The 66,038-nt window shown below is 41.0% G+C and overlaps 2 protein-coding genes across 2 annotated transcripts; both read left to right on the forward strand.

The window, feature by feature from the left end:
* The first annotated feature begins 39,852 nt into the window (after nt 1-39,852).
* colec10 (collectin sub-family member 10 (C-type lectin)) lies at nt 39,853-45,843 on the forward strand. The gene is made up of 6 exons (XM_084435555.1): nt 39,853-39,994; nt 40,971-41,042; nt 43,370-43,441; nt 43,963-44,016; nt 44,181-44,276; nt 44,863-45,843. Exons 1-6 carry the CDS (start codon nt 39,880-39,882, stop codon nt 45,258-45,260), a joined length of 807 nt encoding a protein of 268 aa, XP_084291681.1. The 5' UTR covers nt 39,853-39,879; the 3' UTR covers nt 45,261-45,843.
* A 699-nt stretch (nt 45,844-46,542) lies between these two features.
* On the forward strand, nt 46,543-60,430 carry mal2 (mal, T cell differentiation protein 2). The gene is made up of 4 exons (XM_084435556.1): nt 46,543-46,960; nt 47,245-47,415; nt 51,616-51,786; nt 59,952-60,430. Exons 1-4 carry the CDS (start codon nt 46,841-46,843, stop codon nt 60,021-60,023), a joined length of 534 nt encoding a protein of 177 aa, XP_084291682.1. The 5' UTR covers nt 46,543-46,840; the 3' UTR covers nt 60,024-60,430.
* The last annotated feature ends 5,608 nt before the right edge of the window (nt 60,431-66,038 follow it).

The following is a 66,038-nucleotide window of genomic DNA, read 5'->3' on the forward strand; positions in this document are numbered from 1 at the left end:
ATATAGCACATTTCATACATTATGGCAATTCAAAGTGCTTTACATAGAAAGGAATAAAAATAATCACAAAATAAAAGCAAGGAAAATTAAAACAGTTATTCAAAATGCTTTACATAGAAAGGATTTACAATAAAAATTTCACACTATGGCAATTCAAAGTGCTTTGCATAGAAAATAACTACTACTAATAACTGTACTAACATGTTTAAGGCTGCTGTTATTTATGCATGAATCATTATGACTCCTGTCGTAGTCAAGGATCGTTCTTCATTAGTTCATGATTAGTTCATATCTTCACTAATCATGAGTTCATGTTGAAGTAACTATTAATTCAGGTATTAGTACATGATTATTCATGCCCTGTTATTGTAAAGTGTTACCAAATAAAGCAATAAGCCCCGTGAAGCCGTGATTTACAGTGAATTTAGAACAGCTAAGGGGCGTTGTTAGGTACGACGCGGAGCAGAGTTTTTTAACATGGAGATTATTTAATATGTTTATTTGGCTACATCACAATTCATGACGTGGTTGACGTTACCAGCTCAATCAAAAGCTTCTGCGGTTCTCATGAGCAAAGATCCAGGTTCTAAAGACCCCTGGCTTAGATCCGCAATGTCACAAATGCACTAAACTAATTCCACTCCTGGTGACCCACCACTCTGCTCATTTTGTTTGTCTTTCTTATCTGACACACTCTGGATGCATTCCGATTGACAGGGTTCCTACGTAGTGCTCACTGCTTCCTATACTCCCTGAGCACAGGTTATCCGTTGAAGTGTGTTCAGAGCAGAGCAGAGTATCAGAGCAGCACAGGCCTGACCCGCTGACCAAAACGCCTTCCCCACCAGCATGGATGTTATTATGCATGGCTTGGTGGGGAGTGCTGACTCTTTAAGTGATGATGAGCTCCAGAGAAGAGATAGCCCACAAGCGTCTCTTCGGACTGGGGCATCATCGTATAACCACACGGCCCTGCATCCACGATAGTCGAATAAGTTGACTGGAGATCCTCAAGAAGGGCAGTCTATCTGTAATCTGGCCACTCCACGAGTGTCCTATTTGTAACGTTTTTAGGTGACCATAAAGTAACTAAAATGTAACGTCCCCCTAAAGTCATATAAGGAACCTTGAACTGCAACACTTTCATAACCAAAAGAGAACGTTTTAGGAATGTCCAAAATGGTCTGTAAAGGTTCAGGATTTTCGCCACCTATAGACGACTTTTAGGGAACAAGGGCGTGAGAACCCTCCTACGTGGGAGATTGGTGTGATTCAGTGTGGTGTAGTGCAGTAGTTTTAAACTCTGGTAAAAAAAGAAAAAAAGAAAATCAGTCTGTACATTTCTTTATCTAACACACCTGATTCAGATCATTAGTAAAGAAGTCCATGAACTAAACAGAAAGTGTGTTCCATTCAACTGTAAGTGGACTACGAAATGGACTTCAAATGGTATTCCACCATCCTAGTTCACAAATCACCATGAATAAAAAAAATAACATTCCTAAAGGGCTTCTTGACTTTTGAAGGATATATATATATATATATTTTTTTTGGTATGTTAACGTCACACATCAGTGGACTCACTTGGATATTACTTTGCCTCAGCCTCCTGGACCTGATATATTTCAAATGTTGGGGATCAACATCTGTTCCTTGATGGCAACTTAAGAGCACAGTGTATGGTTAGCTGTGGCTAACCAGTGCAAATATGAAACTCTAAAAGTCATCCACTGTTCTCGACTGTGTATCAAAGAATGGTCAAAGTTTGACCAAATTCCCCATTGCCACACCCATTTCCCATCATCTGAAAAGTAGTCCACATAGCATGGTTACATAAATTTAAGTTATAAATTACTAAATATTCCATCAGAATGTATGGATGCACACACACACACACACACACACACACACACATATATATATATATATATATATGAACATAAAACATGAACATTTAAGTGTCCAAAATCTTTTGACCGATAGTATATATATACTAACTGTCAGTTGGTAATACACAGTCTGCTATCTTCATTTAGAACCAAGAATATCAAACTTTGATTCATCAGTCAGCAACATTACTCCAGTCAGCAACAGTCCAATTTTTGTGTTCCTTTGCCCAATGAAGCCCAAAGAAGCCTTTTGACCTTGTTCTGCACTTTGAGCAGGGGTTTCTTGGCAGCTACACGCACCACCAAGCCAGCTTCCCGAAGTCTCCTCTGCACTGTCGAAGTTGACACTGGCATAGCTTTAGTTGCATTAAGCTGTGGTGTGATTTCTGGTGCAGTTAGCTTTCTGTTACGTTGGCTGCAGACTCTTATAAACTTGTCCTCTGATTTTGTTGTTGATTGAGGTCTTCCAGTTCTTTTCTGGTCACCATTCTTCCCTGTTTCTGCATGCCTCTTAATGGTGTATGCTACAGTACTCACTGGAATTTAGAGTTTCTGGGCAATTTTTTCTGCAGGAAATGCCTTCATTCTTTAATGTAATAATAGCTTGCCTATTCTCTCTTGTTAGTTCACGTTTGCCTTCCATGGTTGCCACTGAATGTTACAAAAACATGCAAATATGACCCTAACCTATGGAAGTAAAATAATGACAAATGTTTTTGAAACAAAAAAACAATTGCACTAATAAAAAAAAAAAAAGTCATTGCATTAACCGTGCTTGCATTTTAATGCATTGTATTTTTTAGGGCTTGCATTTGAATGGGCTGAAATTCAACATGGTTGAATGTTTAAGCTGTGAATATTTTAATTCAAATAATTTCACACACATTTTTCATTATTAAAAATTCAATAATTCATATTCACCTTTCAGATTTCACTTCCAAAATGTTAATTTTGTTTAAAATACAACCAATAATATTCGACAGACAATTTTCTGTAAATTTTATTTCGCCTTACAAATTCACTTCCACAAATTCAGTGGTTCAAATTTGAAAGTGTTACCTAGTCACTATGCAGGAACTATACAGACTTTCGCGTGCGCACGAGAAACTAATTACTGGGGTCCAAGCACAGCTCATGTTGACATTACATGATGTTTTATTAACAAAGTTCGGGAGGAGCACGTTCAGATAATTAACACAAGTGGAGAGCACTCAGCAATCAATGGTAAGAGGTGTATATATACATTCAGCAGTCTCACCTCAATCCATTGACAGTTTTGCAGCATCCCCCCACCACTCCTTCTCCAGGCTTCTAGTCCTAAACACTTACATAGGGTGGGAGTACTCTGGGTTCGGGCCGAACTCCGAGCTCGGAGCCCTCCCCCCGGACAGCACGCCAAATACGCATTAAACTTTACCCCCTCAAATTCTATGTGAGTGTGAACTCGTGAAAGTGATACAAAAGGCTGAGTCTCTTTTTAAATATAATATTTAAGTGTCTATTTAGGGAAGTATTATTCAATGTAAATACCTTTTAATAATTTTAATTGGACATCAATGCATTCAGTCATCTCTGGCAGCTTGACAAATATGTTTTTTTATTTTTATATATAATAAAGATTAAGATAATTAATGATTATAAGTCATAACTATAAGTATTTTGGAGATCACAGATTTATTTACAAACTGATTATATAAGACTCAGTTAAACTTTATGAAATTATAATGAATTTCTAAGCATTTTTTCTACTACAAGTCAATCTTTTGAACCATTTCCACAGATTTTAAAATATGAGACAAATGGATGTGTTATCCCTCTAAGGAGGGTTAAGAGAGTTTTTTGCTATTGTTGCTCCTCTATGGGTAGAATTTGACATTATCATAGTGCCACCTAGTGCCCAGTGGATGTGTCTAACTGCCTTAGTAGTGGGGGTTATTTCAGACCATACCAACAAATTTTGTGTCACTACGACTTTCTGAAATACAGATACAGATACAGCAAAGAATGTGCTCTCATCGGTGCCACTGCCACCCAGTGGCCTTAGGAAAAAAGTAAATGGTGGGCAATATGTATAAAAATGGGTAAATATAGGAGGACTATGTCAAAGTAATTTATGTGTGCCACATTTCCTGCTACCAGCTGGTGGTGCTATGAGTATAACTGATTATTAGTAAATTCATGTCATCAGGCCAGGACTCTTATCAAACATGTGAAGTTTTGGGCAGATTGGATACACCAATTATTAATGCCATGAAGTTGTTGTAACTCAAACACATGAGACCCGTGCTGGCAAAATTAGTCGGAATGCACACGGGTTAATTACGCGCTTTGGCGAGGCTTCAGCTGGCGTGGGAGTGCGTGAGGGAAGGGACCGCTCGTGGCAGGCTTGACAAACGGTTCCTTTCTGACCATAATTGCCCGATCAACACACTGAGATCAGAACACGCGATCAGAAGACATCTGTGGTTGATCCTGGTGGACATCGGGGGGAAAGAAAAGGGCTTTCTTCTCGATGCACCGGTTTTGCCATCTGAACTTTTCGGCACCTCCGTTGAGGCGGTGGCGCGCTCGGCTGGATTTAGATTGTTGATTCCACTGAGGTCTGAATCCGCGCCCAGACAGCCAGGGGGTCCTGGTCCTATGGAACCCTTCTGAAGGTCTGGAGTCGGGCTTAGTAGTGAGTGCGCCCTTTCGAGCTTTAACGGTGGTAGGCCTTCATTCTGAGTATAGTGTTTAGGTCACAGCTCTACAAGCAGCAGGATGAGCTTTGTAGGTCTCCTCCCTCCTCCCTAACTCACTACGAGAGTTAGTAAGGTTGAACAGTAGACCTCGGTTCCCTGTTTAGAAAATATTAAGGGGTGTATTGGTTAGGGTTTTTTATAGGAGTATTTTATTAGGGCCCTGAAGTTCCCTTATACCTAACTTGTGTCCTCCATATAGTATTTTAGGTTTCGTCTGGGACAGAGGACGTCTCTTAGATATTCAACTGCAGCAAGCCCACTGATCTGCCACTTAACATCATATTGAGCAAACAAAAACCCAACACAACAGTACTGTAGGTCTACAATATTAGCCTAATATCAGTTCACACATAGGCTTATCGCCGTTTTAGTTGTAGTCGGTGACTTATTATCCAACAAGCTACGGAATTAAACAAGCTACCAAAAAAGCTAGGTAATGCTATAATCGCTAACACAGTGGACTCGTGGAAAAATACATCGGGACTAATTTATTAATGACTCCGCATCATCTGTATTAAAGAGAAAATAATCACTTCATCCAAAGTTTAAGATGAATAAGAGTTCCACAACTACTGAAGAACTTTGTTCTTTCCCACCGGATTTGTGTGTGTAAGTGAGGTAAAGGGGGAAAGCAGGCAGTGGACCAAAACACTGTGAGGCAAGGGAGGGTGAGTCTAAATGTTTCTAAACATAAAACGGTTTTTTTTTTTGTGTTTTTTTTGTGTGTTTTTGCCCTGTTTGCATTTGTATTGTTTAACTACTTACAGAATTATTTTAAATATATATCATTATATTATTGTACCCTCAGATGGGGTAGGTACTGACCCCTCCGACCCCCCCGCGATTTTCGCCTATGGCATCACCATTTAACAATGTTAATGTTTATATTGTCTCAATATTCCTGTTATGGCTATTTCACTAAAAGAAAGACAAACATAGGAATAAACCTTTAATCTAATTCCTTCTCAACACCCTAAGCACTTGAAGCTGATGAAGGGTGCAAACACTTCAGATGGCAGCTACTCCATCTTAACTGCTTTCACCATGTAATATAAATGATCTTTCATGCTGATCCTTAAGACCACCTGAGAAGCCAGCAAAACATTTTGATCATACCACATAAATGAGAGCAGTCCCCTTGATCTAGCCAATCAATCTAAATGTTGTCATTGTTTAAATACCCTAAGCACCTGCAACAATGGTATCAATCTCTTTAATGAACCTCAACATCCAGGGTCTGCACAATCTCATCAGGAACCAGCCTTAATATTAAAGCTGTCACAGTTAGTCAGGCTTATCAGGCCTGCCTGTGCCAGTGAAGTAGAATGATTACCTTTAAATTGTTCCTCTTTAGGACAGGGAACAAATCAACTTAGACGTATTTATGCAGTGAGATTTTATGCTAGTGAGAGTGAACAACACTTAAAAGAAAAAAAAAGAAAAAAAAGGAAGAAGGTCTGTTTTGTTTTTATCAACAAGTGAATACAACTGAGTTTAGCAGTTTGTTTGTTTTGACACATTTCTTTGAATGTGCTGAGGGCCACTAAAGGCCACACGCCAGGGCTGGATGTGACCTGGGATTTTCCAGACCTCTACAACAGTGCATGAATAGATTCTTTGTTCATTGCAGCCCTGTTTCAATGTATGTCTACCTTTTATCTCTATAATGCAAAATTCTCTCCACTCCAGCAGATGTTATCATACACGTAATGCCCCTGCCCTGCGTGCCTGATCCAAAATACAACCTGCATTCCCATAGGCTATGCTTTTGCTTTTCTGTTGAGCATATGGTCACTGTTTTCTTAGGATATTCTGTATTGACGTAACATGGAAAACAATTGTAAGCACTTTATAAAGCATTTTAAAGTATCTGAGGCAACGTTACACAGCCGTTTCAGTGCACACAAGAAAAAATGTGTCAACGTTTCCTGACTGCATTCTAAAAAACAACTGATTATTACACGACAGACTATATTGTTGTCTTCAGTTAGAGACATTTTTGAGCAATATGTCATTTCCCCAAGAGTATGACTCAACTCAACCAAGCATGTTTCAGAGGACAGACCATAATTTCAAAAAGAATATGACATATCAAACATGAGACAAAAATGGCTCAGGGCTGGTGAAGAAAGTACTCTTTCAAATTAGGCATGACCTTTTTACCCAGCATTCAAGGGAAAATTTTAAGCTTAAAAAACCCCCACTGCACCTGGAAGTTTGAAACACAGTGGTGGAAAAGGGAGGTCTTTTCCTGTTAAGGACAGAGGAAATAGTCGTAGAATTGTGTGACATGACAGTCTGCCTGGCAGCTAGTATTTTCCAGCAGTATGTTCTAGACGGTAGAGCTACGCCAATGTCACTTCTGTTTTTTTTATTAAACAAGTTAGACAAAGACAGACTTCAGAAGTATATTTGTCTCTTCACTCATCAAGCAAAATCTGAAAAATGTGGACCTTTTATTATTTTTATGTCTGGATGTAAATTGCTCTCAGTTCCAAGGCAATTGTGTCACTTCTATTGCCCCTAAATCTAAACAAACTAACAAAATTACTGCGAGTTTTGTATAGCTATAAAGTTAAACTAAATCCTGAATCCTGATGAGGCGGTTTTTACCAGGAAATATTTTAGCGCAGTGGTTTTAAATCTAGGGGCCTTGCAAAGACATGCATATAATGATTCTAAATGTGACACTTACCTTCACCAATCTTTTTGATTCAGACGAAATACGGCACTCATTATCAATGAGTAAGGGAATCCAAGCTCACTCTCGGAAAATGTAGGCACAATTTATTATTATTATTTTCAGGAAATTATTAAAGGGGTGGTTGAGTATGATTTCACTTTTCTAACGTAGTGTGTAATGTTGCTTTTTGAGCATAAACAACATCTGCAAAGTTACAACGCTCAAAGTTCAAAGCAAAGGGAGATATTTGCTTTAAAAGAAATCGTTTTTTAAGGACTACAACAAATGGCTGGTTGGGACTACACAACATTCCTCCAGGGTTAGTGACATCACTAACCCTAAAATTTACATAAACCCTGCCCCCGGGAACACACAGTCCGTGTTGAGAAGAGGAAGAGTTGTTGTAGTCGAGCACATTTGTGAGTCAGCTCAAACTGTAGCATCCGTCCAGAGCCGTCGCATAGACTGTGCGAACTGTGCAACCGCACAGGGCCTCGCGCCACTAGGGGGCCTCGCAATCCTGCTGGGTTTTTTTGTTTTTTTTGGGGGGGAAAATAATTTTTTTTTGTCCCCACCACTTTTTAAAACATCTCGCGGCACGAATGTACCAATTCTACAAATAAATAAAACATCTCCAGTACATCTCCAGTTAACTGGCAGAGCATTCATTTCGTTCGTTTTTTAAATAAGAGACGATCTAATGCTGAAATGTGTTTTTTAAATCAAGGGATCAAAGTGCTCATTGCTGCTGCTGCTCGTGTGGCTCGCACACACCGCACTGTCTTCACTCGGACGCGTGCTTCAATCCATTGTGGATACTCTATTCGGTCTGTTGAAATCACAAAACATAATGCACACAAACGTGTCCCTGCTTGATATACAACCACTAATGAACATAATCGGTTTTGATGAGAAAAAAAATTATACGAGAAAAAAAAAACTACGTGGGTGCAGATTCGAACCCAGAACCTCTGACTCGCTTGGCGAAAGTTCTACCACTGGACCATTAAGATACATGTTAGTGAAGTGGGCGGATCTATGTAGGTATTCACACGAAAATTCTCGAGCTGACTTGATGTAAACGTAGTTCACTCGTTGTTGCACAGTTGATTTTTTTCCCTCTGAAAAGAAAATAGCAAAAAGTCATAGCTGAGAGACTATGTGCATAATTATGCTGTATTATTCTACTTGATAAAAACGGATTGCAGCGAGATTATGCGTGCAATAGAACTAAAACAGCTACGTCCGTGTGACTGTTATTCATGCGCATCCACATCAAAGAGCAGGGCCTCACATTTCAAGTTCGCACAGGGCCTCGCACCCCACCTGTGACGGCACTGCATCCGTCTTTTCACATGCAATAGAAAATCACTCTGTGTGCATCTCACAACAGTTCCTATATGAGCGATTTATAGATTATCATGACAGAATATGCTAATTGAAGATAGTTAACTCCACATCAGCAACATAAATTCATCAACTAACCATTCAGAGACGTCCTGTTGCATTCTATGTGTTGTCACTTCTTCTTGAGTCTCTCCATCTTTGTCTGACTTCGTTTAAACATAAAAGGCAGAACAGTTTCTGTCATTTTAGTGTGTGTCTGCATGAGGTAGTTGGAGCTGCTAACACATGAGCTCTTGAAACCCCGCCCCCTGTGTCGGGAGCAGCAGCATATTTGCATTTAAAGGGCCAGACACAAAACGGTGCGTTTTGTGTAAACCCTCAAAAAGTGACAACTTTAACATGCTATATAAAAATATCTGTGGAGTATTTTGAGCTAAAACACACACACACACACACACACACACACACACACACTCTGGGGACATCAGAGATTTATTTTACATCTTGTGAAAAGGGCATTATACCACCCCTTTAATATAAAGGAATTAATTTCAGTTATGTAATAATGTAATAATCACAAAGCAGTTAAAATGGCCGACATCGGACTTGGGAGCTCTGGGACCACCAGACTTATTATAGAATGTTCAGAGGGCTTATTCTTCCTCCTTTGCTGCTTCTGCACTGGAGGTGCTTCCGGCGTGCCCGGAGTGGCCGATGGGTGACAGCATGAGAGGTCAGCATGGGGCAAGACTGAATAGGATTTTAGAGGTTCAGAGATGGCTGGTTGCCCTGGAAGAGAAGGAGTGGACTGGGGATGCTGGAAGGGCTCTGCTGCAAAGTTAAATGACCATACCTGTCTGTTTTGTTTATTTTTGCTCCACCAATGAAAATAGTTCTGAAAGAGCAGGGGCCCATTCTTTGTATGTGGATTACTTGGCTACCTGAATTTTATTGTTGACGATTTGAGATGATCCAGGATTGTTAAGTTCTTTGAAGCTAATCCTAGAGTTGGTGTCATAGCAACATGTCCTTAAGCTCAAACCTGCTTGGGACCAGGACAATTTCACATAAACAGGATTAGATTGTATCATTTTAAATGAAGGTAATACTGAAAGTCTGTCCCAGCCACTGCTATTTTTTAAGAGCACCCTGTGCATTGTGCAATATTTAGGAGGATCTGTTGACAGAAATGCAATACCATATACATAACTATGTTTTCAGTGGTGTATAAAGACCTTATCTAATGAACCGTTATGTTTTTATTACCTTAGAATGAGCCATTTCTATCTACATACACCGCGGGTCCCCTTACATTGAAATGCATCGACATGTTTCTACAGTAGCCCTAAACGGACAAATGCGTTTCGTCACTATGTTGTTCTTCATGCATAGAAGCTAGCTAAAGTCAGCGACTAAAACACTGACACAATGATGAACAAGTAACAATAATATTCGCAATAAAATATTGTTTTACTAAATAATTAAGTAAACCTAATTTCTTAATTTATCTTTGTAAAGAAACCTCATTGCTTAACTGGCTACTCTATGCTGTCTCAGACGACAATATATTTTCCTGTCGGCCACTGTAACTTCTGTTGGTTGCAATTCGCAACCTCACAACTAGATGCCACTAAAAATTACACAGTGCACCTTTAAAGCAAGATTTCTTTTTTAAATAATAATAATAATAATAATAATGAAAACAATCATAATTTTAAAATTATAATAATTAAAGGTTGTGTAATCTATAATAATAGACACAGACAATTTTACTAGGAATAATTATCTCAATTTAATTGGAGTCATACACACATTATGTAAAGTTTGTCTGAGTTGTGCATTAATTTGAATGGTGACAGCTATTATGCAGGTGGCTTGATGCAGCGCAGGAGATGCAGACCACTTCTCAAATCTCAAAATGCTTTTATTAATTTAAACACAGTAAATTATGTCTTAATGGATTAAGAAACTTTAAATAAATTTTTTATTAACAAAGTTCGGAAGGAGCACGTTCAGATAATTAAACACAGGTGGAGCACATTGAGATAATCAAACCTAATTAGACACGAGTGGAGCACACTCTGTTAATCAACCCAATCAACGAGTTAAGAGGTGTGTATATATACAGCAAACTTACCTCCGTTTGTTGACAGTTTAACAACATCCCTCCACCACCCCATCTCCTCACTTCTAGTCATAAGTACTCTTACAACAACGAGGAGAGTACTCTGGGTTCGGGCAAAAATTCCGAGCTCGGAGCCCTCTCCCCGGACAGCACGCCAAATATGCATAATCTTTACTCTGTTTAATTGATGTAAGTGTGAACTCGTGAATTAATGTTGTCTCATAAAGCAAATCTGCTTAAGGTAAAATTAAATGAATTGCTAATTACAATATTCTTGACATTGAAAAATGTAAAGCCTGCATAAATACTAGAAATGGTGAAAACTGGGAATCATTATCATATCTATTAGAACTTCTATGTCATTTTGCCCGCTTTGCTGTTTCCTTAATATTAATTTTATGATGTCATTACGTTGATGTTTTGCGCCAGCCAATCGATTTATTGCTGATCATGGTTTTGAGTATCGATATATATGCCCTTTCCATTGAACATGAGAATGAGCAGTTAATCTCAGACAACCTAAACCAGATATTTTGGACTTGTTTCAATTTGATTAGTTTCAATTTGATTATTAACGTCCTGGTTGCGTATGCAACCCACCGTTCCCTGAAGGAGGGAACGGAGGACGTAGTCGTCGTCGACTGAATGGGATCACGCTAGGGATCTTCTTCGAGCATGCTTGAACGAGCCAATGCGCGCAATGGCGACGTGAATTTGCATCACGCGCTCCGCCCCGCGAGGCAGGTATAAATACGGAAGCGGATGCAAGCACCATCTGTTTTTCGCTGAGGAGCCGAGCGTAACTCGGAGTCAGCGGTGGTCCAACTATAGTGGCGAAGGGACTACGTCCTCCGTTCCCTCCTTCTGACGTAGTCGACGTCGACTGAATGGGATCTTACCCATGGAAAGAGCCACTAGAGCTGCCACCTTCCAGTGTCTAGACAAAAGCCAGCTGAACCTCCCGCATCTTGAGGCGGTGATAGGACAGGGCTTAGGCCAGGGAAGTCACTGCTGTTCCGCAAGACCCACTCAGTAGACTTGGATAACACTGGGAAAGCGTGCCCTGACGAATGGAAGGAAGGGACGCTACGGAAACCACATTCAGCCCGAAGGGGGGAAACGTGGGATATACACATATGGGCTGGGCGAAATGTCGGGCAGCACAACATATGGAATGTCACTGGGATGACTCCAGCCTAACAGGGGGGAGGATCAACCAAACAGTGACGGCAGAAACTCTGTCAAGGGAAAGACATGGGCTCACTGGAGTCGTACCGTGGAAAATACACACATGGGATCGTCGTAGAATCGCAACATATGGACCCAGCCTAACACAAGTTCCACCAATGCATACTAGTGGTTGGCCTAGCATCGGACGCTCCACCACGTCCGAGCCGCAGGGGGTATGGAGGAGCTCAACAGGGTTCGGTTAAGGGGAACTCTACTGGAGCAAAAAGATGGCGCACGTATCCAGTCCATAGGAGGGGAATGGCGCAGCAAGCCGATACAACAAGTGGGGCTACTGTGTTAGCTAGCTTCTATGTGAAGAGAGTACACGAGAAGCAACCGGCTCGACACGTAGGCTATAAAATCTAGCGAACGTGTTAGGTGTCTCCCAGCCCGCAGCTCTACAAACATCTGTAAGCGAGGCACCTTGCGCCAACGCCCAGGAAGCGGCTACACTCCGAGTGGAGTGAGCTTGCAAACCTGGGGGACAAGGTACACCTTGGGACTCATACGCCAAGATGATGGCATCCACTATCCAGTGGGCCAACCTCTGCTTTGAGACAGCCTTTCCCTTCTGCTGCCCTCCATAACAGATAAAGAGCTGATCTGAGGTCCTAAAGCTTTGCGTTCTGTCAACATATATCCGTAAGTCCCAAGAGGGTATAGAGGGTGGACGAGGGGGATTTAATCTCCTCGCACCCCTCAGGAACCTGAAGATCAGGTCATGCTTTCCAACGGATCTCCCATCTACTGCATCATGATGTGCGGCAATAGAGGCAACATATACTTTGAGGGTGGAGGGAGACAGCCCACTCCAGCCCTTCTTGCAGGAAAGAAAGCACGGCACGGATCGAGCATTTTCGGGGGTCTTCTCGATGAGAAGAACACCATTCAACGAATAGGTTCCACTTTAAGGCGTAAGCGTGCCTCGTAGAGGGCGCTTTCGCAGAAGTGATGGTGTCTACGACTGACTGTGGTAGATCACCTAGAACCTCCGCATCCCATCCAGGGACCAGGCATGGAGTTTCCAGAGGTCTGGACGCGGGTGCCATAAGGTGCCCCGTCTGAGAGACCACCTTGACAGTTGATGTACGCAGCGGCCTCGGTGTTGTCCGTATGGACCAGTACATGCTTGCCGAGCAACAATGTTTTGAGGCGTCTCAAGGCAAGGTGCACTGCAAACAACTCGAGGCAGTTGATGTGCCAATGCAGTTGGGGGCCCGTCCAGATCCCTGCCACTGCATGGCCATCGAACGTGGCCCCCCAGCCGGTGTTGGAGGCATCTGTGAAAACCACAGCATGTCTGGACACCTGTTCTAGGGGCACTCCGGCCCGGAGAAACGAAGGGTCTGACCTCAGGCTGAGAGTTTTGCAGCAGGCTGGGGTGATTCTCACCTGAAACGTGCCGCTGTGCCGCTGTGCCACGCCCCCCTCGGGACTCGGTTGTGAAGCCAGTGCTGAAGCGGTCTCATATGAAGCAGGCCGAGCGGTATTACTACGGCTGCCATATGCCCCAGGAGCCTCTGAAAATGTTTCAGTGGAACCGCTACTCTGCTCTTGAGTGTACTCAGGCAGGTCAGCAATGACTGGACACGTTCCTCTGTGAGGCACACTGTCTGTTGAACCGAGTCTAGCTCCATACCGAGAAAAGAGATTTCTGCACGGGGGTGAGTTTGCTCTTTTCCCAGTTGACCCGAAGACCCAACTGGCTGATATGTTGGAGCAACACATCCCTGTGTGGCAACAACCGGTCCTCGAGATTGCGAGATTAAAATGCGAATGCCATGCTCTCTCATAGCAAGGGCTGCTTCCGCGACCTTCGTAAAGATGCAGGCAGACAGGGCCAGCCCGAAGGGTAGGACTTTGTACTGATAAGCTCGACCCTCGAACGCAAAGCGCAGGAATGGCCTGTGTCGCGGCAGGATGGAGACGTGAAAGTACGCGTCCTTCAGGTCGACCACTGCAAACCAATCTCGGGGACGGATGCATCGAAGGATGCGTTGGTGCATTAACATCTTGAACCGAAGCTTGTGAAGGGCCCGATTCAAGTGTCGCAGGTCCAAGAATGGTCGTAACCCACCTCCTTTCTTGGGTACAATGAAGTATGGGCTGTAGAAACCCGACTTCATATCGGCTAACGGAACCGGCTCTATCGCGTCCTTCGCCAGTAGGACTGCGATCTCCGCACGCATAACAGGGGCGCGTTCGGACAGCACTGAGGTGTACAGAACGACGCTGAACCTGGGCGGACCCCGGATGCCGGGGCAGGATGTGTCGGATTGCCTCCAACTGTGCCTGGGTGGTAGTGAACTGTCACCGCTCCTCCGTCAAGGGTAGTGAGGGGGGAAGAACTCTCCAGGTCGCTTCCGGCAGTAAAAGGTGCCTTCCACGATCTAGTGAGCTCTCCATGCACTTCGGGAAAGAAGGGCACTGGGGCGGCGGGCTGAGAACCAGCACGGCCCGCCCCGAGGTACCAATCATCCAACCGAGACTGAGCGGGACACGGTGGAGGGTTCCACTCGAGCCCGACAGCCTCGGCGGCCCGTTTCAGCATAGCTGACAGCTGAGGATCTGGCTCGGGCAACATTACACTCCCCGAAGGGGATAACGCAGCCAAGTCGTCATCTCCAAAGGTCAGCTCACCCTCCAATGTTGCGATCGACATCCTGTCCTCTAGGGGAGCCGTGAGCGAGACATCCAGTCGGTCCATTACAGAGAGACTAGTACTCTCAACAGAGGGCTCCACCGGCATCGGTGTGATGGAGGAGTGAGGAGCCCACAGGGAATGGTTACCGGGCGGAAACTCCATCACTGATCTCCGATCACCCATCCCACACGGCACCCTAGGGTGGGGTGTGGTAATGGGGACTGCACCCTCGCGAACTAAGGCGAGTCTCGACCTCAACACAGAGACAGTCATATTCCCGCAGTGGGAACATGAACCGTCCACAAAAGCTGCATCAGCGTGCTGAACACCCAAACACGTGACACAGCAATCGTGACCGTCAGAAGGGGACAGGGAACGACCACATCCATAAACGCACAGGCGGAATGACAGGCGGAATGACGGGCGGAACGCACCCGTGTTGCTCTTTCAGAAAATGAAAAACCTCTCACCAGTGCCGGAGCACCCAGGGGAATGATCGCTGCAACACTGACAGGGATGGTGCAGCCTGTACCAGTGAAGCAATCACTCTTCTTGCCCTCAACCGGCCGTCAGACAAACAAACACAAACAGAATGTGATGCTGTTAGAACAGCAGCTGAGTGCTCAAAGAGCTTGCGACCACCGCTGCTTGCGCTGTAGAACACCAGCCAGGGAGGGATTTCCTGAAGAAGCACCGACACACACGCTCGTTGTAGAAAACAACACTCTTCAGAGATTCCGTCATAGAAAACGATCGGCTCCGAAGCGAAAGACAGATGGTGCTTGCATCCGCTTCCGTATTTATACCCGCCTCGCGGGGCGGAGCGCGTGATGCAAATTCACGTCGCCATTGCGCGCATTGGCTCGTTCAAGCATGCCCGAAGAAGGTAGGCTCCCTAGCGTGATCCCATTCAGTCGATGTCGACTACGTCAGACATTCTCGACTGAAAGGGAAAGGGAATATACTCTTTTGTATGGCACTTAGATTTTCGCCTTTGCCTGCTCACTCCCTACATTACACTTGGATAGTTTATTAAGTGTTTAATGTAAAATACTGCCTCATCAATGAAGCTTTTTTCCCCCGCGAATTTCTTGTCCCATATAGATGTTTTGAATGTGCTAAAGTAAACAATACGTTTGTATGCACATTTTTTCCAAATTTTTTATTTTTTATTTATACAGATGTGAGATACCAGCCCACATGGGCTACTATTCTACATGAATGTGGTGAAGGGGAGCTCACTGACTGGTGAAAAAAGTGAAAAAAAAACAAACAAACAAAAAAAACATCAAACACCTTGGAAATGGATGTGATGTTCACTTATTAATTTGAACAGGATTTGTTTCCAGGTGTGACTTTCAAAATATGCCTTTGACCCTCATTTATATTTGGATTATATTGCTAACTATACTATAAATAAACTAAAAACTTCACATTCTTTCTTGTAGTTCCCTCTCAGTCAGATTCCTCATTGAAATAGGGGAGGGCTCTTTACAGGCCCGTCGCCAAAGGGGGACATTGATAACAAAACGTGCAAAACGTGCTACAAAACATCGTATGATCATTTAGCAAACTTACGATTAAGAGCAAAAGAACGTAATTCTGAGGATCAATGACAAAAATATATTAAAAGATCATTCTTTAAAAAAGAAAGGGGGAGAAATAGGACAAAAGCATTTCATCCTTCAAAAATGAAATTGGCTTCAAAAGTTTGATGTCATAAATACAGGTGGTCCAACGGTTCAGGTTTTAGAAATCTATCTTACATCAGACTGCTGCCTCTTTACCTTTGGGTTCTCTGAAATCTGAAAAAGAAAGCATGATGTTAATTAAGAACAAGTCAGTTCAGTTGTAATACACACAGTCACAATCAAGAATGTTAATATACTAAACACAATATGATTCACTTTAAAAAAAAGTTGCTGAACACAAAATAATCTAACTACAATTATAGTATTGTTAAATTCTGTTTATTTAATTTATTTTTCTAAAATCTATTAATGCTTCAATATCAAAAGGAAGCACTATGGCAGGGGTGTCCGATTTTATCACCAGTCCTAAATAAACACACCTCAAGCAGCTAATCAAGGTCATCAGGGTCAATGAAAACATCCAGGCGTGTGTTGGAGCTAAATTTTTCATGAAGAGGAACAAATACCTCTGAGCTATAGCCATTAACTATATCTCAGTTAATTTTCTGTGAAACTACATAGCATTCAAGTAACAAGTTTATCTTGTATGTAGAATAAAAGAGTTTAGGTTTTTTCAAGGAAAATTTCTTTAAAGGTATAGTTCACCACGAAATGAAAATTCTGTCATCATTTACTCACCCTCAGTTTATGTCTTTTGTTGAATACCAAAGAAGATATTTTAAAGAATGTTGGTAACCAGAAAGTTGACGGTGGCCATTGATTTCCATAGTAGGAAAAAAATACCATGGGAGTCAATGGCTACCATCAACTGTCTGGTTATCAACATTCTTCACTCTATCTTCTTTTGTGTGCAGCAGAAATTCAAACAGGTTTGGAACAACCTGAGGGTGAATAAATAATGAAAATTTTCATTTCGGGCTGAGCTATCCCTTTGAAGCTGCAGTTTCACCTTATGTAGACCTTAATCTCTTTAAATATCACAAAATAGCCAGTCACTTTCTCAAAAAAATAAATAAAAAAATTTGTGATTGTGTCTCAGTGGAAATAAACTAAACTGAATGGAAATCAGTTACATTTCTCAAATTTAATACAGATTCAGGAATATGAAAAATTACCTGAATAAGCAGTGATAAGGCACAGGATAATATCAAGTCCCAGATGGATGCACGACATGGGCTATGTTTGCAGTGTAACATTCTTGCTCATGTTCATGTCTCATGCACTTCAAGAAATCAGAACTTTATTCGGGAAATTCCTAAGAAAATTTACTAAAGCAAGATGCATTTTTTTAAAGAATGTAGAAAATAGATTCTTAATTCAAACACTTTAATAACTTTTTAATGTATCTAATTACAGTCAAGTCAAGTCAAGTCAATATGAATTGTTTCAAAGCAGCTTTACAGTGATAATAGGAAATTACAGTAACAGATTGTTTTGGCTTTACAGCAGCTCTAGGATAAAGTTATTGTCCAGCTAAAGTTAGTTTGATTGATTGATTCACTTCCGTTGCGAAGATCATTAGTTATTAATTTAGGGGCCGCTAACACGACAATGCTCTATCCGCCCATCCGCACAAAACACTCCCGGAAATAGGTTCCAAGGTGCAAACGATTATCAGTTATTTATTTATTTATTTTATCGCTTTAAACAACAAAACAATACAACATACAATTTTTGGAGCCAGGGGAGCAAAGAAAACACATATAAAAATAAAATAAAAATAAACAATAATAAATCACAAGAATACAAGACCTTTGTATCAATCAAAGATTTTGAAGACAGTACACAAATTAACAGTCTTAATAGCTTTTCCATTAGTACTAGAATGAACGATTATCAGTTATCTCTGCGCAAACACCGACGTCGTGCACATGCGCATTATGTGTTCAGTGCATGTTTGAATATATATATGTGTGCAGGCCTGTAGTCCTACTTTACAAATCAACCCTCAACAAACTACTTATCTGGCCTTAAAAATGTATAATACAGAATTATTTATCGCGTCCGCATAGCCACGTGGGGACTCTGTACAGATCCTTCATCAGATCTGAATATAGCCTGGATCCGGCGGACTGCGGTAAACCTCGGGATAAACAGAGAGACTAATATTAGCGTAGACACCATCCTTCTTATGATGTAACATTGTTCCCAGTTCCGGCTGACCTAAACTATGCAGCCTTACATTGAATTATTGAAGTCTATAATGTGTTATGTGTATACTAGGCCAAAGATATGTGTTTTTAGTCTAGATTTAAACTGACAGAGTGTGTCTGCTTTCCGGACAATGTTGGGAAGACTGTTCCAAAGTTTTGGTGCTAAATAGTGGACATATTATTAGGCTAATATGGACATACTTCGTGGTTCTGGTAAGAACTCTAGCTGCTGCATTTTGGACCAGCTGTAGTTTATTTATTAAGCGTGCAGGGCAACCACCCATAACATCATTACAATAATCTAGCCTTGATGTCATGAACGCATTAACTAATTGTTCTGCATTTGTCATTGAGAGCATATGACGTCATTTAGATATATTTTTAAGATGGAAAAATGCGGTTTTACAGATACTAGACACGTGACTTTCAAATGAAAGATTGGTATCAAAGAGCACACCCAGGTTCCTAACCGACGACGAAGACTTGACAGAGCAGCCATCAAGTGTTAGACAGTATTTTAGGTTATTACGTGAGGAAGATTTTTGTCCAATAATTAGTATCTATGTTTTTTCAGAATTAAGTAGTAGGAAATTACTAGTCATCCAGTTCTTTATATTAGCTATGCATTCCGTTAATTTTGTGAATTGGTAAGTTTCGTCGGGGCGCGAAAAGATATAGAGCTGTGTATCATCAGCATAACAGTGAAAACTAATGCCATGCTTCCAAATGATATCTCCTAAGGGTAGCATGCACAGGGTGAACAGCAACGGTCCTAGTACTGAGCCTTGTGGTACGCCATACTGAACTTGTGATCGATGTGACATCTCTTCATTTACTGCTACAAACTGATAACGGTCAGATAAGTTTGATTTAAATCATGCTAATGCAATTCCACTAATGCCAACATAATTTTCAAGTCTATTTAAAAGAATGTTGTGGTCGATAGTATCAAATGCAGCACTAAGATCGAGTAACACTAGATACAACCCCGATCAGATGATAAGAGAAAATCATTTGTGACTCTAATGAGACCTGTCTCAGTACTGTGGTACGGTCTAAATCCTGACCGAAAATCCTCGCAGATACCATTTCTTTCAAAAAGGAACATATCTGTGAAGATACTGCCTATTCTAGTATCTTTGACAGAAAAGGTAGATTCGAGATTGGCCTGTGATTGACTAATTCTGTAGGATCAAGTTGCGTTTTTTAACAAGCGGTTTAATCATAGCCAGCTTAAAAGTTTTTGGTACGTATCCTAATGACAAAGATGAATTAATAATATTAAGAAGAGGATCTATGACCTCTGGAAGCATCTCTTTCAGTAGCTTAGTCGGTATAGGGTCTAACATACATGTTGTCGATTTAGAATTAGATGATTTAACGAGTTTAGAAAATTCCTCTCCTATAGCAATGAATGAATCAAATTTTTCCTTAGGGAGACTACAATGCACTGCCTGATGCGATACTGTAGTAGACGGTTGCATAGTTATCATTTTTCCCTGATATTATCAATCTTATAAGTGAAGAAGCTCATAAAGTCATTACTGCTGTGCTGCTTGGAAATGTCTGGGCTTGAAGCTTTATTTTTCGTTAGTTTAGCCACTGTTTCAAATAAATACCTTGGGTTTTTGTTTATTTTCTTCTAATAGGGTTGAAAAATAAGCAGATCTAGCAGCTTTTAAGGCCTCTCTGTATGCAATCGTACTCTCTTTCCATGAAATGCGAAATACCTCTAGTTTTGTTTTCTTCCAGTTGCGCTCCATTTTTCTGTCTGCTTTCTTAAGTGCCTGAGTGTGCTCGTTGTTCCACACCGTTGGACTATTTTCTTTAATCTTCTTTAAGCGCAAAGGAGCAACTGTGTTTAAAGTGCTGGAAAAGAGAGAGTTAAAAGTTTCTGTCACAATATCAAGTTCTTCTAAGCTATCTGGGATGCTGAGATGATGAAACTTATCAGGAAATTACGAATTAAGCAAATATACTAAATGAAGTTTACACGAGACTAGATAATGATCTGAGATGTCATCGCTCTGCTGCAGAATTTCAACGGCATCAACATTTATTCCATGTGATAATATTAGATCTAGAGTATGATTACGACAATGAGTAGGTCATGTTGTCTACAAGTGTACACAAGTGTAAGTGTGTCAAGTGTTGTCTAACTCCAATAGAGTTAAGAATGTCTTTAAATGTCAATCCCAATGCATCTTTTTCGTTATCTACATGTATATTAAAATCACCAACAATTAGGACTTTATCTGCAGCCAGTACTAACTCTGATAAAAAGTCAGCAAATTCTTTGATAAAGTCTTTATGGTGCCCTGGTGGCCTGTATACAGTAGCCAGCACAAATCTCAAACGTGATTTATCATTTACACTAGATAGTGTTACATTAGGCACCAACACTTAAAAAAAAAATTATATTTGAAACTAGACTTCTTAGTAATTCTGAAAATATTACTATAAATTACAGCAACACCTCCCCCTTTGCCTTTCAGACGAGGTTCATGTTAAAGGGATAGTTCACTTTGAAATTAATTTTTGATATGTTTTAGCTTACCTCAAGGGCATCCAAGATGTAGATGTCTTTGTTTCCGCAGTAGTTTCAATTTTGATATTTTTAGGTCAAACCGTTCTTGTCTGTCAGTCATATAATGCAGGTCTATGGTCACTGGCTCAAAACACAAGCACAGAGTCCAAATTAAAACAATTCCCCATCGTCCAAATGAAACAATTCCCCATCATAAGTACACATTGATGGCCTAAGACACGAAACGAGCGGTTTGTGTGAGAAAACGAACAGTATTTATATCGTTGTTATCTCTTGAAAACAGCACACGTCCAAATGATCTGACGGCGCGGGCGGGTATAGATATATACATAGATGTCGCCTTGGCTACTGCAGTTCATTGGAACGAAACCGTAGCCAAGCGACATCTAGTGTATATATCTATACCCGCCCGCTGGCGGGTATAGATGTATAAACTAGATGTCGCCTTCGCTACTGCAGTTCATTGGAACGAAACCGTAGCCAAGGCGACATCTATGTATATATCTATACCCGCCCGCGCCGTCAGATCATTTGGACGTGTGCTGTTTTCAAGAGATAACAACGATATAAATACTGTTCGTTTTCTCACACAAACCGCTCGTTTCGTGTCTGAGGCCATCAATGTGTACTTATGATGGGGAATTGTTTCATTTGGACGTGGGGAATTGTTTTAATTTGGACTCTGTGCTTGTGTTTTGAGCCAGTGACCATAGACCTGCATTATATGACTGACAGACAAGAACGGTTTGACCTAAAAATATCAAAATTGAAACTACTGCGGAAACAAAGACACCTACATCTTGGATGCCCTTGAGGTAAGCTAAAACATATCAAAAATTAATTTCAAAGTGAACTATCCCTTTAATAACCATGATCTTGGGGGGTGGACTCATTTAAAGTAATGTAATCGTTTGGTTTTAGCCAGGTTTCTGTCAAACACATCATTAACAATAAGTGCTTTTGAAGTAAGGGATCGAATTTTCTGCAACCCAAGCTTTATCATTTGCTCATTTGTATTATATTTGTTTTTTACTTGTTGAGCATCAATACAATTTTTACCCTTAGATGGGTTTGGAAGTTTTTTGTATTTCCTAATCTGGGGAACAGACACAGTCTCTATATGATGATATCGAGTTAGACAACACGTATCAGGACCCACTCATTGTCATAATCATACTTAAGATCTAATATGGTCACATGGAATGAAAGTTGATGGCGTTGAATTCTGCAGCACAGCGATGAAATCTCCGTTCATTATCTAGTCCCGTGTACACTCCATTTAGCCAAGGCTGCAAAACCAACTCCCTGTTACAAATATGGCAGAATTATCACTTTCCGCCACTAAAGATTACTTTATAAATAATCTTCCTGATCTTTTTAATCTCCTCAGCATCCCAGACAGGGTTAGAAGAACTTGATGTTGCAACAGAAACTACTGACTCTCTCTTTTCCAGCACTTTAGACAGTTGCTCCTTTGCGCTTTAAGAGGATTAAAGAAAATAGTCCAACGCCGTGGTATAACGAACACACTCAGGCCCTCAAGAGAGCAACCCGAAAAATGGAGTGCAGCTGGAAGAAAACAAAACTAGAGTTTTTTTTTTTTTTCACATTTTGTGGATAGACATCACTATTTTTTTATTAAGAAAGGCCTTAAAAACTGCGAGATCTAATTATTTTTCACCCCTCTTAGAAGAAAACAAATACAACCCTTGGTATTTATTTGATACAGTGGATACATTAATGAGAAATAAAGCTTCAATCCCAGATGTTTCCAAACACCACAGCAGTAATGACATAAAGATGAACTTCTTTACTTGCAAGATTTATAATATTAGAGATAAAATTATAACCATACTAGAGTCTACTTACATCAGACCATGCATTGTAGTGTCCCTGAGGAAAAAATATTTTCATGTATTGCTTTATGAGAGGAAGAATTGTCTAAACTCGTTAAAACATCTAAATCAACAACATGTATGTTAGACCCTATACCAACTAAGCTACTGAAAGAGATGCTTCCTGTGGTCTTAGATCCTCTTCTTAATACCATTAATTAATTTTTGTCATCAGGATACGTACTGAAAACTTTTAAGCTGGCTATTATTAAACCTCTTATTTAAAAAACGCAACTTGATCCTAGAGAATGTCAATTACAGGCCGATCTTGAATCTAACTGTTCTGTCAAGGATACTAGAAAAGGCAGTATCCTATGTTCCTTTTTAGAAAGAAATGGTATCTGCGAGGATTTCCAGTCAGGATTTAGACTGTATAATAGTACTGAGACTGCTCTCATTATAGTTACAAATGATTTGCTCTTATATATCTATTTGTGTTACTGGATCTTAGTGCTGCATTTGATACCATAAACCACAATATTGTTTTGAATATTGTTTTGACTCGAAAATGATGTTGGCATTAATTGAACTGCATTGACATGGTCCAAATCATACCTATCTGACCGTTATCAGTTTGAAGCAGTAAATGAAGAGGTGTCATATCGATCACAAGTTCAGTATGGTGTACCACAAGGCTCAGTACTAGGACCGTTGCTTTTCACCCTGTTCATGCTACCCATGGGAGATATCATTAGGAAGCATGACATTAGCTTTCACTGTTACGCTGATGATGCTCAGCTCTATATTTCTTCGTGCCCCAACAAAACTTACCAATTCACAAAATTAATGGAATGCATAGCTGATATAAAAAATTGGATGACTACTAATTTCCTACTACTTAATTCTGAAAAAAACAGAGGACCCAAAACTCCGGACGCAATAATCTAGAATACTGTCTAACACTTGATGGCTGCTCTGTCAAGTCGTCTTCGTTGTCGTCGTCGTCGTCAGTTAGGAACCTGGGGCCTGTTTCAGAAAGGAGGTTCAACCAACTCTGAGTTAAAACTTGAACTCTGAGTTGACTTACCCTGAGATGGGAAACTCTGAGTTTTCGGTTACAGAACAGCTGAAATTAGTTAGTTCAATCAACTCTGAGTTGACCTACTCTGAGTTAAGCGCGTGCACCACAACTATAAAAAGCCATTATCAATGGAGCGCAGATATTATGAGTCACCATGGCAACAGCGCCAGACAAAAAGAGGTCTGCATGTTTCTCACCTTTACATTTTAATTAGTTATACAGTGTTGGGTGTAATTAATTACCAAGTAATCTGCACGCCTAATAAACAAACTCCAGCTGGTCCAAAACATAGCAGCTTGAATTCTTACTAGAACCAGGATCTTAAATACACAGAGATGATTAGCTAAAAGATGAACAGCTGTGATGATGAGTGTTAGTCCATGGTGACTGATGAGTGGCGGGAAACTAGAACAAAGGATAGCATGTGACTAGTGAAAACCAAACCAAACTGAACATGACTGTGACAGGTATGCTAACGTGAATCCTGTTTTCAAAAGTTTGCATTTTCAGTCCCCAAAAATGCTGTTGTAAATGAACGGCCCAGAAGCATAAAAAGTTTTCCATTTTTAGTTGATATAATTGACTTTTTGGTTGATTTTTTAGTTCATTTTTGTTGTATAAATGGCCCCTCAGACTCTTTCTGTTTCATTGTAAAGTCTGTCCTGCAAGTAACTAGTGGAATGACATAACGTCTAGGTTACTAATGTAACGTCAACATCAATGACTGACATATTGGGATCTCGCCTGAGAGCCCAATCACCTTCAGGTGGTAACAGAACAAGCCAATGCACGTTGGCGAGTGAGATTTCCATTGCAAGCCGCTCCCCGCTTCCGGGTATATAAGGCAGCGTGCAAATATTCACATTAAGTTTTTTCGCTGAGGAGACGAGATCATTCTCTTGACTTCGGGCCTTGCATTACGTCACCATTTTCACAAATTTGTGTTTTTGTAGTTTACACTGAGATGATAACAGTATCGTTTTCAAAAACGTACACTTTAAATCCCGTTTTCAAAAGTTTCCGCATTTTCATGTATATGAACGGCAGTTGGAAACAGTAGATTGTAAAAACGGCCCCTAAAGGGGGAATAACAATTTATGAGGAAAATCTGCCCTGTCAAGACATTTTGCTGTGTGTTACCTCACAAGGAATTAAGCCCTAAAACCAGTATTAGTTTATTTTTTCACAGACCAGGTCAAAAGATTGGATATAACAGCCATCCCAAAATGTGCTATTAGACTATAATTTGACATTAAGTGGTATGTGTTTTTTAATATTTGCATTAAAGGGATAGTTCGGCCAAAAATGATATTTAACCCATGATTTACTCACCTTCAAGCCGTTCGAGATGCATATGTCAATCTTTTTTCAGACGAACACATTTTCAGTTATTTTAGAAAATATCTTAGATCTTTCAGTGGTTATAGTGTGAAGCTATGGGGTCCACCTCCTTCAAGTCCCAAAATGTGCATGCATCCTTCACAAAAGTAATCCATCCGGCTCCAGGGGGATAAACGAAGGCCTTCTGAGGGTAATCCGTGCGGTTTTGTCGTAAAAATATACATATTTAAAACTTTATAAATGAAAATAATGGCTTCCGGTAGCGGTCGATGCGCGTTCACGGAGATGGATGCTGGCGTATGACGTAGGACGTAGCGTAGGAAGCGTCGTGACGTAGAACAAACGTGATAGCGCAGCCAGAGAGCAGAGCAAAACAAAACTCTACGTTTGTGTCACCGCTAGGGCCGAGGACAACCACCACTCCGGAGGAGCTACACCAAGACACACCAAAAGCCAGACAACGACGTAATGTAAAAGCTTGATTCTTTTTATTGAATATAAAAACACTTTAAAAGAATGTCACTGCCACAGAACTCTTCATAGGGGCCACTCATTGGAACGGGGCTTCAGTGGAGGAAGGCTCAGGTCAGCCGCCAGTTGATCACCTCCTTGCACAGATCGATACAGGGGGGAGGGGAAGGGACAAGGGACGGATGCCTTCGGTTAAGCAACAGCAGGTGGCTGGGTAACTCTGCTCACAGGACCACAATAGAAGGGGGGGAAGGGACGAGGGACGGATTGGTCCAGAGGCCAGGACCTTCAGATGGCAGACAGCAGACCAACGTAAGTAGTGGGCAGGACACAGGAGGCTACAGGTAAGGATCGACAGACGGTGGGTTTTCTCTTCTCACAGGACAGCATCAGATAACTGAGTGTCACCTCTCTTTCACAGGACAGCGGGGATTGGACGGAGGACCAGGACCTTTTGGTGGAGAACAATAAGCAGTATATGGTAGGCAGAAGGCAATGACCGTCCGATGAAATGCAGTAGTCAGCAGTAGGTGGCGGGCAGGGTACAAGGGACTACAGGTGGGTGGCAGCAGACAGTGGGCATTCTCTTTTCACAGGACAACATCAGATAACTGAGTGTCACCTTTCTTTCAAAGGCCAGCGGCAGTTGGGGTGCAGCGACGGATAATAGGATCCCTCGCAGGGCAGCGATGGCAGAATGCAGTGGCGGATAACAGGTTCTCGATGTTCACAGAACGACAGTGGTGAGTACAGAATCCAGCAGTTAACAACTGAGTCTTCTTACCACGGGACAGCGATGGCAGAATGCAGTGGCGGATAGCAGTTTCTCTACGTTCACAGAACAACAGTGGTGAGTACAGAATCCAGCAGTTAACAACTGAGTCTTCTTACCACAGGATAGCGAGGGCAGCATACAGTGACGGATAACAGGTTCTCTATGTTCACAGAACAACAGTGGTGAGTACAGAATCCAGCAGTTAACAACTGAGTCTTCTTACCACAGAACAGCGATGGTAGAATGCAGTGGCGGATAGCAGTTTCTCTATGTTCACAGAACAACAGTGGTGAATACAGAATCCAGCAGTTAACAACTGAGTCTTCTTTCCACAGAACAGCGATGGCAGCATGCAGTGACGGACAACAGGTTCTCTATGTTCACAGAACAACAGTGGTGAGTACAGAATCCAGCAGTTAACAACTGAGTCTTCTTACCACAGGGTAGCGAGGGCAGCATGCAGTGACGGATAACAGGTTCTCTATGTTCACAGAACAACAGTGGTGAGTACAGAATCCAGCAGTTAACAACTGAGTCTTCTTACCACAGGGTAGCGAGGGCAGCATGCAGTGACGGATAACAGGTTCTCTATGTTCACAGAACAACAGTGGTGAGTACAGAATCCAGCAGTTAACAACTGAGTCTTCTTACCACAGAACAGCGATGGCAGAATGCAGTGGCGGATAGCAGTTTCTCTATGTTCACAGAACAACAGTGGTGAGTACAGAATCCAGCAGTTAACAACTGAGTCTTCTTACCACAGGATAGCGAGGGCAGCATACAGTGACGGATAACAGGTTCTCTATGTTCACAGAACAGCAGTGGTGAATACAGAATCCAGCAGTTAACAACTGAGTTTTCTTACCACAGGGCAGCGATGGCAGAATGCGGTGGCAGATATCAGGTCCTCTATGTTCGCATTAATTCTTGGTACTCCACCAGACTAGACGGTATCCGACTAAGCTTTCAGAGTGCTGGTAACATCAAACGTTCAAACACTCGTGCATGTATCAAACCACTTTAAATATTCAACGTGCTCCCTTCAATCGTCAGACACTGCAATGACACACCGCTTGACAGTGAAAAGTGTACCTTCACTTCAGCTCGTCGGGGCCGGCAGATCCACTATGATGATACTTTCAAAAGGGAGACACCAAGTTCGACCAACAATCTGCAATTCAGACCCCACTCGTTTCCCTCGCCACGCCAACCGTCTTTACTTCCGCTGCCGTCCTGCCGCCTCTGCCTCTCGTCTTCTCGTAACCTCGACTTTGATCACGACCGCTCTGCTTGCCTGCGCACTCGTCTCTTCAAACTGCCGCTTCTCTCTTTTCAAACCGCCACGCACACTCACTCGTTCCCAACATACGCTCAAATAGCCACTTGATTATCCGCTGCAGCTGTTGCTCATCAATATGGGCGGCCATGACAGGCCGCCGGAACCGGCCTGGTGTTACACCGGAACTGTTTCCCCAAGGGAACTCGTTCCGTTCGTCGTAGTTCCTATTCGTCACCCGGTGACATCCCCCCTCACCATTCCGTTGTAGTCCCTAGAACGGGAGCCAGACACCCATTCTCCATACCTTGTCGGAGGCAATCCTTGGGTCTCTCGTTGCGAGCGTCTAGGTGGCGCGGCGGGTTCTAGTTCCCTTGGCTCGACTTCTGGGACCCTGGGTAGCACAGCCCAGCCCACCCAAGGCAATCCTTGGACCATTGGGGCTGATGAAACCTCAGTCTGCTGCCTAGGATAGTTAGGACAGGGGCGAAGCAAATTTCGATGTAACACCCTCTCAGGCCCTGATCTTCCCTCAGGCCGAATAGCATACACCGGCTGATCAGGACCCTGTCGTCGTTCTACCACATACGGTACAGCCTCCCACCTGTCACTGAGCTTGCCCTTCCCTTGGCGTCGATTGTCTCGTACCAGCACCCGCTCCCCCGGCAACAAGGGAGTCTCTCTGGCTGTCCGGTCGTACAACCGTTTGTTCTTCTTAGCAGCCGTGTCGAGATGATCCGAGACTGTCTGATAGGCAGCATGTAACTGTCGATGGTGTCTGTGCACCCACTCAGTAATGGTAGTCGAATCCCCGGGCACAGCCATCCCTAGAAGCAGATCTGCAGGCAAGCGCACATGTCGGCCGAACATCAGGTAGGTAGGAGCATAGCCCGTTGTGCTATGTACGCTGTTGTTGTAAGCCTGTACTAAGGCTGGTAGGCTATCCATCCACTGGGCCTGGTGGTCTGAATCCAAGGTCCCCAGCAAACTCAGCAGAGACTGATTAACCTGTTAAGCTTCACCAGTGCGTCGGCGCACTGAAGCGTTTTTTTATTTATTTAGTTCAAAGTTACTATCAGATTTAATGTTATACCTTGACAAACTATACATTATTAAAAAGATATAAGACTCAAGTTTCAGTATTTGACCACTATTGTATTCTGAGAAACTTATAGTGACAGTTATGTCTTAATTTGTGTCAGGAGTTATGAAATGGAAAAATGCGTCGATACCTTTAATATGAATTATGACCGTCAGCCGCTTTCATTCATAAAAAAAAACTCCCGTGCTGTCGTCATGACAGCGATTCACAAAACAACGTGCCTCAGGGCTTTAGCTCAAAAATGTGCAGATTTGGAGAAATATTGATAGATTCTCATAGATTTACATCATATTTCTATAAACAGTAATAATATTTACTGAATTTATACCCAAATGCGTCGATGTAATCATTATGAGCGCTTTCATACTCTGATCTATTGTGTTTTCAATTCATACCAACAGCCTGAGGGCGCTATATGCACAATAATAGTCCATATATGGAACATGAAGAAGAGCCATGATCATGTGACATTCCAGGAAGCCACGAACACACACAGCAATTTTTTTTTTTTTTTTTTTTTTTTTTTTTTACACACACAGCTATCAGAGATCGCAGGAATATGCAGATAAAGATGTTTTGAAGACAATAAACATGATTGCAATGATATTTGATTTGCCTGTGTTCTTCAAGCCATGCCAGGTATTTTCATAATAATAGATTATATTTATAATGTAATGCTAATCGATATAGACTTTATCATTGTGCAGAATACTATAAAATACTATATTTTTTTGTCTGATTTTTTTTATCTGAAGCCAAATTAGATCACAGAAGATTATTTAAAACACTCTACTTGCGTTATAAAGGATGTTTGGAGCACAAACATGGTTTTAATCTCATAAATGGTTGTGTATTGATGGTGTGCTAAGCTAACATGCTAGCTAGCCCAGGTGCACCTGCCACCTAAGTTAGCAGTTATTCTTTTATGATTTTTTTCTAAATAGCAATGCTAACTGAAATGTTTCTTTATTCAAGAAGGGCATTTGAATTAAGAACTTTGATAAAAGAAATTAGGGATTGAAACCCTATGAATAGCCTGTGAATAGCCAGTCGTTAGTAACTATAATGCAGACAAAAGAAATGCATATTTAGAACCATAACCAGGCTGGAGAGGTGTGAATGTGTGCAGGGGGAGACTGAGACTGAATGGTCTCAGTTTGCACCACAAAAAAATAGAGACAATAGACTGAATGGATGCTTAGATGATGACAAACATCAGTTGCATATTTTGATAAGACTCTAAAAAAGTCACATGACATGATCTTGAAAACCATTTAACTAAATACAGAGTTTTAGACTTATCATCTCCAGATTTTACATATAACATGGTCAGACATATGGCTTTAGCTGCAGTGCATTTCTAGATTGCCTCAGTGCCAACTTCAATTTTATTTTCATGAGGATGTTTCATAAAAATAAATTTCTAATAACTTGACAAAACTTTTAAGCTATTTATAACAATTTTTTTCATTATGACAATAATTAATTCTACATTTACAATAAACTGCCAGGTGTCAGCTTTCAAATGAGATCATACTTGTGCTTTTAGTACAAAGGGTTCATGAACTGTATCTGTTTCAGTTTGGGTATGTCATTTCTGGGGATTTTTCAAAAGTGGGGTTGCAGCTTAACAGGTTAAAGCGTTCACACCCCCCGTTCCCCTGGGGATGGTACGGAGTAGTATGGGTCTTCTTGCACCCATAAAGTTGACACAGCTCTCGGATCACCCGGGACTCAAAGTTCGGTCCTTGGTCAGAATGGAGAATTTCGGGGCACCCAAAGGGCTGAAACACTGCCCTCCAAAGGGCCGTTGCTGTAGTGGCAGCCGTCTGGTCCAGAGTCGGAATTGCCCACGCATACTTGGTAAAAAGATCCGTTACCACCAAGATATTCTGATACCGATCCATCGGTCGACTCAGCGTCAGAAAATCCATAGCCACCATATGAAGAGGGGCCCTGGGTCGCACTGGGACTAGAGGCGCTCTTACTTCTCTCCTAGCCTTAAACAGTGTGCATTGAGGGCACTCCTGCACGTACGCCGCCACAGCCACATCCATCCCGACCCAGTAGAAATGTCTTTGCAACAAGGACACAGTTCTCTCCTTCCCCTGATGTCCCAATTGGCCATGGTACGCCTGGAGCAAGGGCCAAATCTGGGCTTTCGGTACCACCACCTGACACACGGTCTCTCGAGTCATTGGGTCCTGGATAGTACGACAAATCACACCGTCTCGCAAACTTAGCTGCTTCCAGTGCCCCAGGAGTTTCCTCACCATCTGGGTCTGGACGTGCCTTTCCTCCACCCCCGGGAGTCTGCCTTGCTCCAAGTAAGTCCGCAGAACCACCAGCTCTTCATCGTCTCCTTGCCGCTCCCTCCACCGTAGGGGATCCCATCCCCAACTGACTGGGACGTCCTCCCGTTGTACTCCAGGTGCCTCAATCACTCCCACCATTAGCCCTTCTTCCAGTTCTGCCACCGACTTCTCCTCCGTTCTCTCCACAGGTAACCGGGACAGGACATCTGCATTAACATGTTCGCGGCCGGGCCGATACTGCAGCTGATAATCGAAGTTGGCAAGTTGGGCCACCCAACTCTGCTCTACCGCTCCCAACTTCGCTGTCTGAAGATGCACCAGCGGGCTGTTGTCAGTGACCACCAGGACTTTGGCTCCCCACAAGTAGTCTTTAAACTTCTCGCACATTGCCCATTTCATGGCCAGCAGCTCAATCTTGAAGGAACTGTAGTTGGCATCATTCCGCTCAGCTGGATGGAGACTCCGACTGGCATATGCAATTACTCTTTCCACTCCTTGCTGCCGCTGGGCCAACACTGCCCCCAGCCCGAGGTTACTGGCATCCGTATACAGGATGAATGGCTGAGCAAAGTCCGCGTAGGCCAAGATTGGGGCCTGCAACAGCTCCTGTTTCAACCTCTGAAAAGCCACTTCACAATCTGGGCTCCAGTCTACTGGAGGGGACCCACGGCCACGAGGACGACTTGATCCCGCCAGCAGTTGATTCAGGGGTTTAGCAATCTTAGAGAAATCCTGGATAAAGCGCCGGTAATATCCCACAAATCCCAGAAAGGACCTCACTTGCCTCACCGTCTTAGGGGGATCCCAGCTCTGCACGGTAGAAACTTTATCGGGGTCTACTGCAACTCCTGCAGCCCCTACCCGATGGCCCAAGAACTTTACTTCCTTACGAAAGAGCTGACATTTCCCAGGCTGGAGCTTCAATCCGTACCTCTCCATAGCTCGGAATACTTGTTCGAGATGTAACAAATGGGAATCAAAATCAGGTGAGTATACGATCACATCGTCCAGGTGGACCAGAGTGGAGTCCACCAATTGCCCTCCTGCATCAGGCGTTGAAACGTGGCAGGGGCGTTGCAGAGTCCAAAGGGCATCCGATCCCATTCAAACAATCCAAAGGGCGTGGTAAATGCGGTCTTTTCCCGGTCCCCTTCCTCTACCTGTACTTGCCAATATCCGCTTGCAAGATCAAGTGTAGAATACCAGGCAGCATGTGTTAAGCTGGTCAATGAATCCTCAATCCTAGGTAAGGGGAATGCATCCTTCTTGGTAACCTGGTCAGAGCCGTCGCAATGGGGTAGGCAAGGTAGGCAGCTGCCTAGGGCCCCCAGCTGAAGGGGGCCCCCGATGGCCGCACGGTCGTTTAGGTTGTGTATCTGCCCTCATCAAACAGTATCAACCATTGTAAACAAACCACCACAGTGAGACAGCGCTATCACTTTCCAGTACTGCTCCGTGAGAGGGGCCCCCCAAACTAGAGGGATTCCCCCATGCAACGACAAACACTATGAGTGCCCTAATCACTGTAATGTTGAAGTGACATCCACCGTCGCGCACCCCCCATCAGGTCCCCCACTAGCTGTCAGTGGAAGAGAAACTGTCGTTCCCACACTCAGCGCGCTACGCGGGCATTTAAATTTAAAAATGTCATCATGAAGCGCTCATACCTTTCAGGATTTTCCAAAAGACAGAGAAAGAAAGAAGAAGAGGAAAAACGCCAAAGAGACAGCGGCAAGTAAACCATTATTATCTCCAAATACTGACGTCTGACGTATTTTCACATCTCTGCGAATAAAGGCAAAAGCTAGAGAAGTGTTGTCACGGCTGTCTGCCCGCGGTCACAGTAAAAACTTTGTAAATTCCAAACAAAATGAGCTGGTCCTATGACTCCCATGCAGTTAGGTCCAAACAAAATAATCCATCAAGTCCGGTTACATTTTAGGTGTACGCAGGCTATCAATTTCCGTTGGTGGTGTTTCTATTCCATCTGGAGAAAAATGCCCCTTTCCTTCGCGTTTGTCCTTCTATTCTTCTCCATCAACACTTTGTACCGTACGCAACAGGTAGGCCCTTGCACACTGAGTCCGAAATTCGCAATCCGAAATTTTCGCACGTTAAAAAATAAATACGACCTCACGTTATGTCAATCACGCTTGCACACTGCCTCCGAAACTTTCGTCCGTCAAAAAAAAAAAAAAAACGGTCTGCGTTTTTCGCGTCCGTAGCAAGCATTTTGAATGGTGTTTTGACAATTTAGAGCCAACGAATCACGAATATTCATGAATACGAAAAAACGCATGCGAAAATTTCGGACACAGTGTGCAAGTACCTGTAGTTTTGCGTATGACGTTGCTGTTTGTGGCATTATGGGAAGTGAAGTTCTTTTCCTGTAAAGTAAATATCGAATCCTCCACACTTCACTTTCATGATATGCTATGAGAATAACAATAAATGTATGGCTATTCAACAAATGTTTTTTTTTTTTTTTTTGCTTTATTAGGTGCTTTGCTTAAATTTCTGTCTGTGCCAATTGATAATTCATGACTCTTAAAATGCACCAGAATACAAGAAATCCCATCTGAATTTTAAAAATTTTCCTGAGGGAGGACTTGGGACCTCACTTCACTCTTTTGCCTAGGGCCCCCAAATATCTTGAAACAGCCCTGAACCTCGTTTAGCTTCCGGTAGTCTACACAGAACCTCCAAGCGCCAGTTTTCTTACATACCAACACAATCGGGGCTGCCCATGGACTGCTACTCTCCCGGATTACCCCCTGTTCCAGCATCCCCCTCAATAAGGTACGGATCTCAGAATATAAGGTAGGTGGAACTGGACGGTACCGCTCTCAACTAGGTGCTGCATCTCCGGTGGGTATCACATGCTTCACCGCATCTGTACATCCATAGTCCTCCTCATGCGTTGAAAAGACGTGCTGCCATTTGGCCAAGAACTTCTGGAGTTGGTACGTCTGCTCTTTTTCCAACCCTTCCCCTTGCAACGACTCCCCCCGAAGGTGTGCCGGCATTCCATTTTCGGAGGATTCAGACCATAGCTCACCCGATGTCAGGGCCACTTCAACCACTGTTGCACTCACTTGACAGAAGCGAACCTCTTGCTCCTCCCTCACTTGATGGGGACCCACCGAAGTAATTCGTGCCAACCGTTGATGACGGTACAGGTAAACGGGGTACGAACTCACATTCCTCACCCGTACTGAAACTCGGCCCCGACAGGCCATGGCCAATCCTCGTGCCACCTCCACGCTCTGACACACCCAGTGGGGCTCTACCAAAACCCAATCTTCTGGACCATACGTCCGAGCAGGAAGACGGACCCAGACAACTGCCTCGCTTCGGGCCGGGACAGAGAGGGCGTATCGACAGGCTACCCGGCCGGTATCTTCCCGGTCCCTTTGAGAACTCGCCGCCTGTACTCGCGGGCAATCAGTGACAATGCGCTCCCACTCCCGCTTCTCGGCCAAAGGAGTGGTACGGGGTGGCCCCACACGGAACAGTTCTTCCCAACACTCCATGATCACGTTCATCCCAAGCAGGGCTCGATGTGCCCCAAAGCAAGAGTCTCGAACGACTACCATCCCCTTCTGAGGCACCACAGTTCCGTGGATCTCAAAATCGGTCACTCTATATCCGATGTACGGGATATCCAGGCCATTTGCTCCCCGCAAGGTGAGCCAGGGGGCTTCAGCTTCCGGCACACAAGGATCACTGAACAGTTCTTTGGACAAGCTCTCAGCGTGCAAAGTGACCTGCGATCCAGTATCCACCAGGCACCGAACTTTCACACCATTCACCTTGATCTCCACAAGAGGGCAGTGTCCCACCAAACTACCTCTGGGGATTGAATTTAAAGAAGGGTCAATCCAGGGGGTCCCGACCACTTGACCCACAGTGGCCGGTCGTCCTAAAAACCCCCTTGCGAGTTACGGTGAGGGCCGCACTGACGACTATAATGTCCAGGCTCTCCACAGTTATTACAGATGGGGCGCCCCTGGGCGTCCCATTGGAACTTGGGGCCGGTGGACCGATCTGGCCGTCGTCTTAAGTCCCTTTCTCCATCCGAATATGACCGTTCTCGAGGCAAGACTGGATGCTCTGGCCGTCTACGGCGAAATTCCTCCAAAAGGGTTTTAGACAACTCTGCCATCTCTTCACGGACGTCCTTCATGAACTCAGCCCGCAAGACTTGTTTCCAGTCTGACGACCCAGGGGGTACAGGGACACTGGCTCCACTCGCGGCCATACACACAGAGGAATCCACTACCTCAGCGTGGTCCCGCTCCAGAGCCAGGGCCTCTCGGCGGAGATCTTCGAAAGTCAAAGCCAAATCTTGACGAAGCTGTCGTCACAATCTCTGCCGGATAAGGCCCTCTCGTAACCCCAACAGGAATTGGTCTCGCAATAGAGTCTCTCCCTCTCCCAGACCATGATCTCTTCGCCCCTTTAACCTGGTGTACTGTTCTCGTAAACACAGGGCAAATGCCCGTAGGGTTTGTCTAGGCCCTTGCTTGCAGTTGAAGAATTGTGCTCGTAGCACCGGTGTGGAGTCGCCGTATTGCCCAGTCAAGAATTCAAAGATGGCTCGTGCAGTAGATCGAACTTCCTCAGAGGCAGCTTGAACTTCTCGTTTCGCCTCACCTTCCAGGGAATTCAGAACGAACTGGGCCTTCTGGGTCTCACTCAGCCCCTGTAGTCCCACCAGATACTCCACTTGTGTTCTCCATTCAGCAAGATTTAACTCTGATCCGGGCCCGCCATACTTTTGGGCCCACGGGGCACCCATAAACAAGGGTGTAATCGGAAGCCGGATGGCCGGCAATTCTTCGTCTGCCATAATGGGTCCTTGGCTGCTCAACTCCGAGTGCTACCCTGCCGACTACGAGGGACGGATTGGTCCAGAGGCCAGGACCTTCAGATGGCAGACAGCAGACCAACGTAAATAGTGGGCAGGACACAGGAGGCTACAGGTAAGGATCGACAGACGGTGGGTTTTCTCTTCTCACAGGACAGCATCAGATAACTGAGTGTCACCTCTCTTTCACAGGACAGCAGGGATTGGACGGAGGACCAGGACCTTTTGGTGGAGAACAATGAGCAGTATATGGTAGGCAGAAGGCAATGACCGTCCGATGAAATGGAGTAGTCAGCAGTAGGTGGCGGGCAGGGTACAAGGGACTACAGGTGGGTGGCAGCAGACAGTGGGCTTTCTCTTTTCACAGGACAACATCAGATAACTGAGTGTCACCTTCCTTTCACAGGCCAGCGGCAGTTGGGGTGCAGCGACAGATAATAGGATCCCTCGCAGGGCAGCGATGGCAGAATGCAGTGGCGGATAACAGGTTCTCGATGTTCACAGAACGACAGTGGTGAGTACAGAATCCAGCAGTTAACAACTGAGTCTTCTTACCACGGGACAGCGATGGCAGAATGCAGTGGCGGATAGCAGTTTCTCTATGTTCACAGAACAACAGTGGTGAGTACAGAATCCAGCAGTTAACAACTGAGTCTTCTTACCACAGGATAGCGAGGGCAGCATACAGTGACGGATAACAGGTTCTCTATGTTCACAGAACAACAGTGATTCAACAGCTACAGAATCCAGCAACAGCTGATTCTGATGTTCACAGAACAACAGTGATTCAACAGCTACAGAATCCAAACAACAGCTGATTCAACAGCTACAGAATCCAGCAGTTAACAACTGAGTCTTCTTACCACAAAACAGTGATGGCAGAATGCAGTGGCGGATATCAGTTTCTCTATGTTCACAGAACAACAGTGGTGAATACAGAATCCAGCAGTTAACAACTGAGTCTTCTTTCCACAGAACAGCGATGGCAGCATGCAGTGACGGACAACAGGTTCTCTATGTTCACAGAACAACAGTGGTGAGTACAGAATCCAGCAGTTAACAACTGAGTCTTCTTACCACAGGGTAGCGAGGGCAGCATGCAGTGACGGATAACAGGTTCTCTATGTTCACAGAACAACAGTGGTGAGTACAGAATCCAGCAGTTAACAACTGAGTCTTCTTACCACAGAACAGCGATGGCAGAATGCAGTGGTGGATAGCAGTTTCTCTATGTTCACAGAACAACAGTGGTGAGTACAGAATCCAGCAGTTAACAACTGAGTCTTCTTACCACAGGATAGCGAGGGCAGCATACAGTGATGGATAACAGGTTCTCTATGTTCACAGAACAGCAGTGGTGAATACAGAATCCAGCAGTAAACAACTGAGTTTTCTTACCACAGGGCAGCGATGGCAGAATGCGGTGGCGGATATCAGGTCCTCTATGTTCGCATTAATTCTTGGTACTCCACCAGACTAGACGGTATCCGACTAAGCTTTCAGAGTGCTGGTAACATCAAACGTTCAAACACTCGTGCATGTATCAAACCACTTTAAATATTCAACGTGCTCCCTTCAGTCGTCAGACACTGCAATGACACACCGCTTGACAGTGAAAAGTGTACCTTCACTTCAGCTCGTCGGGGCCGGCAGATCCACTATGATGATAGTTTCAAAAGGGAGACACCAAGTTCGACCAACAATCTGCAATTCAGACCCCACTCGTTTCCCTCGCCACGCCAACCGTCTTTACTTCCGCTGCCGTCCTGCCGCCTCTGCCTCTCGTCTTCTCGTAACCTCGACTTTGATCACGACCGCTCTGCTTGCCTGCGCACTCGTCTCTTCAAACTGCCGCTTCTCTCTTTTCAAACCGCCACGCACACTCACTCGTTCCCAACACACGCTCAAATAGCCACTTGATTATCCGCTGCAGCTGTTGCTCATCAATATGGGCGGCCATGACAGGCCGCCGGAACCGGCCTGGTGTTGCACCGGAACTGTTTCCCCAAGGGAACTCGTTCCGTTCGTCGTAGTTCCTATTCGTCACCCGGTGACATTTGTTCTACGTCACAACGCTTCCTACGCTACGTCCTACGTCATACGCCAGCATCCATCTCCGTGAACGCGCGTTGACCGCTACCGGAAGCCAGTTATTTTCATTTATAAAGTTTTAAATATGTATAATTTTACGACAAAACCGCACGGATTACCCTCAGAAGGCCAGCGTTTATCCCCCTGGAGCCGGATGGATTACTTTTGTGAAGGATGCATGCACATTTTGGGACTTGAAGGAGGTGGACCCCATAGCTTCACACTATAACCACTGAAAGATCTAAGACATTTTCTAAAATAACTGAAAATGTGTTCGTCTGAAAAAAGATTGACAAATGCATCTCGAACGGCTTGAGGGTGAGTAAATCATGGGTTAAATATAATTTTTGGCTGAACTATCCCTTTAAGATATGCAAAAACAGTATGATTAATTCAAATATCCAGAAAGTGTTTGGGTGAAAGATGAAAGGCAATTCTTAAAAATAAACAAAAAGGCAAACTCCAAAACATATGTACTCACTACGAGAATTTTTAACATTTTCTTTACGGATCATAGAGCTGGGTGTGAGAACCGACCATTTGTAAAAAAAATTGTGGAAGCTCTTACAAGCTATTCTGGATCTTTTTGACCCCAAATGATGTTTGATGAAATATATATATATATTTTAAAATCCCTTCATTAAATGGCATGAGACTTGATGTGGTGGTTGACACTTGCTAGCTCTACAAACAAAAACATATATATTTGAAAGATGTCTGGTTGTATGTTAGAGTGAAAAAAAAAAGAGTCAAACTCAGGATGTTCAGGGTCTCCAGAGACCCCGGACAATAAAATGTGATTTTGTAAAAATAAACTAAAAAACAAACACAAATGTAAAATCCCTCATTTTATTAATGTTTTTACTCTACATTTGTGCAGTGTTGGGGATTTAAGATTGTTTTTAAATTAATATAAATAAATTGAAAAACATTTTTTCAGACATAAATGGTAGACTGTAAAAAAAATGGTGTTACATAATTTGTCGAAACAATAAACATTAATAAAGTGAGTTATATATATATATATATATATATATATATATATATAATTATTATTTTTTATTACATTATTATTTTACAAAATTACATTTTATTGTCCGGGGTCTCTGGAGACCCTGAACATCCTGAGTGTGACTTTTTTTTCACTCTAACATACAACCAGATATCTTTCAAATATATATTTTTGTTTGTAGAGCTAGCAAGTGTCAACCACCACATCAAGTCTCATGCCATTTAGATGAAGGGATTTTTTATTATTTTTTATAATTACATTATAATGTTAAAAAAACACATTTTATTGTCTGGGGTCTCTGGGGTCTCTGGAGTGTACATCCCAAATGAATAGCTTATAAGGGTTAAAGCATATATTTAAACAATAAATGTGTTTGAAATCACAGTTTGAACACACTAGATTCATTAAACTTAAACTATTTTGAAAATTAGTTAAACATTTCAACATATGATAAACAAGACATCTTTTTAAAATTCATATAGTATGTACATTTGCAACAATACCATCAGAAATTATCTTCATGGTGGCAACACTTTTTTACACAACCAAATTCCTCACTTGCAGTGCAAGGAGATAGTCTGCGTTCTGGACAGTGTTGTTTGAAAGCTAAACACAGATATGATAAGGTCTGGTAAACATATGTTAAACTCCCTTTTCACTCTCCTCTTGAGAACAGAACGAAGTTTCCAATTCAAGTCATGGATGTACACACTTTTAGCAGTAAACTTTTTTTATTTCTATTTCTTTGTAATGTACACCTTTATTGTACTACAACTGAAATTTGCTCCAACAGCATTCTCCCTGGATCAAAAGGTATTTGTGTTTTTTATTTTGTATTTTGAAAAAGACGATTTTATCACCTTTTTAATCATATTTTAATAGTTTTTAACAGGTTTTTAATAGTATAGATTTCAGAACAGCCAATTTGTAATTTATTATTATTATGATTATTATTTTCTCTGGTCAAACATTATAATTAATTATTAGTTTGGACAAATAACCTTCCCTTTTTTGCGAATTGCTATGATAATTCATGTGGTAACATCTAAACATTCATGTGGTAAGCATCAAACTGCTTGTCCTAAGCAGGGTTCCAATGATGCTGGAGCCTATTTCGGAGTCTCAGGCCAAAGGCAAGGAAACACCCTGGATGGATGGCCTGTCCATGGCAGGGCATTACTGTATCAACCTGAATAACTTAGGTTACACTTACAAATCTAAATTTAAGGGCAAGATCAGTTAGAAATAGCTCTTTAAGGTAACAATTGCAGATGACCACTTTTGACATTGTTGGCTCCCTGCTGGTTTGTTGTTGTCATACTGGGTAGATGAAATCATCAATTGAATGTGCTACAGTAGCTTCTCATATGACAGGAAACCTGCTGGTAAACACAACAGTGTGCCTTTGTTAAAAAGTGGTTCTGTCATTGAAACGATCACAGTGTCAGCAAAGGAAATTTTCTGGAACATTAACGTGTCAGTGATTATTCCATTACGGTAAACAGCAAGCATTTAAGAGCTGATGTTATTTCTGGAAATGAGGGGTGTGTGTGTGTGTGTGTAATGATATATACAGTTTGTTTGTTTCATAAACAAAACAAAAAAACTGTTAAGAGGAAACGTCTCTGCTCATACTTTTGGCAATGCCAATAAACTTACCCTTCTTGATATTGAATAACTGTCTGTATTTAAACAGCTGCGATGTACCTGAGAAGCGTGTTTGGGTAAGACCTGTCTGTACATTTTCTGTTGAGAGGCCCCAATCTCTAACTTTGTCTTCATCTAACAGGTGATCCAGGTGACGTGGGAACAAACGGTGAAGGGGGCAGACTGGGGAAAACCGGTCCACCTGGCCAGCGAGGTCTCTGAGACGTTGTTGGTTTGTTATTTAATGAATCAGTGATAGATTAAAGGGAAGTTGGTTGAAGCATGTCTGTTTACTGTTGTTCATAGCCAAAAATATCCAGTAAACTCAAATCAGCTGCTTTAATAAAACTTTCTAATGCAGTTGCTCGGTCTGTGCTGGATTTTTGTAATTATTATTATTTTTTATTTTTTTTATTATTTATTTTGTATAGCACTTTTTCAAACAGATTGTTTCAGGTAAATGCAAGTTGGCCATAATGAACAGGGAATATAGCATTAAATAAAGAATTTTCCGTTTATCTCTTTTTTCCCCCCCAAATGAGCAGCCAAAAAAAAAAAAAAAAAACATATGTGGTGAGGTGTTGGAGAAAAATCTCATCTGGGTCCCATACTCCTCTGGCAACAAAATAATGTCATATAACAATACATATTTTAAGATTCAAGTCACATGTTCAGTTAAACATATGTAAAATTATGCTGACACATTTTTAAGGCAGTAAATACAGCTTTTGAACATAATGATTGCAATATAAGGAAAATATTATGAAGTCCATCCTTCCATTTTTGACTACTCTAGTATCCTCAGTATGGGAATCCCAAAATAGGAAAGCAAAGGAGAAGGAATACTAGGTTATGAGATGTGTTATGTGAATGCTTGGCTAAAAGTTGTGTCTTTAATTTAGATTTAAACTGAGAGAATATTATCTGAACCCCACATATTTTCAGAAAGGACTTTCCAGAGTTTAGAAGCCAAATGCAAAAAAAAAAAAAAAAACTCTCCTTTTTTACTTTAAAATCCTATTGGAACAATAAGTAGTCCAGAGTTTTGTGAACTTGTATGAGTTTTGTGGAATATGTATTTTTATAAAATTGAGCTGCATTACACTGATCAAGCTGTTGGAATTTCCTAAATGCTAGACAGTAGCTTCTTATGTACCACTCTAAAGAAGTGGTAGCATATGTACTCTACTAAGTTTGACCTGAAGTTAGCTGTTTGATGTGTCCTTGCCCTCACTGGGCATCAGAGTGTAGCTGGAAGACTGTCTGTTTCTGCCAGACCACATCTTCCCTTGAGGGAAGTCACGTCAGGGGCAGGCAGACATGTTAATTGAGGCCAGGGGCAGCGGTGTCGCCATGTGTTCAAAGATGGTAGTGTAGAGCTCTGCAGCAGACAAGCCTCTTCCAGGCTGTTAATCGAACCAGTACAAGAACGCCTGCAATTGCAATCACAGGAAGACATGACCTCTTTTCCACACATAAACGTACTTTACTAAAAATAAAATGAAAAAAGCCAAAATGCCAGGAAGGCTCTTAGCCTGTTTTTTCACTCTACAGAGTGACCACAGAGGCATTAGGTTTTTCAATGGCTGTTTACTGCAAAATTTTGTTGTATTTTTAGCTATGCATCTAAATGTAACACATCTGCAAAATGCTATACATGACAGCTTAAAAGAAACTCAGAACTGATGGGTTTGACTGGCAAAACCATGCTAGACTCTGCTTTAATTCATTTTAAACAAGTACAGGAAATCATCATTCCAGTTTTTCATCAACCTCACACCCTCAAAGCAAAAATGAAATCATTCACAAGAATAGAAAGAGAAAAAGTTCCAAAGTTTAAAAACTAAGTATTGCAGGATGTCATTTTGAGACATTCAGATGGTTCAGTTCCTCTTCTCCACATAATTTTGTTTAGACACAAGGATGGTTCCTGCACTCCACAAATCATTTCATAAATGCTGTCTGAGGTTTTCCAGCATAGTTTGCCATATAACTGAAATATTTTAATAAATGGAGCAATCACTGCTGATGGCAGACAGCAACTGAAACGCTTTATTCTGTAAAAAAAGATATGAGAACATATGTATGGGAATGTCAGTGCCACTCAGCCAAAATGATTAATCACAGAGATGATATTAAATGACAGTACAGAAATGAAAGCAATTGTATCCTATTAATGCTTTGGCAGTTGTATCATATTATTGCTTTGCAAAACTCAGGAATGCCTATTAACCATTTCCAGATGGATATTTAATTAGGAACTATGGTCCAAGGCTGTCACAAGCAGTCCCAAAAACAGCTGTCTCAAACCTTTTAACGAGCTGGAAAATGTAATTTAATCAGTTTTATATCAAAGACTACTGACACAATATAATTTCGCCACACACAAAATGCAATGATTGAGGCTAAAAGAGTATGCACATAACAAGACTTATTGTGCTTTGATAGTGTGCTTGATTCCATTGGAAAAGCATTGTGAGGCAATTTTCATGAATTTTGGCAGAGTCAGATAACCAGTAACCTTGTTTTCTTCTTCCATAGGCCTGACCGGTGAATATGGAGAAAAAGGAGAGAAGGGCCAAAAGGGAAAGATGGGCTCTAGGGGAATGAGAGGTTAGATTCTAAACAGAGATTGAATGCTGTTTGTTTATGTATGCTAAGTTGTTTCTTTTCCAAGTATCAATATAGCATACATAATAATGTAATAATGTATGTTAACACATACATTATTACATTATTATTACATTATTATGTATGCTATATTGATACTTGGAAAAGAAACAACTGATACATAATTAGAAATTATTCTCTACTCAATCTGAACAAAATTGCATAAAAAAAAAAAAAAAAATGTTTAATTCCCAAGTGTTTATTTTTTTTTTTATAACAGGACACAAAACACTAATGTTTCAAAAGAAAAATCATGGTTAGTTGGAGACAGACATAATTTGCTTTGCAGATAAGGGGGAAACCAGTGTGAAGTACTGTATGTGCACTGCTGCCATCTACTGGTTATTCACTCTTATTACTGGATTCTATATTAATAATTAGAGGCTAATGTTTAGTTATTAGACTCTATGTTTAAATGAAATGTCAGAGGTTAAATTGTAACTGTTAATCTGTTACTGTGACAGGTGACAAGGGACAACAAGGAATTGATGGTCTCCCAGGGTTAAAAGGAAAGCCTGGTAAATGTCAAAGCATCTGTGTGTTTTCCGCTCTGTCTGAATGCATTTCATATAAGAAAAAATACTTGTATCTGGCTCTGAATAAACAGTAGGCATTAGATTTTCTTCATATTTATTATTGTTTATGATAACACCGCCTAAAGGCTGCACAATTTGTGTAACAGGTACAACCTGTGACTGTGGGAGGTACAGAAAGGTTGTCAGACAGATGGAAATCAATATAAGCAAACTGAGAAATGCTGTCAAGTTTCTTAAGAACGGTGAGACTTGTTTGTTTAATTAATTGAATTTGCTTGTGTGATCTTGATATTGTTTTAATGTTCTCCATTGTGATAATCATGCCATTTCCATGATATTAGACAACATAAGAAACAATACACAAAGTATTAACCCTCGTAAACCTTCACACAAATGGTGCAATAAAAAATAAAAAATAAAAATCATTGATTTCATTATATATACTAACTCTAACAAATGCATTATAATTTGTTGATTGGCCTAACTTCATGATTTATTTTATTTTATTCACAACACCTGCCAAATAGTAAGAGTTAAAAATGCTTAATAAATATATTTATTGACTCAAAACCATAGACTTTTTATAACTGTCAACATAATTTTTAGTAGTTGTTTGAAGTCAACTTATTTTTGTGAAATAGATGTCACATTTTTGTATGATTAAAAAATGTGGTATTTTGTTGTTGTTGCTCTCTTGCAAAATGAATACTAGATGAGCTGAGACAACAGCTCCATTCCATATTGCATGTCACAATTATTTCCACTGAAAACACAGACAAATGTTTACTAGACACTAACCAGTACTATGTTTTGTCAATTTCTTTAAAGTGGTTCTAGGTATCAGGGAGACTGAAAACATGTTTTATCTGCTGGTGACAGAGGCACGGAGGTATGAAGACTCACTTCTAAACTGCAAGTTGCGTGGGGGGTCTCTTGCTATGCCCAGAACCACAGAGACAAACACCTTGCTGGCCAACTATATCAGAGAAGCTGATCTTACTCATGTGTTCATAGGACTACAGGTAGGGGTGACAGAGGTGGGGTATGTGTATGTTGATGGTAACCCCCTCTTGAATACCACAGTCTGGGCTCTGCAGGGGCCACACAGCAGTAAAGGTGCCTGTATGCAGCTTGGTAGTACCGGAGGCTGGAGCCAGGTAGATTGTGGAGCCACACAGTACTACATATGTGAGTTTGTCAAAAACAAAAACACTTCAGCAACTTAAGACTTGTGATGGTTTAACGGCCACAGAGGAAAAGAGTTTTTATTTTTATATCATCATTTTAAATATGCTATGCTAATGTATGAGTAAATGTCATATAGCTTGTCTCATGTTGGCTAATGTATTTAGATTTTTTTTGTAAAAATGTTTTGATGTTTCTGATTTTATGAAAATGATCCACCACCCTTTAAATCACTTAAATTAAATAAAAAGTAAATAGGATAACAAGGGGTCTGTGTGTGTGTATGCCTTTCTTTAAATAACAGTGAGGGAACTTTTCACTCTAAATCCTTCACTGTTAGATTTCACTGTTTTTTACAGCAAAATACTGCCAGCAAGTGATTGTAAAAACTAATTACAATAATGTACTGCAATTGCTGAATATGGTTATTTTCTGATTACTGTACAATGTAAAATATAAAATTATGTTTTATTATTATTAATTTGCATACTCAAGACTCACTTCTTACTTCACTTATACTGTTGCTTCATCATTAACAAAATATAATAAAAAAACAAACAAAAAAACAAGTGATTTATTATTGACATAAGGTAATCAGTATCTGTACAGATAACACTTATTTTCCCAGCAGATAAATAGAATTGCATGTTGCCATCTGTTCATCATGGCATTGTCACACGTGAAGCTAAGGTACTTTTTATAAGAAGCTCTGATAAATGCTAAATATACCTAAACAAACTTAACATTTTCTGTGCACATTAGCAGTAGTGTATATCCCTCATCATTGTACAAACTAAACAGAGTCACTAAAGCAGTGGTCTTATCCACGAAACTAGGCTATAATTTATAAAAATAAGCCTATGCACTTCACCTCTATTCATTAATGGTGAATGTTTGCTATCAACAATCACCTTTTCAGAAAGCCTTTTACCCCTTTCAATATGATTCCACTTCAACTGTAAGTATACTGATTTCATTCAGTACCTGAATTCAAATAAAACAAATCATTTTAAACTCCATTAATGAATTTTATAACTCCACAAAGCACTGAAAGAAATGTACATTATTTATTTATAGTTTATTTGGTAGGGTTAGATACAGTGAACATAGATTATCTTTTCGAAGCAATCCCATGTCAGTATCATGTTTATAGCCAAGGCTAATTCACAACTCTGCACATTCACGTTTATCTGGGCTTTTTTCTGGGCTTTTCTTTATAATCATTTTAGGGTGTAACATAATATTTACTCAGGTATGTTGAACCTAAGCATATGCATTAATCATTAACCAAAGTTGTGAAACCATTCAGTTATTTTTGTACGTGGCCAAACAGAAGAAGAAAAATCATATGGTGTAAGGAAAATACTAATTGAGAGGCATATTTTAAATACCTTCATTTTAAATAGGCATTTAAATACCTCCTTTTTTAAAGGAGGTATTCATTCACAGTAAATGAAACAGCATGCCCTCAGTCCCAGGGATTTGGCTGAACTGTGGGAGTGAGAAAGGACCGAACAAAATGGGAGTGGCCACACACCTGTCAGACCTGTTCCTGATACATGACTCCAGCAGAATTCTCTCATGGATTAGTCTTTTGTTCAACCTGTGCTTGTCGAGCTGAATGAGGATGGCGGAAACACCGAACCCAGCCACTACCTCCTTCCCAGCACCGACTATTTCTCTACCCCTCGGAGTGGAAATACTGAGGACGTATTCCGGGGCCCTGATTTGTTTGGAAATTGTAAGTGTTGTTGTTTGTAGCTATTTCAAGACTTACTGGGTTAAACTTCTGTAACTCACAAAGGTGTGTCCCTTGTAGTATTATGGCAATACACACCTTGATAACTAAAACATGGCCAAAAAATGGAAGTCATAATAATATGGCTTTTATGATTATTTATACTTGATAGTCTGAGAGAGAATACAGTAATACTACATTAATTATGCCTGTACACACCAGTTATGCTACACAATCTTTGAGGCCTCTGAATTAAAAAATGTCTTCTTCTTTTTTTCAAACACTAGGTGTTTGGAGGATTGGTGTGGATCTTAGTGGCATCGACGAATGTGTCCGTGCCATTGTTGCAGGGATGGGTGATGTTTGTATCAGTAACCATGTTCATCTGTTCATCTGTATACCTCGCCCTGTTTCTGCTGGGCCTGGCTGACAAGATTAACACTGACTGGAATTTCATGGTGAGTGTGTATTTCTTTACAAATGCACAGTGCTCAGACTAGCTCTAACACATACATGGAGTTGACACTTTAGTGTAGATTATTGTACACAAATTTCCAGGACAATCCTCCAAGTAGAGTTTGGGGTTAAGCACCTGCCTCAAGGTCACTGGGTTGGTAGAGCAGGAAATAGTGCTTGCAAGATTTAAAGTCATTTTTCAGGTTATTTTAAATGCAAGAAATTCACTTCTTAAAAGCTACATCTTAAAACTACATCTTTATTTGTGTAATATAAAGGTCACTTTAAAAACATATCAGACATTTTTGTTATTACATAGTTATTACACTACATTAAAATAATGATTTGATCCTAATTTCTGGTGTCATCACCACAACTAACAAATTTGCCCCAATTATCAATTTTAAAAGTTGCAGTAACAAGAAATACCTGTGAATAAAACATCAAATTAGACCCCCTTTGCCAGTGTCCACATATTGTAATGTTTTTTCTTTGTTGTGCTCAAAAAATCAACACACATTATGTTTAATTTCATTAAATGTGAGAAAGATAAATGGCAAGAAAATAAAAATCACAATTCAAACAAGTACCGTTGTACAATGTCAATGTACAAGTACAATGTCAGTTACATTTTGAAAAGTGAAAAAGTGGGGGATTTTTAAACTCTAATCTTACATTTAGCGTTTTAAGATGGCCCCCAGAAACAAGGATGAGGAGGAAGAAGAAAAAGAAGAAATAAAAGAAGTTTAAATATAGTCCTGCTTTGTAAGCTGTAGAATAGGCATTTGGCTCAGATAAATCTAATAGCAAGACTTAGGTGTTCAAAGAATAAGCATTGTGCCAGTTTTCAATAGTGACCATGCCTCAACTCCAGTGCTGAGTAATGTCTACTCTATAACCATGATTAATGTTCATGGTCTACCACACTTATGTAACAATTAGTTCACTGAAGGCGAGTTGAATGTGGAACCACTGTGCAGTTTATTAAATGAAACAAACCAAAATAACAAAAATAAATCATGACATAAACATTAGCAAACTTGTCTAAAACTTGGCATTAACAAACTTGACAAACTCACAGACAGAGGGATTACAAAAAACAAAGCTAGACAAGAAACAAAGTAACATGAGAGCCATAAATACACATGGATTTATCACATAACACCTGAGAGAAATCAGCCAATGACCAAACAGAAAAGAGAACATGACTAGAATAAACTAATAGGTGTGTTCGACTTCATGCGGCGCTGCGCAGACCGTTCAGCGAGATTTGCTATTTGCAGTCGGGGGGACTGAAAATTTGCTGTTATAAAAACGTGAATTTGTGAGTATTAGCAGAATTGGTGTCATAATAAACACAAAACACACGTCATTATTGTCATTGGTGAACGCCCTGGCGAAACACCCACACAAAAAAACACAAAACAGTCCAGGAGGGTGGTAGATTGGAGGAGGTCCAGGGGGAGGGATGGAGGGCCAGGCCCGTGAAGAGGAAGAGGGCGTGGACCATGGCTTGGATCATGGAGAACGGGCAGACAAGGGATGTGGAGAAAAGGCTGGCCTGGATCATGGAGCAATAGCATGCATGAAACATCCGGCAGATGACTACACTATGCAGGATCTGGTGGCCACGGTGGATCCAGCAGGGATAGGTACCACCAGAGTGGAGCTGGTGGTTGTGATTTTCACCAAAGCAGCACAGATTACCTTGTGGACTCAGGGGGGCATGGTGGAACAAAGGCCAGGGCAGTCCTCCTGAAAGTCTGTGAAAGGACTTTGTGGTGGTGACATGGGACATAGACAGTCCTTGTACGGCCCAAGTAGATGACTCAGATAGAACTGTAGCCGTCGCCACCGCCTCGGAAGGAGTGAGCCCCACACACACACACAGCATAGCGGTGGTCATTACAGGCAGTACCGTGGACAGAGGTATGATCTCAGGAACTACCGGACCTAGACTTGGAACCACTGGATTTGGACTTGATTGCTGCTCGACCTGACCTCAACTGTGGATCCATTACACTAGTGGTCAATCTCGTCCATCCCGAGCCTGGTCCATTAGCTAAGAAGGTTCGAGGTGAACCAAGCTCCACGGCTGTTGGAGCTTGGGACGTATAGCACCCCACCCTGCCAATCGACTTTTTGTCCCTCTCCCCTCAGGCAGGAGGCTGTGCAGCATCAGAACCAGAACAACCAGGTTAAAGAACAGCTTCTTTCCAGTGGGGGCCAGTGAATCTTTCCACCAGGAAGCCTTAGTTATAGTACAATAGTAGTACATTTATCTCTCCACACGTGTCCTGCAATGTCCCTCAAAATCACATTTACTACAGATGTGATGATGAACAGAGCAATAACCAGGTGGTCGCCCTACCTGAGAGAACTCAAACAATGACCCAATGATCAAACATAACTAGGGCTGCACGATTAATTGCAATTTCCATGTAATCGCACTTAAACCGATTTGGCTGACGGGCTAGGATGCAAGGCATCAGTTGTCGGGGCCTAGAGAGGACAAGCCGCGATGCTGAAGCTGCCGCCCCTCGTGCCTCAAGCCATACATACAAAGAAACAAACAAAAATAAGTTCAGAAATTAAGTTATAATAATAATAATGTGAAATGACACAGGGAAAAATTATTGAACACATGAAGAAAGGGAGGTGCAAAAAGGCATGGAAAGCCAAGACAACTGCTGAAAACTTACAGTAATTAAAAAGCAATCCAGCCCCCTGTCAGTGGAAATTAATAACAGCTGGTTCAGTCCCAAATGATGGCCTACAAAAAGGTCTCATTGCCAAGGTGTCACACAAGACACATCTCATGATGGGTAAAAGCAAAGAGCTGTCTCAAGACCTTCTCAACCTAATTGTTGCAAAACATAATGATGGCATTGGTTATAGGCACCATTCTAAGCTTCTGAATGGTCCAGTGAGCACTTTTGGGGCCATAATACGGAAGTGGAAAGACAATAATTTCACCATAAATTTGCCTCGACCAGTGCTCCTCGCAAGATTTCAGATAGAGGAGTGAAAAGAATAATCAGAAGAGTTGTCCAAGAGCCAAGGATCACTTGTGGAGAGCTTCAAAAAGACCTGCAGATAGCAGGTAATGTTGTCTATACTGTGTAATGTGCACTGCCATTTCTCCTCCAAATATGGTGTGTATTATGGCATTCAAACAGTTCAATTTTACTCTCATGTGACCACACTATATTCTCCCAGTATTTCACTGGCTTTTCCAAATGTTGTGCAGCAAACTTTAAATGAGCTTCAACATGCTTTTTTTTCAGTAATGGAGTCTTGCGTGGTGAGCGTGCATACAGGCCATGGCGGTGGAGTGCATTACTTACTGTTTTCTTTGAGACAACATTACCTGCTATCTGCAGGTCTTTTTGAAGCTCTCCACAAGTGATCCTTGGCTCTTGGACAACTCTTCTGATTATTCTTTTCACTCCTCTATCAGAAATCTTGCGAGGAGCACTGGTCGAGGCAAATTTATGGTGAAATTATTGTCTTTCCACTTCCGTATTATGGCCCCAAAAGTGCTCACTGGACCATTCAGAAGCTTAGAATGGCGCCTATAACCAATGCCATCATTATGTTTTGCAACAATTAGGTTGCGAAGGTCTTGAGACAGCTCTTCGCTTTTACCCATCATGAGATGTGTCTTGTGTGACACCTTGGCAATGAGACCTTTTTGTAGGCCATCATTTGGGACTGAACCAGCTGTTATTAATTTCCACTGACAGGGGGCTGGATTGCTTATTAATTACTGTAAGTTTTCAGCAGTTGTCTTGGCTTTCCATGCCTTTTTGCGCCTCCCTTTCTTCATGTGTTCAATACTTTTTCCCTGTGTCATTTCACATTATTACACATAACTTAATTTCTGAACTTATTTTTGTTTGTTTCTTTGTATGTATGGCTTACTTGGGTTGTTACCAACATCTGGTGAAAATGTCAATAGCACCTTTGGAAATATATTTACTGAGAAAAATGATGACGTGTTCAATACTTATTTCCCCCGCTGTATATATAATTATGTTGCTCATTTTAGTCTGTGAATACATTTAAAACTGATTTAAAAAAGCTATTATAAGTTATTATAACTAAGTAATAATTAATCTGACAGGATTCTCTGAAATACAGTCTTTTGATCTGGTGATCTGTACACATCATAAGCATTATAAATTGTCTTCCATTCACAGGATATGTTCTACCATTTCATCGCTTTGCTGTTTTATTTTGGTGCATTCTTGATGGAGGCTACAGTTTCATCTGCGGGTACATATGTAAACAGCACCTGTATACGCAGACCCCGCGGCAATATAATGACATTTCTGGACTATCGGGAATACAGCATTAATGTTGCTGCTGCGGTGAGTTGTTAACACTACCTTTATTTTCCCTTGCTTTTTCATTGTACCTCTTTAGCGTAATTTTTTGATGAGCAGGTTGCACCATTGCTTTCAGTTACCATATGCATCAGATCAAGACGCATTCAATTCTTTGTTTGTATTTGTAAAAGTAGAAATAATTTTTTAAATATTTATACTTATACTATATATTTTGATATTGTATTTAGATATTTCAAAATTATCCAACCCCTACCCTAAACCTTAACCATTTCTCAACAATATAAAACACATAACAGGCAAATAAAAGTACATTAAAGGTATAGCGTAGGATTTTCCCGAATTTTAGAAAAGAACCGCCCTCTCCACTTTTTGAAAAAATGCACATGCGCAACACTCTACCTGCTCCCAAGAGTTCCGCCTATTAAACGTGTGCACGAGAGAGCATGCACGAGCTAATCATAGCTTACATTAACTTTTACTAGCAGTGATTTTAAATGGATTTCTCCAAATAGCATGCCAAACTTTACCTGTCAAGTAGAAACTTCGCGACTGAGGCATCAGTGGGAAGCCCAACCTGTGTTTTGAGCACACGCCATCGTGTGAATCGTGTGCACAAGCACGTACGACGGCCTTACGTAAACATATCACCAGAATGATTGACACTTAGGAGGACCAATAGTCTTGATGATCCACCCGGAAAAAGAAAATCCTCCGCTATACCTTTAATTTGTATTGTCAAGTATTTTGTTACAACGTGGATGCAGCAGATTTATTCAAAAACAAACTCAAAACTTCACAAAACAGGAACATGAACAGAACAACCACGAACATGCAACGTAGAACTGACAAAGAACTGATAGAAACACAGGGCTTAATTAGACAGCAACTGAGGAGCAAATTTACAAGACACCTGAACTGAAACTAAAATCAAATCAGTTACCATGGAAACAAACAGGCAGGGGGCACTGAACTAGACAGAACTGAACTAATTAACAGATTAACCAAACACTGACAAGAACAGAAATCAAAACAAACTGACAACGTAACATATTTATAACAAAAACTGACCAAAAACTGGATAAAAGTATTACAAACAACTGATGTTGCATTCCAAGTCTTCTGAAGTCATACGATATACACCCGAACCTTAGCATGACGCAATCAATCACGAGACAGACGAAAGTTGATACCATTTTACAGTCAAAGCTGATGTAACATTTTTTCTAGCAGCAATTTTTGATGTGTGCACAGGATGAGGATCTTTACGGCAGATGGTAGTGATCGCTTTGGTACTGTTCCTAACACAAACCAATTGTTTGGTACTTGTACTTTTTGAAATATATTGTGACAGCACTTGAATCTGAATCATTTCTACAGTTTGGGGATTATACTGTATGTTCCCATGAAACAATACTACATAATTTACATAAAATGTTTTCTCCCTTTGACAAGACAACTTTTTTTAAAAATAACAAATAGAATTTGAAAAATGTTTTATAAATTACCTGTTTATTCCAAAATCCACCAGGCCTGTTATATACTATTTTATTTTATATAATATATAAATGGGTTATAAGGGGTTGTGGTATGTGCGCAACAATTTCTAAATTGTTTAATGGAAATAAAATTATTATGGCTGTTTAAATTGAAAGTCATACCTTACCACATACGTCATAATGGCAAAATTATAACCCAATATATAATTTCAACATGACTATAAAATTCCCATGCACATTGTGTCTGTGTGTTATGCAAATTTATAACTGAAAACAATGTGAAAGCCTGCATGTCAAAAAATTACACTAAAGGAGTACACCCCAACACAAAGTGATAAGCCAGTTTGTAATCTTATGTTTAGTTCTACTCTCACTGTCCAGTATTGTCTTTGTTTTTGCAAAACTGTTATGTTCCCTTTCGAAGGGAACTCAACAATACGTAATAACGACGCTATGGGGAACGCCTCAGGCGTGACAGGTGTCTGAAATCAAATATCAACTCACAGCAATCATGTTGACCGGCGACAGCCCGTGCATCATCAGCTTGAATGATGAGCGCGCGACCTGGATGTATAAAAAGGGCGCCTTGAAACCATCACAACATCCTTTTCGTCTTCAGGGACTGTTTGTCTGTTTGGAGAATATCGCTGAAACGCGCAGAGAAGGAGAATTTTCGCAAGTGTGCAGACCCATGCCCAAGATATTTGACATCGGGTGAAACACACACGATCTGTGCGTTTTTTGCATGGGAGAAGAGCACGCATGAGAAGCTCTCGAGAGAGCCTCTTGTGCAAACTGTGAGTGTTTTTCATTTGAAGACGCTCCGCTCTCGTCGGACCCTTTTCTCGAGGGAGGAGGGTTCAGCATCTGAGCCCCGTGGTGCACGCGATCTGTGAAATAATACTGTTTGGGTGCGAGGCATTCACAGTCAGCTCCTGAGGGTGCTGGCAGTGTTCATTGAGAAATATCTCGGCGCGCGTGCATCCGTGCGCTGTCGGATGTTTCAACCTCGCACCTGTTGACTTTCTTCTCGAGGGATGAAAGCCAAATATTTTTTAAACGGCTCGAATCTCGCGTTTGCCGAGGCAGTGTGTAGATTATGAGAACGTATAGATAAATATCAAAACAGTATTGTCTGGTGATTATGGCTGCATTTAATTCTATGGAATTAAAATGGTGGAATATTATCTGACTTTAAGAAGTTAGATATTTTAATTCAGCCTACCATCCAGACCGTGTTTCACTTATCCAGTGTTTTAAAAGAAAAAGACTGCATTTAATTCTGAGGAATAAAAAAAAAAAAAAAAAAAAAAAAATATGTAGGTGTTCAGGTAATAGGCTTCACCAGGCCTTCCTGAATATGAGCTCCCATATACTTTGGCTTATCAGGTCAGAGGCCTCACCAGGCCTTCCTGATTATGAGCTCCCACATACTGTGGTTATCAGGTCATAGGCCTCACTAGGCCTTCTTGAATATGAGCTCCCACATACTGTGGTTGAATATGAGCTCCCACTTACTGTGGTTATCAGGTTATAGGCCTCACCAGGCCTTCCTGAATATGAGCTCGCACATACTGTGGTTATCAGGTCAGAGGCCTCACTAGGCCTTCCTGAAGGTGAGCTCCCACATATTGTGGCTTATTACCAGGTGATAGGCCTTACCAGGCCTTCCTGAATATGAGCTCCCACATACTGTGGTTATCAGGTCATAGGCCTCACTAGGCCTTCCTGAGTATGAGCTCCCACATACGGTGGTTGAGTATGAGCTCCCACATACTGTGGTTGGATATGAGCTCCCACATACTGTGGTCGCCAGGTTATAGGCCTCACCAGGCCTTCCTGGTTATGAGCCTCCACATGTCAGGTTACAGGCCTCATCCGGCCTTCCTGAATGTGAGTTCCCACATACTGTGGTCACCAGGTTTCAGGCCTCATAGGCCTTCCTGAGTATGAGCTCCCACATACTGTGGTCACCAGGTTTCAGGCCTCATAGGCCTCCCTGAGTATGAGCTCCCACATGCTGTGGTCGCCAGGTTTCAGGCCTCTCCGCCTTCCTGAGTGTTAAGCTCCCACATTCAGTGGTCACCAGGCTTCAGGCCTCCTAGGCCTTCCTGGTTATGAGTTTTCACATGTCAGGTTACAGGCCTCACCAGGCCTTCCTGAATGTGAACTCCCACTCACTGTGGTCGCTAGGGTATAGGCCTCACTGGTTGTGAGCTTCCACATGTCAGGATGCAGGCCTCATCAGGCCTTCCTGAATGTGAGCTCCCACGCATTGTGACTATCAGGTTACAGGTTGTCTGGCCTTCCTGATCATGGGTTCCCACATGCTGTGGTTGCCAGGTTACAGGCCTTACCGGCCTTCCTGGATACGAGCTCCCACATTCTGTGGTCGTCAGGTCACAGGCCTCAGCGGCCTTCCTGAGGATGAGCTCCCACTTACTGTGGTCGTCAGGTTATAGGCCTCACTAGGCCTTCCTGAATATAGAGTGATGAAGTACATGCACCTTTACTTCATCTATTTTTGGTACGTACGCTTCGTACCTTCTTAAACCCATACTTATGGTAAGTCACACGACTGAACGTCTTGTGTACTTTCTCAAATCCATATTTTATGATAAGGGTCATGCGCTGTACGCTTCGGTCCCTTCCTATGTGGCTCAGACCCCGGTCTTTCACCTGGGTCCCACTTTAGATGCGTCCTGTCGTCGAAGTATGCTACGACAGACGCCTTTCTCTAGCTAACTTCCACATTCTGATGGGCTCCCACACACTGTGGTCACCAGGTTAGAGGCCTCACCAGGCCTTCCTGGATTCGGAATGGCTAAGTACACGCACTTTAGTTTCGTGTACTTTCTAAAATCCATATTTATGGATTTATGCGCTGTCCGCTTCATTCCCTTTTTTACGTGGCTCAGACTCCGGTTCTTCACCTTGGGTCCCACTCTAGATGCGTCTTCTGTCGCAATGTTTTACAACAGGCGCTTCCCTTTCAAGCTATCTCCCACATTCTGTGGTTACAGGCCTCATTAGGCCTTTCTGAAGGTAGCCCCACATTGTGTGGCTGTCAGGTTACAGGCCTCACAGGCCTTCCTGAATGTGAGCTCCCACATACTGGTGGCCGCCAGGTTACAGGCCTCACCGGCCTGATATGAGCCCTCATGTACTGGAGCTCCCCACATGAGGAGGTCATCAGGTCTTAGGTCTCGGTAGACCTTCCTGGTTTTGAACCCTCTCTTACTTCCCCAGTGTTCGGAGCAAGCACTGGGTAGACCCGTGGATTGAGTGGACGACTTCCGTCGTTTCTTGAGGTTGAGTCACACTCTCCGGGAGATCCCGTCTCTGTGATCCGGAACTGAATGGTTTCTGCCAGCTTCGCAGGCCTTCGGTTTCTGGATGCCTTATCCAAGGCAACTTCCAGAGGCTCTGTCTCGGACAGACAGGCAATGGCCAGACTGTGTGTCTTAGTATAGATCACCAGGCCAGCCTGGTGGTATTTCAGGAGGCGTGCTCCCCTGAATAGTGACTGGCTGGGAGTCCCTTGGGTCCCCTAGCCACACTCCCTAGAAGGGACCCCTTCTTTTGGAAGTTGTGGTCCTAAGCCTTTGAGCTGGCCCAGATATACCCTCCATTAACTATGTTCTGGCGGTTTTCTTGGTTCATTAGCTTGGGCTATGACCGGGTAGGGAGTGCTGTCACTGACAGCCCGATGTGACCTAAGGGTGAGTGGTTCCAGTGTTCTCTGAATTACTGGTTCTGACAGTTGTCACTGCCTTTGGGCATGCACTCCCCTCAGCATGGCGGAGTGGGTATTTCGTTCCCCATAGCGTCGTTATGACGTATTGTTGAGTTCCCTTCGAAAGGGAACGTCTCAGGTTACGAATGTAACCTATGTTCCCTGAGAACAGGGAACGAGACAATACGTCTCCCTGCCATGCCTCGGGCCTGCCTGCAACAGTCCCTTCAGACGAATGGATGTTGTCATGGTTTCAAGGCACCCTTTTTATACATCCAGGTCGCGCGCTCATCATTCAAGCTGATGATGCACGGGCTGTCGCCGGTCAACATGATTGCTGTGAGTTGATATTTGATTTCAGACACCTGTCACGCCTGAGGCGTTCCCCATAGCGTCGTTATGACGTATTGTCTCGTTCCCTGTTCTCAGGGAACATAGGTTACATTCGTAACCTGAGACGTTTTGCTATGGGCAATGGTTTTGGATATTCTTCTTTGTTTTGCCTTTTTTTTTAATTTTTTTTATTAAAGGGAGAGTTCACCCGAAAATGAAAATTCTGTCATCATTTACTCACCTTCAAGTTGTTCCTCTATGTTTTTCTTTCTTCTGCTAAACCCAGAAGAAGATATTTTGAAGAATATGGGTAACCAAACAGTTGACAGTAGCTATTGACTTCCATAGTATGTAAAAAAATATAAAAAATAAAACTATCATTGGCTACTGTCAACTGTTTGGTTACCCATATTCTTTGGGTGAACTATCCCTTGAATAATAAAATGACTGATATTAAGATCCACCTCTCCCTGCTCCATATTCCTTTGCCTGCTCGAGGAGTTGCTGTTTTGGACTGGTAAGGATGCTTATGCAGAATAATGATTTGGACATACCAATGTTTACAACTTTTAAGGGCTACTTACCAATGGCTACTTATACCTGCTCAAAAAAAAAGAAAAAAAAAATTTTTATAATTAAAACACTTAGATCACACATTGGATCTGAATGAATGAAATATTCAATTTGAAATTCTTTATTTATCATTCTATAATTTGTTCAGACCAAAATTATGTGACAACAGTCATTGGAAACCAAAATCATCAACTCACTGGATTCAAAATCATACCAAAAATCAATGTTAAAAACTGAACTTAGAGGCTGATCCAACTACGTAAGTCAGTAGTGTGTATGGCCCCCACTTGCCTGTATACACTCACAACAGCATCTGGGCATGCTCCTGATGAGATGACAGGTGCCACGGGTGGTGTCCTGGGGGATCTCCTCCCAGCAGTGGCAGCGCCAGGGAGGAGCTAGCTCCCCCTATAATAGCCATAGCACCTGCCCAGCACCCCCAAGAAATGTCTGTAATTTTTTATATTTATATTTTAATGTCATGTTTGAATAGTCTTTTTCATGTTGTTAAAAATAGGAATTAAATAATTTAAAAATCGCGAGCGGGCGCGGGCGCCGTGAGCGCTGAGCGAGCAGGAACGAGTAACGTTAGTGAGTTGTCGTCGAAAAAGATGGATAAAGCAAAAAAGCTGTCGGGGACTAAAAATAGAAAACGAAAGAGGGAAAAGGAGATGGCATGTCAATTGATGCGACAGCAGCTAAATAAGTGGATGGTGAAAGGCAACAGGTAGGATTTAAAGCGTGACGTCCAGGCATGTAGGCTACTGGCCATCGGGACTACCGGGAGATTCCCGGTGGGCCGACGTGCTTTTTGGGCCGATACATCTCATAATTTTTTTTTTTTTGTCTTAACGGCCCATAAACGACGGCGTTTACAGTGCGACGGCCCATTCGTTTTGTTTTGCTTAATTGGCGGCGCATGGGTTAGTGCCGGTGTAATGCATTGGTCGAAAAAAGTCAGCGTTAGTTTTTTTTTTTTTTTTTTGGACACCCCATGAAACACGTAGATCAGCGGCCCATTGGTTCTTTTCTTGATTGACACTGGGCTGGCCCAATCACATCTTTAATGTGAAGTATAGAAATATACTCTTTCAAGTATAGAAATTAGTACAAAACTAATTATGAAAGTTTCCTTTATTTTGATAAAGTGCATGTTTTACAATGTTTTACATGTTTTACATGTTTTACATGTTTTACCTTCAGTGCATGTTTTACAATATATGGCTATTACTATCATGGGATTAATATTATAACTATTATGTAGTAGTGTAATGTAGACTGACACTGTAACTAAAAGAGGTTTGAATTTTTCTTTGCTTAATTTGCACACTGAATTTTTAACTCTCAAAGTGCACCAAAATTGTAGCTGCATACCCCTCTGTGTAGTTGCGTCCCTGTCTATAGCCCTTGCGTTGAATACTTTTACATATATAGGCCTATACAGTATATATATGCTTATAGTCGCGGAACGAGTATAGTTAATGCGGGCGTCAGCGTGTACGCATGTGTATACCAAGGGTGGTCCAATGCGACCTCCATAATGAAACGCCCCAAAATTCAAAGCACCTTCTCTTAAGTGTTGAGCATCCCCATAGCACCTGCAACAGAAAATCTCTGGAGCCGCCACTGCCTCCTAGACCTGGATCAGGGCATCTGTGAGCTCCTGGACACTCTGGTGTGCTAACTTGGCAGCTTCGGATGCTCCGATACATAATGTCCCAGAGGTTCTCAATTGGATTTAGGTCTGGGGAACATGAGGGCCAGTCAGTGGCATCAATGTCTTTCGTCAATGCCTTTCGTCATTCGTCACTTAGTTAAGCTCTACTTTGTGCCAAAATAACATTTTATACTCTACCAGTTTGAGTTTGAACAGTGTTCAATAAGGAATATATAGTTATATAATTATATATGCAACCTTCACCATTCACATTCTAAAGCAGAAACAAAATCATAATATTTATGTGAGCCATGTTTGCATTTGCTTTCAAGCGATTAAAATTCTAAACACTTACAGTATGTAAATAATTCTGTTATTTCTCTCTTCACAGATATTTGCCTTTATAGTGACTTTGTGTTATGGCTGCAGTATGTTCATGGGCTTCAGGAGATGGAGAAAATAGCACACAAAAAGTGGAGCATATGTGACCCATTCATAACACGGATGTCTTCAAATGTCAACTGTACTATTATGGACATTACACAAGGTGATAATGGTACCACTGGTTTACCACAATGTTTCCAAAGTTCTTTTCACATTAAAGTAAAGAGTCATTTTAAAAGCTGTAAAATATTAAATTTTTTGGGTGATTTGGCCAAAAAGACATACAATCATATTTAAATTTTACTTGTTTTAAGATGTTATCCTTAAACTTCACTGGTCAGAGAGGTACAATATTTCACCAGTCAGTGCTAGATTTTGATTTTACCTTATTGGTAATATTTTTAGATATATTATCGGTCCCAAAAATAAATTGTAAATCCTTTTTCACCTGTATTACCCTAGTGAAAAATAAATATACTGAAATGTTTTTGAAATGCATTTATTTTATGCTAAGTATACAACAAATACATTTACATATTTATGTACTAATATAAATACCCTGCAATTGTACTTTTGGTATACTAAATGGGTATACTTAAAGTCTTCTAAATCAGAAACAAATAATTTTGTACTTAATGCACTTTAGTTATCCAGAAAGAGTGTTGAGGACCAACTGAAGATACAGTATACTTAAGTATATTTGATTGTGCTAAAGTGAAACTATTGCAAGTATACTTTAGAGACACTTTAAATAGTCAAGTCAGGTCAACTCACCTTCATTTATATAGCGCTTTTTATTTACAATACCGATTGTTTCAAAACAGCTTTACAGTGATAATAGGAAAATAATGCAACAAAGATTGTTGTGACTGTACAGCAGCTCTGACGGCATGCCAATGCGTATTACGTGTGTTTAGTCTATAGACATGTGGGTAACATTTTAGAATACTGTTCCTTCATTAATTAATAAATACACAGGAAAAAATGAGTTACGCACTATTAACATTCTACTAACTACTATTAACTAACAAGAAACTCTGCTTAACCAATTAGTTAGTAGCACTCAGTTGAATGTGGTAGTTCACTATTAGCTAATCAGTAACTACTTTTTTTTTTTTTTCATACCTTCTCTGAGAGGTATATAATTATTATATAATTTATGATAAAAGGTAATGGTAACCCACTAGTAATGACTCAAGTGTGACTAAATCCTTCTAAAGAAACTACTAATTATTTGGATCAGTATTCTAAAGTGAAAAACATGATAACTACCTAATATTGACTGAAGTCATTGTAAGCTTTTAAGATTTTTGTAAGGTTTTGAATAGTAATTCCTTCTGATGTATTTGGTAACACTTTAGTCATTACTTGTGTGTTCCCATGATCTTCACTTTAGAATACCGATCCAAAGAATTAGTAGTTCCTTTAGAAAGATGTAGTAACACTTGAGTTATTACTATCCTAAACCTTACAAAAACCTTGAAAGCTTACAATGTCTTCAGTCAATATTAGGTTACTGATTTGCTAATAGTGAACTACCACATTCGTCTGAGCGCTGTTACTTATTAAATTGTTAATCAGAGTTTCTTGTTAGTTAATAGTAGTTACTAGAATGTTAATAGTGCGTTACTCATTTGTTCCTGTATAGTTATTTATCAATGAAGGAACAGTAGCCTATAGTCACTGGCATGTGTATAAAGATTGGTATCAAAGAGCACACCCTGGTTCATTACTGATGACGAAGACATGACAGAGCAGCCATCAAGTGTTAGACAGTTTTCTAGGTTATTACGTGCAGAGGTTTTTTGTCCAATAATTAGAAACTCTTTTTTTTTTCATTATTTTTTTTTTTCAGAATTAAGTAATAGTGGTAAATTACTAGTCATCCATTTTTTACACAGTATCAGCTATGTATTCCGTTAATTTTGTGAATCATGCCAATGCTATTCCACTAATGCCAACATAATTTTTGAGTCTATTCAAAAGAATGTTGTGGTCAATAGTATCAAATGCAGCACTAAGATCGAGTAACACTAATAGAGAGATGCAACCACGATCGGATGATAAGAGCGAATCATTTGTGACTATAATGAGAGCTGTCTCAGTACTATGATACGGTCTGATTGGAATTCCTCGAAGATACCATTTCTTTCTAAAAAGGAACATAGTTGTGAGGATACTGCCTAGTATCTTTGACAGAAAAGGTAGATCTGAGATCTCTAGAATCAAGTTGCAGTTTTTTAATAAGAGGTTTAATCTAGGCATCTTAAAAGTTTTCTGTACATATCCTAGTGACAAAGATGAATTAATGACATTAAGAAGAGGATCTATGACCTCTGGAAGCATCTCTTTCAGTAGCATAGTCAGAATAGTTTTTTTTTTAGGCCTAACATATACATGTTGTAGATTTAGATGATTTAAAGAGTTTAGACAATTCTTCCTCTCCTATAGCAATGAATGAATTTTTACTCGGGACACTACAATGCACTGCCTGACATGATACAGTAGTAGACGGTTGCATGGTTATAATTTTCTTCCTAATAGTGTCAATGTTGCGAGTAAAGAAGTTCATAAAGTCATTACTGCTGTGCTGTTTGGAAACGTCAGAAGTTGAAGCTTTATTTCTCGTTTATTTAGCTACTGTATCAAATAGGTTGTGTTTGTTTTCTTCTAAGAGAGTAAAAAAATATTAAAGTCTTATATTATACAGAGGTCATACTATCTTTACTAATAGTGATGTTAAACACATTTTAGGCTTAATATTAAGAAATGTGCATTGTGCAATAAAGAACTCCAAATAAAGTTTAAATATAACATTTATGTCAGTAAGTCTCAAGCGATATGCCAGTAAATATGTTAATGGATTTGTAGTATGAAACAAATGTATTTTAAATACATTTTGGTATAGTGTTTGTAACAACAGCAAGGCAAAAGCTATTTTTATGACAAATGTGCTTAGATGCAAGTTAGATGCAACTGTGTATTTAATAAGCAAAATATATTTAATATAAATTTTTTTTTATTTTTTTTTTACATTTTATAATAGCTTTTATAAACCATACATTTTTTGTAATAGCTTGTGGAATTTTCTGTTTTGGTGAAATGTGGCCACTAGAGGGCATCCTTTTCATGAATTATAAAAGCTAAAATGCAACTGCCTGGTTCCTTCATTGAAAGTTTTTTTTAGAGCAAGCTCAGTGTAGATACTATCAGTACCCACAATATACTGTTAAAGTCATTGCAAAATGCCAATTAAGTTTTTAAACCTTTATATGTTTAAAAAGTCTGTAATTTCCCACACCAAAGAAACCTTTGACCCTGACAGTGTAATGTCGGCTTGCTTGATTGGAAATCATGACTGCAAAGGGTTATCTGTCATGCTGTCTAAATTATTCTAACATGGCAAAATTTGGGTGACCTAAGAATTGTTTTTTGGCAGGACAATAATATTGAACACAGGAAACTCCAGGAAAAAAGTGTAGTTTATACATTTGTATGCTTTTTAATATATTTTTAAACTATAAATATATTCAGGTAATATACTCATCACAGTGTTTAAACAGAGGTTGTTATGTAATGTTATTAATGTCTTAATTGGAGAGGTTTTGACATGCATTGCTAACATTTGTGCTTATTTCAGTTACTTTATAACATTTTAATGGCTAAAGTCTGATTTCACTATATTCAGCACACGGTGCTACAATAATATGGGAGTACATATACATGTAGTTAGTATTTTTGAGAAAATCAAGTTTACGTCTGGTTGCACATCACAAATGATGTGAAATTTATGTCTAATCAAGGTTTTAAACATTTTTATTTGTTCGATTGTAGTTTATTAGCAATAGTAATAATTCTGATTGCTAGAAGTTTTCATCCCCAAAATTGATTAATAATTTACCTTTTGGGCAATTTCAAAGAATAAGTAGAATTTGTGAGAAACAACAAGATTTTGAGGATAAAGCTAAAGGTCTAGAGAAACGATTTTTAAATAGAGGGTATACATTTGAACCATTCAAAAAGTTAAGATACTTGCAAAAAAATATGACAACGGAAGATTATGTGCTATACTCATGACCTGAATATATTTATTTTTCATAAGGGTGAGTTGCCACCACTTAATTTTAGTTTATTATTTAGAGTATCATTTCATTTTTCATTCAGCCTTAAAGGGATGTTTCGGAGTAAAATGCACCATGACATCGAGCCAAAATCGACGTCCGGGTTAGCAGTAGCATGAGCCATCAGGCAAGTGTTATTTAAATAAACTCCTGATGTACTTACAAACTTTCCAATGCCTCGTTTTATGAGTACAGAACCTATTTGTACTACTGTATAAGTTTGGTACCATTCTGGGCATAATTAGTGGGGTAATTAACGAGATACAAATTTGGAGCCATTAGTGCCTGGTATGATATGATGTATATGATGTACAGTTGGTACGGAAAGTATTCAGACCCCCTTAAATTTTTCACTCTTTGTTATATTGCAGCCATTTGCTAAAATCATTTAAGTTCATTTTTTTTCCTCATTATTGTACACACAGCACCCCATATTGACAAAAAAACACAGAATTGGTGACATTTTTGCACATTTATTAAAAAAGAAAAATTGAAATATCACATGGTCCTAAGTATTCAGACCCTTTGCTCAGTATTTAGTAGAAGCACCCTTTTGATCTAATACAGCCATGAGTCTTTTTGGGAAAGATGCAACAAGTTTTTCACACCTGAATTTGGGTATCCTCTGCCATTCCTCCTTGCAGATCCTCTCCAGTTCTGTCAGGTTGGATGGTAAACGTTGGTGGACAGACATTTTCAGGTCTCCAGAGATGCTCAATTGGGTTTAAGTCAGGGCTCTGGCTGGGCCATTCAAGAACAGTCACGGAGTTGTTGTGAAGCCACTCCTTCGTTATTTTAGCTGTGTGCTTAGGGTCATTGTCTTGTTGGAAGGTGAACCTTCGGCCCAGTCTGAGGTCCAGAGCACTCTGGAGAAGGTTTTCGTCCAGGATATCCCTGTACTTGGCCGCATTCATCTTTCCCTCGATTGCAACCAGTCGTCCTGTCCCTGCAGCTGAAAAACACCCCCACAGCATGATGCTGCCACCACCATGCTTCACTGTTGAGACTGTATTGGACAGGTGATGAGCAGTGCCTGGTTTTCTCCACACATACCGCTTAGAATTAAGGCCAAAAAGTTCTATCTTGGGCTCATCAGACCAGAGAATCTTATTTATCACCATCTTGGAGTCCTTCAGGTGTGCTTTCATGTAGAACCATTTCAAGGATGATCAGAAGAAATGGACAGCACCTGAGTTAAATATATGAGTGTTACAGCAAAGGGTCTGAATACTTAGGACCATGTGATATTTCAGTTTTTCTTTTTTAATAAATGTGCAAAAATGTCAACAATTCTGTGTTTTTCTGTCAATGTGGGGTGCTGTGTGTACAATAATGAGGAAAAAAAATGAACAAATGATTTTAGCAAATGGCTGCAATATAACAAAGAGTGAAAAATTGAAGGGGGTCTGAATACTTTGGGTACCACTGTGTGTGTGTGTGTGTGTGTGTGTGTGTGTATGCATATGTATATATATATATATATATATATATATATATATATATATATATATATATATATATATATATATATATATATATATATATATATATATGATGTATATGTATAATGTAAATATATACGACGACAGTTTCCGATAAGCGGGTGAAGGTTTACTGCATGTTACTGTCTTTCAGGGGGGCAAATTAATTTAATTAATTCTTTGTTTCATTTAACTCCAGAAATTAAATAGGTTTAATTGATGTTTGTTAATCATTCAATTTTGGTGAATGTTTGATTATTCTATTTAACTCTTTATTGAAATTACACCTGTTCATCCGGATTCCTATAACACTTTGATTCTCGCACCGGCAGGGTATACGATCTCATAATCACAAGCTCATCAGTCTCTGTCATTAGACAGAGGTGATTGACTAATATTGGCCGTACTCCACTTTGCTCATTCTAGAATATATTATTTAGTCCCCATAGATCTGAACACACTTAATTAAGGTAAGATTATATCTAACCAGAG

The sequence above is a fragment of the Rutilus rutilus genome (assembly GCF_951802725.1).
Source record: "Rutilus rutilus genome assembly, chromosome: 17".
Taxonomy (NCBI): Eukaryota; Metazoa; Chordata; class Actinopteri; order Cypriniformes; family Leuciscidae; genus Rutilus; species Rutilus rutilus.

Coding starts and splice junctions, on each gene's coding strand:
- mal2 (XM_084435556.1), top strand. CDS start 46,841: ATGAGGATGGCGGAAACACCGAACCCAGCCACTACCTCCTTCCCAGCA. Junction 47,416..51,615: donor ACACTGACTGGAATTTCATG/GTGAGTGTGTAT, acceptor TTCCATTCACAG/GATATGTTCTACCATTTCAT. Junction 51,787..59,951: donor GCATTAATGTTGCTGCTGCG/GTGAGTTGTTAA, acceptor CTCTCTTCACAG/ATATTTGCCTTTATAGTGAC.
- colec10 (XM_084435555.1), top strand. CDS start 39,880: ATGGATGTACACACTTTTAGCAGTAAACTTTTTTTATTTCTATTTCTT. Junction 41,043..43,369: donor CGGTCCACCTGGCCAGCGAG/GTCTCTGAGACG, acceptor CTTCTTCCATAG/GCCTGACCGGTGAATATGGA. Junction 44,017..44,180: donor AGGGTTAAAAGGAAAGCCTG/GTAAATGTCAAA, acceptor TTTGTGTAACAG/GTACAACCTGTGACTGTGGG.